We start from the raw sequence: 72089 nt of genomic DNA, 5'->3' as shown, positions 1-72089 counted from the left end.
GTGACTAAACAAGTTAAACTCTGTTCTTCAGAAACTGAGAGCATCATGCACGACTGTTTCTCACAGACAGACTGGGATGTGTTTAAAGCTGCAGCAAAACTCAAGGATTCTGCCATCAACATACAGGTATATGCTGAAAGTGTGACTGGGTACATTAGCACTTGTGTTGATAACATTGTGCCCACCTAACAAGTCAGGAAGTTTCCAAACCATAAACCCTGGATGAACAGTCAGATACGTCAGATGCTGCTTCCTCGGTTTCTTTCATTTCGATCAGGGAACGAGATGGAGTACAAAAAAGCAAAGTACAGACTGGGTTAGGGTTGTTTATTTCCTTGTGACATAAATCACATTCTTAATGATAATATATTACGTAATTTGCATGGCGCTTTGTGTTTTTTCACATGGTGCAGATTTGGCAGGAAATTTGCATGATAGCAACACAAACTACAATGGAGCAGGGCGAGTGTGACACAGAACATTGGAAGGTCTCTGACCTGCCGAGACAAAATGAGGAGTTCAAGAGGGGATACTTCTCTCCCATGGAAGTGATCTGGGTATTAAAAGTTTGGCATGGACCAGAAAACTCCTTTGCAAATAATGCGGCAGAACAGTCTCCGCACAACAATCTCAGACACCACAAACTTCTTTTGCCATCCATGTAAAACTCCTTTCAAATACAGATTCTATAGCTGTGAGACTATCAACAATCCCCATACATTGGGTAGGGTAACTAGCTAAATCACTAAAGTATTCTTAAAATAATTATTTAACATTAGTTAATGATAATTATTCATAATTATGAATACAACTTTTTATAACGGTGTAAGAGAGCTGCCACCTGTTTTTTTTTTTACCACTACAGCCCTGAATAGGTTATAAATTACAGCCCTTTACTGACATTTACCGACACCATGTTTAAAAAAAGCATTAAAAGCTTAGAGAACAAAAACTGCAGGAGCAAATATGCAGTTTCTTGTGAATGTAAAGTGAAATCACAATTGAAAAACTGTAACGCACATCACCATTTGTATATATCTAGAAAAATTGAAACTCAGATACTTATACAAAAAATGTGTATCGGATAGGGTGCTCATTTCAACAGCATCGACACCAACAGTGCATCTTCGCTTCCTCCGGGAGACAAAACTTCACAAGGCACCGCTGCAGACAGGCAGGCACACAGCACCTCCCCTCACTAGCAGCTGAACACATGAACGCTAGTTGACTTTCACAACACTGAGTTGCCTTGTATCCCTACCATAAAGCTAACTTAACATGGCCAGTGTTGCTGTTTTAGTGGAAAATTATAAAAGTAACTGTGGGGTTTGCAAGCACTTTTCATACGAGGCAAACAACCAGGGAAAGGTGAATGAGGTCATTAATGTAATCAAGCACGTTAATGTGGGAGCAGTTACAGTCCTGCCTGTATTTAACATTTATAGACAAATGTTATCGACTATCAAGTATTTTTTCTGGGTATCTCGGTATCGAGTTTGAAATTCTAGTATCGTGACAACCCTAATAGCCTGACAGTTATAACACAACAGTAAACTGCTAAATTAGATGTGGAGCTCTGACAATGAAATTAAATATAATATTATCATTATCCTTATTGTGTATATCTGTGAAAATTACCAGATGTAATTAGCAATGCCAATGTTGTGTATTCCTATTAATATAATTTGTCCACGCACACCAGCTGGAAATGTGTTGACAGGCCAGGCCTGTGAATAGCTGGTACTACAGACCGCGTATGTGGCCATACTGCTTCGTGAATGAGCACACCTGCACAGTTATAGCTGCTTTCAACCATTTTAGTCAATGGGTTCCTAAATAAATTTCGACTTATTTCTGACACACACGACTAGCTGCTAATTCCAGGATGATGTATAGTACACAAATGTTGACGCCACTCACTGACTATCTATTTTTGTGAGAGCACTACTGAAAGTTGACATTTTAGTAATAGAGGTACTGCTTGGAGGAGAATTGGATGTGTTTTTTGTTTTTTTAACTTACCGGCACAGACATTCTGCTGATGCCTTCACTGTCCCCGTATACTGGTATGAATGCGCACGGTGGTCTCCTTCAGAGATGCTTCGAGCTTATCTTATGGGCTCCAGTCACTCCTCCATCATCCACACTGTCTACGACATGCTGGGCTCTACAGGAAAGAAGACGTGCTCGGCGTTCCGTTCAGTTTGGAGTGTAAGCGTTTGAAAATGTATCTGCGGTAAAAGTGGTAGCGGCAGGAGCGTTGACGTCTGAATGTTCAGCAGGGCCGACTCTCTCTACCCCGCCCTCTCCTCTGTCACGGGTTAAATCTCTCTCTCTTTGGAAACGCTTCAATAAAAAGCTAGTCAACGAAGAAGCGGTTGTCCGAGAGGTCAACTCTCTTCAAATGTAATGTTGACAGGTTCATACCACGCACGGGATAATCGCTCCACCTGTGCCTCTGTCTGTTGACGCGAGAAACATCCCCCTGCAGAGCTGGAGAGCCCCCTCCCCCGTTTCAAACGTACGCGTGCCCGAGTCATAGAACCACCATCTCAGACCTTTTTATCCCAATTTCCTCCTAATTTTTTTTTTTTTTAATGCTTTATTGAAAAAACATGAATGTGTTAACGGGTGAAGACAAGGGCTCAAAACAAATGTGTGCAAACAATGACACATATGAGTACATAAATAAATAATATAATAAATAAGAGAAACAATTTAGAAAAACAGAAGACAGTAGATTCGATTCAGAGGACATTATGAAAATTAAATATATCTTTCATTCCTCTTTAAAGAGATCAGGTCACACGTTGACAGTTATATCACTTTTTTGTGTTTTTTATATTTATACATTTTTTGTAATTTTGACCTTATGACTTATTCAGATATCTGTTTTCCATGTTAGAACAACATATTATAACTTTCTGTAATCCTTAAGATGTTTTCAAACCAAACCAGAAGAAAGAATTGAGATATCACACTTAGTAATCTGAGACCCTTGTATTTAGTCAGGAAAAAAAAACATCACCATCTCCCCATGAATAGCACAGATATAATTCAATTGTATTTGAATGGTCCCAATTCATAATATACATTATCTCAAGGCACATTACATTGAGGGTCTAGACCTTACATTTTTTTATAGAGAACCCCAACTGTTCCCACAATGAGCAAGCACTTTCTTCCCTCAGCAAGTTTCTTCCCTCATTAACTGGAAGAAACTTATTCAGAACCAGACTCAATGTATGCGGCCATCTGCCTCAACCGGTTGGGGTGACAAATTATTGTATGCCCTGTTGCAGTTTTACTGTTTTTATAACTTACCAAGATTAAAATAAATTGTCTATTTTAAAACTAAGGAATGTGTGTCGTGCTGTGTACTTGAGGTTTTAATCAGTCACACCTGGCTGGCCATTTACGCCCTGTCGGTGACACTATACAGCCATGGCCAAAGGTTTTCGAGAATGACACAAGTATTGGTTTTCAGAAAGTGTGTTGCTTCAGTGTTTTTAGATCTTCTTATTAGATGTTACTATGGTATACTGAAGTAAAATTACAGGCATTTCATAAGTGTCAAAAGATTTTATTGACAATTACATTGAGTTCATGCAAAGAGTCAATATTTGCAGTGTCGACCCTTCTTTTTCAAGACCTCTGCAATTCGCCCTGGCATACTGTCAATTAACTTCTGGGCCACATCTTGACTGATGGCAGCACATTCTTGCATAATCAATGCTTGGAGTCAGAATTTGTGGGTTTTTGTTTGTCCACCCGCCTCTTGAGGATTGACCACACTTTCTCAATGGGATTAAGGTCTGGGCAGTTTTCTGGCCATGGACCCAAAATGTTGATGTTTTGTCCCCCTAGCCACTTAGTTATCACTTTTGCCTTATGGCAAGGTGCTCCATCATGCTGTAAAAGGCATTGTTTGTCACCCAACTGTTCTTGGATGGTTGGGAGAAGTTGCTCTCAGAGGATGTTTTGGCACCATTCTTTAATCATGGCGGTGTTCTTATGCAAAATTGTGAGTGAGCCCACTCCCTCGGCTGAGAAGCAACCCCACACATGATTGGTCTCAGGATGCTTTACTGTTGGCAAGACACAGGACTGATGGTAACGCTCACCTTTTCTTCTGCGGACAAGCTTTCTTCCAGATACCCAAAACAATCTGAAAGGGGATTCATCAGAGAAAATGACTTTACCCCAGTCCTCATCAGTCCAATCCCTGTACCTTTGGCAGAAGATCAGTCTGTCCCTGAAGTTTTTCCTGGAGAGAAGTGGCTTCTTTGCGGCCCTTCTTGACACCAGGCCATCCTCCAAAAGTCCTCGCCTCACTGTGCGTGCAGATGCACTCACACCTGCCTTCTGTCATTCCTGAGCAACCTCTGCACTGGTGGGGCCCCGATCCCGCAGCTGAATCAACTTTAGGAGACGGTCCTGGCACTTGCTGGACTTTCTTGGGCGCCCTGACGCCTTCTTCACAACAATTGAACCGCTCTCCGTGAAGTTCTTGATGATCCGATAAATGGTAGATTTAGGTGCAATCATAATAGCAGCAAGATCCTTGCCTGTGAAGCCCGTTTTGTGCAAAGCAATGATGACTGCACGTGTTTCCTTGCAGGTAACCATGGTTAACAGAGGAAGAACAATGATTTCAAGCACCACCCTCCGATTAAAGCTTGCAGTCTGCAATTCTGTCTCAATCAGGATGACAGAGTGATCTCCAGACTTGTCCCGGTCAACACTCTCCCCTGTGTTAACAAGAGAATCACTGACATGATGTCAACCGGTCCTTTTGTGGCAGGGCTGAAATGCAGTGGAAATGTGTTTTTGGAGATAAAGTTCATTCACAAAACTTTTGGCCACGGCTGTAAACCTGCCAGGAACAACAAATACCGTTTTTGGGGTGGCAGAGGAAGTAGAGGAAAACTGAGTACCGCAGTTTATTGAGAAACTCCCCAAAAGCGAGTTACCGCAAGATTTGGATGTGAAAATAGAACGGCACCATCGGTCACTGGCACAAAAACCTCCCCCCCAAAGTCCAGAGAAAACCAATTGCTATCAACTTTCAGAAGTTTCCTACCAAGGAGAGGGTACTGAGGGAAGCTTCGAAAAAGGGGATAATCAAACTGGGCAACAAAACAGTTTATGTCAAACACAACTATGCGTACGAGATAATCAAGAAGTAGAAGTAATGGGAAAGTAAAGAAAACCATCAAGAGAAAGCAAATTCACTTTCAAACACCATTCACAATTATATTCACTGGGAGCCAGGGACTAGAACATTCTCCAGTGCATAAGAGGCATGGCGGGAGATGAAGAAACAGGGATTCACAGTTGAACTACAAGCCAAGGAGGACAGCCCGGAGACATGGCTTTGTTAGCTACTACAAAGACAGCAGATACCGGGACACCAGGAGAATATCGTACGGTGTCGGAATTGAACATTTAACAGTACTTCCACGCAATCCAGTTCTATCAGACCATAATTTAATAACCATCGATTTTTCAATAACTGAATATATGCCACTAATAAAAAACTCATTTTCTAGATGGCTACCTGATGGTGCTGTAGCTAAATTTGAGGAAATAATTCCATTAACATTTAAACCCGTATTATCCGTAGATATAAACAACAAATTCTTTAAAAACCAGAGCTCAATTGAGATCGACCACCTCGTCGATAGCTCTGCAGACTTAACATTAGACTCATTAGCGCCTCTAAAAAAGAAAAATGTCAAACATAGTAAATTAGGTCCGTGGTATAATTCCCAGACAAATGAGTTAAAACAATTATCAAGAAAACTAGGAAGGAAGTGGCGCTCCAGCAACCATATTGAAAATCTCATAGACTGGAAGAATAGTGTTAAAGAATATAAAAAGGCTCTCCACAAAGCAAGAGCTGCCTACTATTCAAAACTAATAGAAGAAACCCAAAACAACCCCAGGTTTCTCTTCAGCACTGTAGCCAGGCATACAGAGTCACACCTCTACCGTACCAAGTATTCCTAGATCCCTAAATAGCAATATCTTTGACCTTTTTCAATGATAAAATTCTAACTATTAGAAATAAAATCAACCATCTCCTGCCTTCAATTGGTTGTGGTTAACACATTGGTTCTAAACCAACAACCTGTATCTTAGATACGATTCTGGCAAAATTACTTAAAGAAATTCTGCCCCTAATTGATAGTTTGTTACTTAATACAATCAATCTGTCATTATCATCAGGTTATGTACCACAGTCTTTTAAAATAGCTGTAATCAAACCCCTTCTCAAAAAACCCACCCTAGACCCAGAGGTTTTAGCCAATTACAGGCCAATATCTAATCTCCCCTTCATGTCTAAAATCTTAGAAAAAGTTGTAGACAATCAGCTGTGTGAGTTTCTCCAGGAAAATAATATATTTGAAGACTTTCAGTCTGGGTTCAGAGCAAATCACAGCACAGAGACAGCCTTCAGATCAGGGACTTGTATCTGTCCTCGTTCTGTTAGATCTCAGTGCAGCATTCGACACAATTGACCATCAAATTTTATAACAAAGACTTAAACAGTTAATTAACATTAATGGAACCGCCCTTGACTGGTTTAAATCTTATTTTTCTGATCGCTCCCAATTCGTGCAGATTAATGCTGAGTCATCTGTGCGCACCAAAAATAACCATGCTGTTCCACAGGGCTCTGTGCTCGGCCCAATTTTATTCTCATTATATATGCTTCCACTAGGAAACATAATCAGGACACACTCGGTAAATTTCCACTGCTATGCGGATGACACCCAGTCATGTCACAAGGACACAAAAACCTGGATGACCCGCAATTTTCTCTTATTAAACTCAGATAAAACATAAGTTATAATACTTGGCCCTAAACACCTTAGAGATACATTATCTCAAGATATAGCTGCGCTAGACGACATTGCCCTTGCTTCCAATGAAACAGTCAGGAACCTAAATCATGATCTTTGATCCTGATTTGTCCTTTAATTCACACCTAAAACAAATTTCTAGGACAGCCTTAATATCTCAAAAATTTGACATGTCCTTTCGCAGAAAGATGCAGATAAACTAGTCCACGCCTTTGTTACATCGAGACTGGACTACTGTAATTCATTACTCTCAGCACTAAGCGAAAAGCAGAATTAGTGTCATGGGAAATCTTATGGAAGTTACCTGATCCCCTGAAGTTATTGCCTATTTACAGCACGTCAGCACCGCGTTCTTCCGCGACATTAACTTAAGGGTAGCGGAGTAAACGCACCGCGGAGAGGGGGTCTGGAGAACAAAGGGGGGGGGGGGTTGCGGAGCGAAGGTGTTATCTAATTAGCATATGACTCAGGGCGAAGCCGCTGCTGAGCCTCTCTCGATTCCTCATTGGAGGAAACCAACCCGGAAAGTCACTCGTGATTGGCTGGTAGAAGTGTTGCGATTGGTCACCCTGGGTCATTGCAGCACACACGTGGGGTAAACCCCTCCCACACAATATTAATAATAAAATTAATATATAGTTGTTATTAGTAATATATATATATATAATAAATCATTATTTATTACTAAGCCTTTACCAAAAGCAATGCAGTTAATTAACATATTGTACAGGGAAGAAAAAACATGAACGAGGTATATGTTGAGCCAAAGGTTTATTTACATACAGCACAAATATTGTACAAACACAACTAGCCTAGCCAGTGAAAAGTTAATCAGGTGAAGCTTGAAATGTCTCTTTGCAGCCTCTGGGTCATATGTTCTTTGAGGGACTCTGTCAGGGACTCAGCCGAATCTGCCCCAGTGTGTAGACATCTGTGGTGTGTAGACGTCTGTGGTGTGTAGACGTCTGTGGTGTGTAGCTGTGAGATCCAGTGTATCTTCTAGTATTATTTGAAGTGTGGCACACAGGTCGGTGAGCTCCTGGCTGTGGAAGGATGGATCCATGTCATCTGTCCCGCTATAAATCAGCTGTAAACACAATCAGTACAATTAGCACATTTCAATGACAACATACACCTACACATGTATCTGAAAAATTATTTAATGAATCTAACCTTACCCTCTTTCTTCTCTGCCGACTCCTGAACTCCTCAATGCTGATGCAAGGTCCGTATGGATGAATTGGAAGCTCCTTCATACTGGCTCATAGTAAGTCATAGTACAGGCAGCTGGAAAACAACATGAGTAACATGAGTTTATTATTAATAAACGGAAATAGCCTCGCTGCATCACCGTTGGAGGATCCACCGCAAAATTCCTAAAAAAATCCTGAACAGACACTTACGTACAATGGCGTCGTTAGCGCGCACTGCAAATGTGGACTTTCAGCGAGTCTCGGCGTAATGTGCAGTGACTGCGTCATTGTGTGGGGAATCAGGCTGTGAAAACACAATGATGAAAAAGATCAGATAAAGTAAAGCTGGAGGATGTATTTTAAACAGCACAGCACATCTTTAGTCATACCCTCGCTCCGCCGGCCATCATCCTACATATCTTCCTGTATCTTCCTACAAAAATAAAAAAAACGAGAAAAGTTACGTCTATGAAAAAACTAACCAAAAACAAACTTTTCGATTTAATTAGTTCATACTTATTTAAACATGCACTAGCTCCGCTAAAGCACTCGATGCTTTATTCTACTTTTAGCAACTGTCGCTAATCCCACAGTGGTTCACATGTTTTTCAAATCTGAGAATTAGCTTAGCAGTTAGCAATAGCTTCGCCTCACCTTAATTCAGGGACTGTGCGCCTGTCTTCTCCGCCTTGACTCCTCCACACCGGGCCCGCGGCTTTGCTTTCCCACGCACTCATCTTCTCCTCCAGGGAAACAGTGTTGTGTCGACTTCAGCAAGTTATTTATCCCGAAAACAGAGTCTCTCGTACGGAACAAGCTTAACGCGATCCTCTCATGTCTGCGGCAGACAGACTGCATTCACGAGGCTGTGATTGGACAATCCCATCAGGTGAAGACGCAAACGACTGACGTCACTTCTTCAGAGTAAAGCTTCACAACTCTCCTTTTCATCTTAAAGCAGCGGTTAAAACAGCTTTTAAATTTAAATTTTACATGGGATGAGTATGTGACTGAGGACCCGTTTATTCTTTCTGGTTTTAAGCAGAGGTGTAAAAAGTACTGCAATATTGTACTCAAGTAAAAGTACCTTTACTTTGATGACAATTTACTTGTACCCATCTAAAAATCTACTCAAGTAAAAGTAAAAAGTAGTTCATTTAAAATGTACTTTAAGTAAAAGTTACTTAGTTACTTCCAACAACTTGATGGGGGCCGCTCCTATACAGTGCAAAAATAAATATTTTATACAAATATAAGTGCAATGACATTAAACATGTCAACACAACATTTAAGAAGTTTGGGGAGGACATGTCAAGACATGAACCACATGACAGCTAAAATAAAAAAGTTAAAATGCCGCTGTCCCACTGTATATTTAAACTTTTGGTTAAACTTTGGTCCACCTTTAGAGCACTAGTCTACAAACTCTTGTTGAGTTTGAGCAGCAGTGAACAGCATCCAGCACAGCTGAAGAGTCGCTCGCAGGTGGCCGAGGCAGGTAGGCCAGTAGGCTATTGAGTTTCAGGCAGTGTTGTGCATGAACGAACACGTTCATTTTTATGAGAACGTTGAACGCCAGGAGTGAAGCTTGTATAGAGCGCCCCAATGTGCTAGGGCCGGCCCTGTGAAGCGCAGTGATTCTCAAACTGTGTGGTGCATCTCACCGATGTGGCACGGAGGCATAAAAGGTGGGGCGCGCGACCGGGAGGGGAAAATGCGAGGCGGAACTAATATTATAGCCGAACTAATGTGTTGACGTCCGCATCTCTTTAACGGTCGGGCAGTTAACAAATCGCTCTTTCGCCGGAGCCAGGGGTCGGCAACCCGTGGCTGGCTCTTCAGCCGCGGGTAGTTCTTCAGCAGAGGTGTAAAGTAACGAATTACATTTACTCACGTTACTGTAATTGGGTAGTTTTTTGGTGTACTTTGTAATTGTTTGAGTAGTTCTTGAAATGGGTAATTTTACCTTTACTTAAGTAGATTTTGACAGAAGTATTGTACTTCGCTACATTGGAAATTACATCCGTTACTGAGTAAAAAAAAAAACATATTTCAAGGCGCAAGGCAATTCTCACTGCACTGGTAGATGCTGCATAGAGTGGATGACGTTCCCTCACGTGCACGTTCAACATATGAAAACTGATCGTAAAGCTCACTCTTCACGAAAAATATGCGCGACATGCACAACAATGCACAGGGAGCCATAACTCTGCAGATATCTTTATGGAAAGCCAGTCGAAGTTTGGAGCTTACAGGACACAGACACATCATATCCAACATAATTTGGATATGTTCTGATGTTCTTTTGAGCGGATTGCTGGTAGATGTGTGGTTAACACATCCACTGTGCATTTAACCAGCACAATTGAAAAAGTGATTGTAATCATGCCACTCTGTACAGTGGTTGAGATTTAGGATTGTGTTTTGGATAATAATAAAATGCTGAAATGTGCATTGTTTCAATTTTTTTTTCATAGCATTGATTTTGCTCGAGGTATACAATGTAATTAATTATAGCACACTTACTTACTTAAGATCAATTTACAATTTCAGGTTTTATATTTATTTTAAGCCTGGTGTACTTACTCCAGAGAGTTTAGAAAAAGGTGTTATATGCTCCCAGGGAAACTATCCTGATTTGCATTTGTAAAGCGCAGAGCATTGTCATTTGCATGTGAAAGCCTCCCCTAGGCTTAGGAGAAGGGGGGTCAGCTCCCAACATTCTCAGGCTTGTAAAACGGCAAGACACTGGTAACCGAAATTTCTCCAAGAATTTCCTATGACATTTACTGGCACAAATTCTTCTTTTCATGCATTGCAGGCTGCAGCAGTAAGTTTTTAAAGACTCTACAGCTTTTTCAAAATGCCGCAGCACGTGTCCTGACGAAAACTAAGAAAAGAGAGCACATTTATCCAGTATTAGCATCGCTTCACTGGCTTCCGGTTAAATCTAGAATCGAATTTAAAATTCTTCTCCTCACCTTCAAGGCCCTGAATAATATGGCGCCATTTTACCTTAAAGAGCTGTTAATACCCTATCAACCCACTAGAGCACAGAATTCAGGCTTACTTGTCGTCCCTAAAGTCTCTAAAAGTAGAGTAGGAGCCAGAGCTTTTAGCCATCAAGCCCCTCTCCTGTGGAATAATCTACCACTTTCAGTTCGGGAGGCAGACACAATCTGTTCGTTTAAGAGTAGGCTCAAAACCTTCCTTTTTGATAATGCTTTATAGTTAGAGCTGGTACAGGCTTGCCTTAGACCTGCTCTTTGTTATGCTGCTATAGGTCTAGAGGGTCGGGGGACACATGACACACAGAGCTTCTCTTTCCAGCTTTTCCTTCCTCTTCTCAATCGTTATCACATCAAAGTAATTCATATCTCATCCATACATGTTACTGACTTAACTTCTTCCCCGGAGACCCTTTGCCTTATCGTCCGCAGAGCCAGGGCTACAGCTGTGGCCACATCATGGGTTACGATTGTGGATCGCGCATCAGAGAACGTAACGGTGGATCCAGTATGGCGGAATCTATATCTTGCGGGCTGATCGTAGTGGTAATGGCGGATCCTGTGTCGCGTTAGCATCATATAATGGTGGTGGACCACGACCGAGGTCGCCGGCTGATGATGGATCCTAATAAGCGAAAGTGGACAATTATGTTTTCCTACACCTGACATCTATTGCACTTCTGTCCGTCCTGGGAGAGGGATCCCTCACATGTGGCTCTCTCTGAGGTTTCTACATATTTTTACCCTGTTAAAAGGGTTTTTAGTAGTTTTTCCTTACCCTTGCTGAGGGTTAAGGACAGAGGATGTCACACCCTGTTGAAGCCATATGAGACGAATTGTGATTTGTGAATATGGGCTATGCAAATAAAATGTTATTGATTGATTGATTGATTGATTGATTGATTGATTGATTGAGAGAGGGACAGCCATGGAACAGAGAGTGAAGGATAAACTTCAGGAGTTCCAGAGAGCTCACACAGAACAAGTATGAACACGGATTTAAACATATGGCTAACATAGTTTTGCATCTTGGCCTTGTACAGATCACTCCTGTGTTCGGGAGACGAGTTTCATTTTCTAGGTAGATTTCATTGGACTCATAGGATGGGAGAGTCACAGCTGTCTGACTTGCTCATTGGGCGGTCTCCATGTGAGAGGCTACACCCTCGACCCACTTACAGGGTCACAGGTAAGGAGGAGCAAGGGTCTTCTCCTCGTTTGGAAAGCTTTTCACTATTGTGTTTACATAGTTACTGTTCTTGTTAAGATTTTGTTTTCGGGGGATACTAGCTATGTAACATTTGGACTCTGTATGATAGGGTCAAATAACTCGAGAATTGCCTCATAAATGTGAATGACACGAGTAACCCAGTCAAGAGGAGTAACAAATCTCAAAAAGGATAAAAAACTAAGAAAGAAGAACACAATAAGCTGAAAAAGTCTGGGTAGTTGAAAAAAAATTTCAGTTCATATGGGTATCTGATTTCCATTTCTTTGAACTTATTAAAGAGTAGAGAGATAGAGAAGGTTGATATATAATTAATTGAAGGAAAAATAGATCATGTTTTGGTCACATTCAGCAATATATATAAATCCCTATTTGATACAATAACATGTGAATGAGAAGGAATTCTAATCTGTGCTGGAGATTGCCTCTGACTAAATGTTCCCCCTCTGGGAAATTCAAACTTCTTTATCAATATTGGTATAAGTCCCGTGGCAACATCACCACGTTTAGTCTGCATTATTTTCACATTTTGAGCCTCAAAGTTTGGCAAATTATCCGGATTAAATTAATTTCCTTTGTTTCCCATCTTATAGCAGTCTCTGATTGTGAATTCAGAACGTTAAAGCTACAATGCTGATAAAAGCAAACAGCGGTAAATATTTTTAAAGGAGATCCCGGATCTCTATTTTTTCCATATGTTCCAAACATATAATATCACTCTGCCCTGATATGATAATATCAGCAATCAGCAGATTCCTATCAGATAGGAATCAAAGGAACAATTTGTTTGAATAATTTGTTGACTAAATTGGGTTTATATGATTATTTTCAGAATCATTTCAGTCTCACCGTAAGGACAATGAAGGTCAGTTTGTGTCAGCCCTCTCTTCTCTGTTTTTCACTGAGGTAGAGGCTGAAGTACTTTTTCTCTCAGGCTGACCAGTTACCATCCGTGCATGGCTCCAGGTGGATCAAACAAGGGATCCTACTTCTGACACCAAGTTTGTGTTGAAAATTTGAACTGATAACGTTTCTGAAATAAAGATATGAGAATAACAGTCTTTTAAGTATACTTTATTCCTTGCAAGGAAGTTCAGACAATCAAACAGCAAGCGAAGAGCATTCTGCAGAGGGAATGAAAAAGAAGTCTTGTACCGTCTTTTGTTTTCACTAGTTAGCTGTTTAAGTCTTGCTCTGAGAAACTGTGTAGTCAGCCAATTTTGCAAAACAGCTACAATGGAGGAGTGTCCTTGTATTTTGTGCACTTCATCCAAATAAACACAATATATGCACGGAAGTTTTCTTTCTTTGCTGCAGAAATTTGTATAGATAATAACGTAGTAACCTTGTTACCTCTATAATTCCATGAACCGTGGGGCCGGATGGTGTATCGTATTTAAAGTAGTTAAGTTCCTCCTCATCATCCAGGTTGTACAAACAGTCAAGAATAGACTCTGCATGTTCACAGCAGTCATCTGTTGGTTTCTCTCTGGGAGTGAGGAATTTCGGATTTCTTTTCTCCAACTCTGCACCCAAGTCATCCACCCAGGACCTGACGTCTCTGTTATGAAGGCAATTTGTGAAGCATTCAGGTATGTTTATTTCTTGTGACACGTCACACATTAGTCGCACACCTGTACAAATATATGCTGCATATTTCAATGGGGGCAAAACTGTTGTATCAACACGGGTTTGGTTGAACCATGGCAGGTTTACTTTTATCATCCTAATCAAAAATCACTTTTGGAGGTTTTGGTGTTTGTAAATCTTGTGCTAGTTGAATTAAGCATCAATGCGTGAGAATACATCCAGTGTTCTCTTTCATTCACTCCACTTAACAAAATTTGTTATTGTTAACCATGTTTCCCATTCTGCGGATGTGAAAGGTTAGAGTTTGTCTTCATCAGGAACACCCTTTCAAGAGTTTTGAATGACAGTATTGTCCAGACACAGTCTAAAAAATCATAGACCTTCAGCATCATATACATCTAAGTCCATTTCTATACGATAGGTCCAGTGTTGTGCATGAACGAACGCAAAAGAACGCATTCATTGAACACGTTCACTTTTGTGAGAACGGTGAACTGAACGCAACTCAATGGCAAATAATGAATTTGAACGGTGAACACGTTCATATTTCAGCGTCCTCGCTTATAGACGACAGGAAACTTCGCTCTTTATGTGTAACTTTATTAAAGTCCAGCGAACACGACACACTTCTTGTTGTAACTCCGACACGCCTGTCATCCACTGTGTTCTTCACTCCCCTTCCTCATTCACCCTTGACATACAAACTCATCAGCCAATGAGAGCCTATCATGCCAGATAACTCTCCAGCCATTGGTCTAGAACTGTCACTTGCCCCACCCCGACTGGTTCACTGAACCTATGGAAATCCCAATACTTATTGACATGGTGTAGTTAGCTGAACATAAGTCATAACAAACATGTGCAGTCAAACAGAACATAAACCTAACTACCAGTCCGTTACAATATTATCTGAGGTCTAGCTAAAACGTTAATGTCTTCCTTCTCCTGAGGAGAGACGCTGTATAAATCGAATGCTTGCACCATGTCATTGCTCAGTGCCCGTGAAATGTCCGCGATGTAGCCTAACCTGAACCAAGTAACTCGACTTCGCACTACGTTACCCATGATTCATCGCACACACACATGCACACCAAACAAGCAACGTATTCCAAGTGTTTTCTTCTTTGGCCAGTGTCTCGGCTCCGAGCCGTAGTCTGGAGCTCGGCTCACGGGTTATCTTGGCTCGCTGTCTGGCCGCTCCGTGAAGAAGGAGGAGGAGATGTTTCTTTACTTGGAATGCGGACACTTTATTTCTCGGATATACAGCAGGAGCAACACTCGCATCACCTCTAGGTGCTCTGTCACTTCTCGTTATAAACACACTTTTAGGGTCTCTTCCCACAATACCCAGGTGCACTACGTCACACACTACAAACTTTCCTTAAAGGGGCAGGCCACACCTGCAACACAACAGCTCTGGTCTCTTACAAAAATTGCTCACTTTCCACCTTAAACTATGAAATGAACTGAACTATGAACTAATTCAGAATTTAAATGGTGAACTATGAACGTGAACTATTCATATTTACTTGTGTGAACTGAACTTTGAACTAGTTCATGAGAGGTGTGAACTTGCACAACACTGGATAGGTCTCTCTAGACACCAATCCATCCAATTGTGATGTATACTCACCATTTGAGTTTCTCAGCTCTTTACAGATAGTTTTTCTGAAATGAGCACAGTCTTTTGCAAAAAACAGATATGAGGTGTGACTCCGGGTACAAACATTTCATTAGCCAACATTGTGTCGAGGTAGCCAGAAATCCTGGAGTCTTTAATTGTATGCATTGTTTTGGAGTAAAAAAAGTTGGTCTCATCTCTCTCTCTCTCTCACACACACACACACACACACACACACACACACACACACACACACACACACACACACACACACACACACACACACACACACACACACACACACACACACACACACACACACACACACACACACACACACGTTTGTTCAGCTAATCAGATCGCGTTTCCGTCCTGCTGCTGCCTTCATACAGTGCCTTGCATAAGTATTCACCCCCTTTGGACTTTTCTACATTTTGTCATGGTATAACCACAGATTAAAATTTATTTCATCGTGAGTTTATGTAATGGACCAACACAAAATAGTGCATCATTTGGAAGTGGGGGGAAATATTACATGGATTTCACAATTATTTACAAATAAAAATCTGAAAAGTGTTGAGTGCATATGTATTCACCCCCTTTACTGTGAAACCCCTAACAAAGATCTGGTGCGACCAATTGCATTCACAAGTCACATTTGCAAGTCACATAATTAGTAAATAGGGTCCACCTGTCTGCAATTTAATCTCAGTATAAATACACCTGTTCTGTGACGGACTCAGAGTTTGTTGGAGATCATTACTGAACAAACAGCATCATGAAGACCAAGGAGCTCACCAAACAGGTCAGGGATAAAGTTGTGGAGAAATATGAAGCAGGGTTAGGTTTGTCGTGGCAATTTCTACAATCCCACCTTTAGCAAGGAGGAAACGAGACACAATTATCTTACAGTATTGTCACACATTTAATGCTCGAGCATGGTACATACAACAGAGTTGAGTTTGTCATATGCACACAGACAGATAACAGTGGTTGGTATTTATACATTTGGCTAACCCCACCCATTCAGGAGGGGGGGTGTTAAACAGTTGATGACACGGGAAAAGCAGCACTTCGAACATCTTCAAGCTCCTCCTAGAGAGGAACAAACTCATCGATCAGCCTCTTTGATATAAAGGAAGTAGGTGACCGATAACGTGTCCCCTGCTCTCAGACCCCTGGAGTGAATCCCCCGTGCTGTAAGGTCTTTGTTAGGTGAATCAGCATGGGTGAGAAAATCATTATAACATCAGTTGGTCGAGCAACATCCTGAATTCTCAAGGATACGTTTGCTCACAGTTGTAGACATCAAAGTACTTCCTCACATCAACCATTTGCCTGAATAGTAAATTACTCTCAAACTGTGTCCGGGCTAATTAGATTACTGTGTCTGGACTAATTAGATTACTGTGTCTGGAGTAATCAGGCCAACACTTATGCAGTACAACAGGAAACGGCAACATCAAAGATACATTTGTTAGAGATTTAATGATGATCAATCAAAGTATACATAAACATGATTATATTATGGTCACATGTTACATTTCCCTTACAGGTTATAAAAAAATATCCAGAGCTTTGAACATCTCTCTGAGCACCATAAAATCCATCATAAGAAAATGGAAAGAATATGGCACAACCGCAAACCTACCAAGAGGAGGCCATCCACCCAAACTGAAGAGTCGGACAAGGAGAAAATTAATCAGAGAAGCAACCAGGAGGCCCATGGTTACTCTGGAGGAGTTGCAGAGATCCACAGCTGAGGTGGGAGAATCTGTCCACAGGACAACTATTAGTCGTCTACTCCACAAATCTGGCCTTTATGGAAGAGTTGCAAGAAGAAAGCCATTGTTGAAAGGGATCCATAAAAAATCCCGTTTGGAGTTTGCCAGAAGCCATGTGGGAGACACAGCAAACATGTGGAAGAAGGTGCTCTGGTCAGATGAGACCAAAATTGAACTTTTTGGCCTCAATGCAAAACGCTATGTGTGGCGAAAACCCAACACTGCCCATCACCCTGAGCACACCATCCCAACAGTGGAACATGGTGGTGGTAGCATCATGCTGTGGGGATGCTTCTCTTCAGCAGGTACAGGGAAACTGGTCAGAATAGAGGGAAAGATGGATGGAGCCAAATACAGGGAAATCCTTGAAGAAAATCTGATGCAGTCTGCAAAAGACTTGAGACTGGGGCGGAGGTTCATCTTCCAGCAGGACAATGACCCTAAACATACAGCCAGAGCTACAAAGGAATGGTTTGGATTAAAGAATGTTAATGTCTTAAAATGGCCCAGTCAAAGCCCAGACCTCAATCCAATAGAGAATCTATGGCAAGACTTGAAGATTGCGGTTCACAGACGGTCTCCATCCAATCTGACTGAGCTTCATCTTTTTTGCCAAGAAGAATGGACAAACCTTTCCATCTCTAGATGTGCAAAGCTGGTAGAGACATACCCCAAAAGACTTGCAGCTGTAATTGCAGCGAAAGGGGGTTCTACCAAGTATTGACACAGGGGGGTGAATACTTATGCACCCAACAGATGTCAACTTTTTTGTTCTCATTATTGTTTGTGTCACAATAAAATGTATTTTGCACCTCCAAAGTACTATGCATGTTTTGTTGATCAAACGGGAAAAAGTTTATTTAAGTCTATTTGAATTCCAGTTAGTAACAGTACATAATGGGAAAAAGTCCAAGGGGGGTGAATACTTATGCAAGGCACTGTATATGCAGAAACTCAAGCGTGAGAGACCGGTGACTTGGACCATTCAGCGGTGGACCGATCAGTCAGACTCGGCTCTTCAGGACTGCTTCAGCACAACGGAGTGGTGCGTGTTCCAGGATTATGACATCAACACGTACACAGACGCGGTCATCTGCTACATCAGCAAATGCATCAATGACGTCGTACCCAGGATTACAGTAAAAACATTTCCAAACCAGAAGCCCTAGATAAATGGTGACGTCCATGCTAAACTCAAAGCACGGACTGCTGCCTTCATCGCGGGGGATCTGGATGAATACAAGAAATCCAGGTATGCGCTTGGGAGTGCTATTAGCAGTGCTAAGAGACTCTACAGGGACAAAGTGGAATCCCAATACTAGGAACATGTGGGCCGGACTGAGAACCATCACAGACTACAAAGCCAAGACCAGTAGTGCTGATGTAGTGTCTGCATCTCTCCTAGAGGATCTGAACACTTTTTATGCACGCTTTGAGAGTAACTCCCCGGCTGCGGAGATCGAAGAGGCCCAGGAGGACCACTGCCCCCCCCCCCCGTCATATCCAGGGCAGACGTGTGGAAATCTCTCAACCGGATCAACACACGCAAGGCACCTGGGCCTGATGGGATCCCCGGCCAAGCTCTCAAGGTGTGTGCAGATCAGCTGGCAGATGTGTTCACAGACATCTTCAACCTGTCACTGCTCCAGTCTGTAATCCCCGCATGTTTTAAGAAGACCATCATTGTCCCTGTTCCCAAAAAAACAAAAATCCTTTTTGCCTGAAGCCTGAACGACTACCGCCCAGTAGCACTCACTTCCATCATCATGAAGTGCTTTGAGCGGCTGGTCCAACCATTCATCACCTCCTCCCTCCCCGACTCTCTGGACCCTCTTCAGTTTGCCTACAGGTCAAATAGGTCGACTGCAGATGCCATCTCCCTCACCCTCCACACTGCCCTCTCCCACCTGGACCAGAGGGACACGTATGTGAGAATGCTGTTCATCGACTACAGTTCAGCATTCAACACCATCGTGCCCCTGAAGCTCGTCATCAAGCTCAGAGACCTTGGGCTCAACATCGTCCTCCGTGAGTGGATACTGAACTTCCTGACGGGCAGACCACAGGCGGTGCAGATCGGCAGCACCACATCCTCCACCCTCACTCTCAACACCGGTGCCCCCCAGGGCTGCATGCTCAGTCCTCTTATTTACTCCCAGTTCACGCATGACTGCGTGGCCACCCACAGCTCCAACACCATCGTTAAGTTTGCTGATGACACCACTGTCATAGGCCTGATCACCGGCGACGATGAGAAGGCCTACAGAGAGGAGGTCAGAGCCCTGACATCTTAGTGCCAGGACAACAACCTCCATCTCAACGTCAGCAAAACGAAAGAGCTGATCGTGCACCACCAGGCTCAGAGACAGTTTCATCCCCCAGGCCATAAGACTTTTAAACTCCTCTCCGCGACATATTTGCACTATTGTTGTTTTATTTTCTCCTCAGCTGTAAATCTTGAATCTTGAATATCGCGATGACGATTTGAATTGCGATAAATATACATAAACAGTACCTGGCTAAGGATATAGGGACCACGGTTAGCTCCACAGCCGGGAGAAGGCGCACAGCCCGGGCACAGCGCCACCAAGTCCGGGGCAGACACCAGGGAGCAATGCACAGCTCCACTGAGTCCACCTATAGTGTTAATATAGAGTCTTTTCAAACATGTGTGAACTGTGAAAAGTTATTTATTTACAGTTTTAGGGCTCTGATTGGACAAATATATTTACATGCAGAGCATCATACATATGTACATCTTCTGTAGCTTCCAAAGGTTCATTGGTAATGTTGGTGAATAGCGCAGGACTTATGGTGACACCCAGTTTCTTTCTGGTATATGAGGGCCCACACAAACACATCCACTCGAGATTTGGCCTTTGCATTTACAGCTTTATTAGGGCCCGAGCACCGAAATCGGTGAGAGGACCTATTGAAATTGAAATGATTCTTATTAGGGCCCGAGCACCGAAATCGGTGAGAGGACCTATTGAAATTGAAATGATTATTATTATTCCTATTATTATTATTTTGCTGTGTCGTTAATGAATTGGCTTTTTGAGGGTTTTACCATGCTCAAAAAGTTGTAAAAGTTTGCAGTAAGTTAGAAAGTCGTGAAAATTTACGTATTCTGGGGTATTTGGAAATGGGCGTGGCAAAATGGCTCAACAGCGCCACCAACGGAGAGCCCCTCATTTACGGAGATGCACCTCATTTAGCATTCACTGATCCTCACGAAATTGAAGACAGTTGTGTATCATCACCAGATGTACAAAAAAGCCTCTTGGAGCATTATGAAAAACGCAACAGGAAGCCCGCCATTTTTGATTTAGTGACTATTTTGGTCATATTCCATAATTTTTTACTTTAATGCACTTCTCGTAGAGCTTTCATCAGATCAACTTAAAATTTAGACGACTGTCATCACAACAAAATGAAGATCTAAAGTTATCAAAGAAAAAACTTTTCGCCACACCGTCTGACTGTGGCGGGGCGTCAAAGTGTGACGAAACGCCATCAAAACACGAGCTTCTATATCTCAGACATATTTGGTCCCATGGACTCCAAACTACACATGTAAGACAAGAGTCGCGACCTGAAGACAAAAACATAAAAATCTTGACTTAAAATGACAGCGCCCCCTGGTGGCAGCAGGAAATGTCTTGTTTTTGGTACATGTTCTATTTTTATGTACTTCTCGGAGACCTTTCATCAGATCAACAAAAAATTTAGATGAGTGTCATCACAACAATATGGAGATAAAAAGTTATCAAAGAAACAACTTTCTGACACACCATCTGACCGTGGCGTGGCGGCAAAGTGTGATGAACGCCATGAAAACACAAGCTTCTATATCTTAGACATATTTGGTCCCATTTGGTCCAATCGACTCCAAACTACACATATAAGACAAGAGTCGCGAACGGAAGACATCTACCTAGAAATCATGACTTAAAAGGACAGCGCCCCCTGGGGGCAGCAGGAAATGTGTTGTTTTTGTTAGTATTACAATTTGACTCACTTCTCGTAGGGCCTTCATCAAATCAACGTAAAAATTTGATGCATGTGTACAAAACAAGATGAAGATCTAAAGTTATCAAAATTTAAACTTTTCATCAATCTGTGTGACCGTGGTGAGGCTTATAAATTTGATAAACAAAATGAAAACACCATGTCTGTAGTTCATGGTCCTACACTGCTCTCTAGTGACTTAATATTGAATTTCACCTGCAGCGCCAATATTAAGGCACCAGAGGGCATCCTAAGACCATAGTTTGATCAAGGCTCAAATTGTGACTCCTGACAGACCCATTTTGTCCCCTCTTCCCCCAATTTAAATCTGTCTGGAGCCGCACAACATATTTGATAACACAGGTTATAAAGTTATATATATACATATATATATATATATAGATATACAATATATATAAAAACTATAGTTTGTTGCATTTATTAAATAATAGAACGACAATATAAAAAACTGTTGACATTTAACTGCTATTTTTACCTGTTACAAAATAGGAAAACACCAAACTCTCATGAATTGGAGAACAAAATACATGTGTGGGCCTAGTTTGGATTAAACTAAACACAGAACTCAGCTTTTTTTCCTCATCTCCAGCTTGGTACTTTTCAGCAGATGCTGTGAGCTTGCTCTGGAAATATCTTTCAACGTTACATTTCTTATTGTTTGCTAATTCCTCGCCACATATCATACATGTAAGACAGCATCGGTGGCAGTGAAAGCAAATGAATCTGTCCACGCAGAATTAAACTCTATTTTCCTCCAACACTTTTCTTTTCTGGGATTTATCCATGATTAGTTTACCGAGGCCGGGGGTCGGAACTATAGATTAGCGACCTGCAGGGAAGAGCGCTGGGACGTAATAGGATGTGACGCATATTTTAGTTGCTGAAATATTAAAACAAAGCGTGAGAGCAGGTCAGACTGGAGGCCGACACAGAAACTGCAGATCGGTACAAACCACCTGCAGCTTCTGCTCTGATCAAGAAGCTTAGGCGATGATCTCTGATCAGCTGAGACCAGAGAAACTCGTTGTTTTCACTGTTTCCACTGTTGAGAAGCAGCCGGTCAGTCACTGAGAGGCTGCTCCACGTGAACGAGCTCCGATCTCACTGTGTCTCTCTGAGCGAGTGAGCTCAGGGCGGGGGGCGGAGCCCCGGATCTGTGTGTGTGTCCACTATCTGGGAGCGCGCACCCACACACACACATTCACCCGCTCCTGGTATTTCATGATGGCCTGATACGATGATTATTTAAAAAATGAACGTGAATGCTACATTCACTCACGTTCATCATGTGAAAGAACTGATTCGTTAAGTTCACCATTCGAGAACAATATGCGCAACATGCACTGTACAGGGAGCCACTGCAGAGGGGCTGAAGAGCTGCATGCGGCTCCGTAGCCTATGTTACATCTATTGACAACATTAGGACTCACCATCACGAACGATGCCATATGATGAATATGAGCGCAACAACACTGCTGTAATACATCACTGCTTAAAACACTGCATTTATTGAACGATTGAAAAAAATCACATGATACATCTTGTCACACAAATTCAGCTTTAAAAGTTACTGTCATTTGTCTATTGCAGACGAAAATTAGCTGCCTGCAAATGAAACTGATTGCCCCCAACCACTTGGAACAAGGAACAGATGCCAACAAGAGCATGATTTAGTAGAAGTCATCAAGTTATCAAAAAAAAAATCAACATTTTGTCACACCGTCTGACGATGGCGTGGAGTCAAAGTCTGATCACACGCCATCAAAACACGAGCCTCTGTATCTTGGACATATTTGGTCCCATCGACTCCAAACTAGACATGTAAGACAAGGGTCGCGACCTGATGACATCTACAAAGACACCAAGACTTAAAATCATAGCGCCACCTGCTGGCTACAGGAAGTGAAGCGTTTATTCTTGCTGCAGAGCTTAAAATGCACGCAAGGCAGAGACGTGCGCTTGGTCATCGATCGCTCTCTCTCTTCCCCGACCGCAACAGACTTGAAATTGCCTGTGCTCGGGCCCGTTAGTGCTACAACGTAGCCCTAGTTATTATTATTTCGCGGAGCGCAATGAATTGGCTTTTTGAGGCCTTTAACATGCTCAAAAAGTTGTAAAAGTTTGCAGTTGGTTAGAAAGTCGTGAAAATTTACGTATTCTGGGGTATTTGGAAATGGGCGTGGCAAAATGGCTCAACAGCGCCACCAATGGAGCTTCCCCTCATTTACGGAGAAGCACCTCATTTAGCATTCACTGATCCTCACGATTTTGAAGACAGTTGTGTATCATGACCAGACGCACAAAAAAGCCACTCGGAGCATTATGAAAAACGCAACAGGAAGCCAGCAATTTAGGATTTAGTGGCCATTTTGGGAATATTCCATGTTTTTTTCTATGATACACTTGTAGCAGAGCTTTCATCAGATCAACTTACAATTTAGACGAGTGTCCTCACAACAAAATGGAGATCTAAAGTTATCAAAGAAACAACTTTTTGACAGACCGTCTGACTGTGGCGTGGCATCAAAGTGTGACAAAACGCCATCAAAACACGAGCTTCTATATCTCAGACATATTTGGTAAAATGGACTCCAAACTACACATGTAAGACAAGAGTCGCGACCTGAAGACAACAACACAAACATCTTGACTTAAAATGACAGCGCCCCCTGGTGGCAGCAGGAAATGTCTTGTTTTTGGCACATGTACTATTTTTATGTACTTCTCGGAGAGCTTTCATCAGATCAACAAAAAATGTAGATGAGTGTCATCACAACAATATGGAGATAAAAAGTTATCAAAGAAACCACTTTCTGAAACACCGTCTGACCGTGGCGTGGCGGCAAAGTGTGATGAACGCCATGAAAACACAAGCTTCTATATCTTAGACATATTTGGTCCCATCGACTCCAAACTAGACATGTAAGACAAGAGTTGCGACCTGATGACATCTACAAAGACACCATGACTTAAAATCATAGCGCCACCTGCTGGCTACAGGAAGTGAAGCGTTTATTCTTGCTGCAGAGCTTAAAACGCACGCAAGGCAGAGACGTGCGCTTGGTCATCGATCGCTCTCTCTTTCTGACCGCAACAGACTTGAAATTGCCTGTGCTCGGGCCCGTTAGTGCTACAACGTAGCCCTACTTTAGATTATGTTAGTAACATTTAACTCTTTAAGAAAACTACAGATGGAAAACAAATATTTCCAGAGCCAGTTGCTCTAACTTTTACACGATTCAAATTTAAGTCTAACTCCTTTTTATTTCTATTTTGATATTTTTTGTTGTAATCTGTAAATTGAGTCTGTCTTTACCATTGTCTGAATGCTTGTGTTTCTTGGCCTGACTTTCAGAGTTATTTAGATACAAAAATTTAAGTGGTGAGTACATGTTACAATAACAAATAAAATTAATGTACAAAATAAAAAACAAAAGTTGTAATAACAGAAAATTATTACAACTTTGTCATCAGCTCCATGAACAGACAAGAATGACCTCACAATTCAAAAATGTTCTTAGATTAGATTTATTAATCTATTAGATTTGAATTATTAAACAATTAGATTTGAAAATCTAATTGGTTCTCACAATGATGGAAGGACAGAACACTCAACCCGACCATTACACAAACTACACCTATTAATATCCATGTTCTGAAATAGACCCAAGCTACAGTACCAGTCTGGGGCAGCTTTACTGAGGAAACGGCAACTCTATCATTGTTTCATGTTGCTCAGTCGTACTGCTTTTTCTAACTCAAACTGGCGATGGTCGACCCGCTCCAAGAAGTTCTTCCGCTCCACAAACCTAAAACACACAGATAAAAAGTAGAACATTAGATTGACTTTAATCATTTCAACTACAGACACACACACTGAAAAGAAATATCAGCTGGAAGGAACTCTGGGGAATGGAAGCAAGCAGGATTAGTTTCCTGCTTTCAGCAACCTATGACTTCTTTCCCTCACTCAAAAACCTACAGGAGTGGCTGAACGAAGATCTATCCTGCACACCATGCTCAACTCCACCTACCCCAGGGTACATCCTCACTGGTTGTAAAATAAGTCTCTCACAAGGTAGATATACATGGAGACAAATGCCTTGCAACAACAATAGAAATAAAGATAACTTTACCAATGCCTTGCCGTTCAAAACTTCAACTTCGGCCGCCTCCATACTGTATATATGTATATATTGTGAAGACTGCTCCTCCTTCCTGTCAGTTTGTCATGTGGGGGTCGTGGTGGGAGGCACTGGAGCAACTGTGGGCACCTGGGCCCGCTGTCCACAGTCTATAAAGTGGGGCCTTGTCTGCCACAACCGGTTGTTTATTATGCTGCCTTAATTGTCTTCAGTTGCATTATTACCTTTTGGTTTACATGCAGAACTCACAAATCATGTTCACACACACGCACGCACGCACGCACATGCACACACACAACCACTGATTCTACAGACGGCTCACACTCCACTTGTTTTTTACGTTTTGTAATGTTATCCAAAGTTGGCTTGATGAATATATAGTTAACATTTAACAGCTGTGTCTACCGTTTTGTCATGGCATTAAGAGCCAGATTGTGATGGGGGCTCATTCTTACAACGTTTTGTTTTGCCGTTAAATATTTGTCGGTATTAGTTTGTCTTGATTGACAACCATCTCCTGCCCTCAATTGGCACTAATACCCTCCCAACAACAGAGATCTCAGAAACGGCTGAGAATCCTGCCCATTACTTAGACAGTTTCTCTCTGATCACCCGTGATCAGTTTACCAAAAATAATCTCAGGTTCTAAACCAACAACCTGTATCTTAGATCCCATTCCTACAAAATTACTTAAAGAAATTCTGCCCCTAATTGATAGTTCGTTACTTAACATTATCAATCTGTCATTATCGTCAGGTTATGTACCACAGTCTTTTAAAATAGCTGTCATCAAACCCCTACTCAAAAAACCCACTCTAGACCCAGAGGTTTTAGCCAATTACAGGCCAATATCTAATCTCCCCTTCATGTCTAAAATCTTAGAAAAAGTTGTAGCCATCAGCTGTGTGAGTTTCTCCAGGAAAATAATATATATGAAGACTTTCAGTCGGGTTTAGAGCCAATCATAGTACAGAGACAGCCTTGGCAAAAGTCACTAATGACCTTTTAATAGCCTCAGATCAGGGACTTGTGTCTGTCCTCGTTCTGTTAGATCTCAGTGCAGCATTCGACACAATTGACCATCACATTTTATTACAAAGACTCAAACAGTTAATTAACATTAATGGAACCGCCCTTAACTGGTTTAAATCATATTTTTCAGATCGCTCCCAATTCGTGCAAATTAATGATTCATCTGTGCGCACCAAAGTTAACCATGGTGTTCCACAGGGCTCTGTGCTCGGCCCAATTTTATTCTCATTATATATGCTTCCACTAGGAAACATTATCAGGACACACTCTGTAAATTTCCACTGCTATGCGGATGACACCCAGTTATATTTGTCAATAAAACCTGAACAAAGTAATCAATTAACTAAACTTCGAACATGTCTCAAGGACATAAAAACCTGGATGACCCGCAATTTTCTCTTATTAAACTCAGACAAAACAGAGGTTATAATACTTGGCCCCAAACACCTTAGAGATACATTATCTAATGATATACAGTGCCTTGCATAAGTATTCACCCCCTTTGGACTTTTCTACATTTTGTCATGGTATAACCACAGATTAAAATTTATTTCATCGTGAGTTTATGTAATGGACCAACACAAAATAGTGCATCATTTGGAAGTGGGGGGAAATATTACATGGATTTCACAATTATTTACAAATAAAAATCTGAAAAGTGTTGAGTGCATATGTATTCACCCCCTTTACTGTGAAACCCCTAACAAAGATCTGGTGCGACCAATTGCATTCACAAGTCACATTTGCAAGTCACATAATTAGTAAATAGGGTCCACCTGTCTGCAATTTAATCTCAGTATAAATACACCTGTTCTGTGACGGACTCAGAGTTTGTTGGAGATCATAACTGAACAAACAGCATCATGAAGACCAAGGAGCTCGCCAAACAGGTCAGGGATAAAGTTGTGGAGAAATATGAAGCAGGGTTAGGTTATAAAAAAATATCCAGAGCTTTGAACATCTCTCTGAGCACCATAAAATCCATCATAAGAAAATGGAAAGAATATGGCACAACCGCAAACCTACCAAGAGGAGGCCATCCACCCAAACTGAAGAGTCGGACAAGGAGAAAATTAATCAGAGAAGCAACCAGGAGGCCCATGGTTACTCTGGAGGAGTTGCAGAGATCCACAGCTGAGGTGGGAGAATCTGTCCACAGGACAACTATTAGTCGTCTACTCCACAAATCTGGCCTTTATGGAAGAGTTGCAAGAAGAAAGCCATTGTTGAAAGGGATCCATAAAAAATCCCGTTTGGAGTTTGCCAGAAGCCATGTGGGAGACACAGCAAACATGTGGAAGAAGGTGCTCTGGTCAGATGAGACCAAAATTTAACTTTTTGGCCTCAATGCAAAACGCTATGTGTGGCGAAAACCCAACACTGCCCATCACCCTGAGCACACCATCCCAACAGTGAAACATGGTGGTGGTAGCATCATGCTGTGGGGATGCTTCTCTTCAGCAGGTACAGGGAAACTGGTCAGAATAGAGGGAAAGATGGATGGAGCCAAATACAGGGAAATCCTTGAAGAAAATCTGATGCAGTCTGCAAAAGACTTGAGACTGGGGCGGAGGTTCATCTTCCAGCAGGACAATGACCCTAAACATACAGCCAGAGCTACAAAGGAATGGTTTGGATTAAAGAATGTTAATGTCTTAAAATGGCCCAGTCAAAGCCCAGACCTCAATCCAATAGAGAATCTATGGCAAGACTTGAAGATTGCGGTTCACAGACGGTCTCCATCCAATCTGACTGAGCTTCATCTTTTTTGCCAAGAAGAATGGACAAACCTTTCCATCTCTAGATGTGCAAAGCTGGTAGAGACATACCCCAAAAGACTTGCAGCTGTAATTGCAGCGAAAGGGGGTTCTACCAAGTATTGACACAGGGGGGTGAATACTTATGCACCCAACAGATGTCAACTTTTTTGTTCTCATTATTGTTTGTGTCACAATAAAATTTATTTTGCACCTCCAAAGTACTATGCATGTTTTGTTGATCAAACGGGAAAAAGTTTATTTAAGTCTATTTGAATTCCAGTTAGTAACAGTACATAATGGGAAAAAGTCCAAGGGGGGTGAATACTTATGCAAGGCACTGTATATCGTGTATCCCTAAATTGACCCCCTGAAGGTTATAATTTTGTTAAGAAGCTCATGAAATCATCACTTCTCAGAGTTAGAGGAATAAATGGATCAGTAGAGCTATGACAGTGCTGAAGAGGAACCTGGGGTTGTTCTTATAATTTTCTATTAATAATGATTAGGAGGTTATGACATTTCTTTGTACAGTGCTTTGATGTAATTTATCAGGCTTTCTTTCCAGGTTAGGTGAAAATCATCTTGGCTACTGTAATAGAAAATTCTACTGTTCCTGTAATGCTTGTAAACACTTATGCAAGGCACTGTAGCTGTGCTAGACGACATTGCCCTTGCTTCCAATGAAACAGTCAGGAACTTGGGAGTGATCTTCGATCCTGATTTATCCTTTAATAGACACTTAAAACAAATTTCTAGAACCGCTTTTTTCCACTTGCGTAATATTTCAAAAATTAGACATGTCCTTTCATAAAAAGATGCAGAAAAACTAGTCCACGCCCTTGTTACATCGAGACTGGACTATTGTAATTCATTATTATCAGGATCCAGCAGTAAGTCATAAAAGACTCGACAGCTTGTCCAAAATGCCGCAGCACGTGGCCTGACGAGAACAAAGAGAAGAGAGCACATTTCTCCAGTATTAGCATCGCTACATTGGCTTCCAGTTAAATCTAGAATAGAATTAAAAATTCTTCTCCTCACCTTCAAGGCCCTTAATAATATAGCGCCTTTTTACCTTAAAGAGCTGTTAGTACCTTATAAACCCACTAGAGCACTCCGCTCCCAGAATTCAAGCCTACTTGTCGTCGGGCTATACAAATAAAATTTGATTGATTGATTGATTGGTTGGTCTATTGGCTGCGCACACCAATCAAGGGTGTCGATTTGGTCCTGGTGCGAAGTTAACAGCTTGTTTATGATCAGTCCTTTGGAGACGAACCAGTGGGTGCGGGGCTGATTTGGAGACATTTGCTCACTCATTAGAGTGTTTTGTGATCCGACTACAAGATAAGTGTTCCCAAATAAGGGCGCAGTGTGATGGAGTTTTCCATTGTAGGTAAAGTGGCGTTTTCCCATTGGGTCACGTCAGTTTTTTCCCCCTTTTTGTAGATCTGGAATGATTAGTGTCCGTGGGATTTGTGGGCTTGCCTGATCACAGGTCACCCTCCAACCCCACTGGTTTATGGTGCGTAACAACCTGCTGCAAGCTGCATGAAGACTACGGTCGAGTTGGCTCCTGGAACACGTTCCGGTGCTATTTTCTAACAAAGCTCCACAAACAGCTGTTTTAAGTTATACTTGCTGTTTCAACCGGGGCGACACACACAGAGGCAACGACTCGGGTTAGCCTCCGAGAGCATTGTTCCTCCCCTCCGGACCCGAAATGGGATCTCTCCCCCCACCTCCCAGTCTGATGCTTCCCGGCCGGGGTTCCACATGCAGTACTGCTGTAAATACGTTCACAAGCAGCCATTCCTGAAAGTGCTGCAACTTTAAACACAAACTAACAGCAAGCTAGTGTTAGCTCGCTGCTGCTAACCGTAGCGGGACACACACAGGTGACACACAGGCTGGAGATTTGTCACAGATCGATAATGATCAAGGATGAAAATGAGACATACCCTGCAGACGTGGGGAACCCTGAGCCGGTGAGACGTGTCCGGCTATCAGGTGTGTGAAGTCAGCGGGAGCACCGCCAGCCTCGCAGTGAGCCGCCCGGGTACAGCCGGGGTCCAACCCGCCACCGTGCATCCGTCTGCCCGCTGCCGCCGGCCGGCAAGCCGAGCACTGATTGCTATGAGGCTAACGCCACCTAGCTTACATTTCACCGTCAATTACCGAAACAAAACAACAGCTTTTCTAGTTGAAGACACTCACTGCGACATGAGACACGTACTGTCAACGCTCCTCTGTCCGTGGGGAGATCAGTCAGGCGGCTGCTGCTAACCGTAAACAAACAGCGATGGGTCCACCAGAAGCCAGCCTCTGACATGGAGCCAGCAGCCCGACGACATCACCTAGCGAGCCCGAGCTGAGGAGGGGGCTTTGGCTTGTGATTTACCCCGACCACAGGCTCTGCTTCCTCCGCCTCTCACCCGCTCCCCGGCTGGTTAGCGTCCCCCTCGGCTAGCTCCCCAGCTAACACCCGCCGCCTCTAGTTGAGGATGGTGCTGTCGCTCGTAATTTACCCTGGTCTCCTCCTCCGCCAGATCTCCGCCTCCGGGGGGGGGGGGGGGGGCTATGCCATCTAGACCGACTGTGACGTCAATTCTGATCTTAACATGTAGAAGCACTACAAAAGTGGAATTTTCATAATATGTCCCCTTTAAGAGTTCTATTCCAGAATGTATATAGTTACATATTTAAACAAGCTTAAAGTTGTTGTTGTTCTGTTGTTGAGGTTATGTTTTGACGCATAAGGGTGATTTTGGTGATGCGCGCTCCCAGGATGACACTGGGCCAATGTAGTTGTCAGGGTTGGATAGAGGCTCAAGTGTTACATCTGACTCTGAGTGGACTTGGCCGGGGCCATTGGATGGATGAAACATTTGCATTTTGATAAATCAGGCTCTGAGGGCAAATTTCCTCCTGCTTCTGTGTTGTTCTGCTCCATGGTCTCATGCTGCGAGGGGCCTAATAGTGATGATGTAAAAACTGACAATGATGATATTAAACCTTTCATCTCTGATGGGCTTTAGTCACAGTGCAGCAGCAAGGAGAAGGTGTCTGTAGCTCCCGCTACACCGCCTCTCTCCATGGAGGATGAGAGCGCAGTTAAGCATCCAGGTGTGTTTCCAGCGTGTGCTAGCGCAGCCATGCTGAGGTTGAGTCACCTCCAGTTGTGCAGCAGACCAGTCAGATGGATGTAGTTTTGCTCTCTGACCCCAAGAAAGCTCCCTGCGTAGGCAGTGGTTGCCCTGTAGTGAGAATTCCATCAGATGGTTTTGATGTTGTCTCATGATTAAGTGGGTTGCAGAACACATTTGCCTTTTGCTGTATTTCCAGCTGAAGCATGATGTGGCTTATATTAGAACGTGCCACACCTGTTAGCTCACAGGGAAGCCAAACCACAGTGTCAAACCTTGTGCCAATTCCCGCCACTGGCAAGCCTTTTGTTCACTTGATTGTAGACTGTGTAGGACCTCTCAAATCATGTGTTTCTGTGTATAAGACAAAGTCTAGAGAGCATAATATCTGAGAACAGAACTTGTCAGTGCAAATGATGGAGATTTATGTGGGAACTATCAATGATGGAATCCATTTCACTAGGTTTCCAGAATCAAACCATCAACAGCTCCAAAACAGTCTCTTACCCTTCTCTGCCTCTGTTGTGAATAGCCAGCTCCTCCGTGATGCCCTCCTCTGATTTGAATGCGTCCCAGTCCATCTTTGATTTTTCAAGTGTGCTCATCTTTTGTTTCTTTCCCCCCATACGACTCAAAAGGCTTGACATGCCTGCTGGTCGCTTAGCACTGCAAGCACAAGAGAGGGAATCAAAGAAGGTTTTCCACTAAATATACATACACTACACATTGAACTCTATAATGAAGAATATTCTTTATAATATTTTTTTCTAATCAATAATAGTCTTACAATCAGAAGCATTTACATATCACATTAAGACAGTACAGTACCAACAAGTACAAATGTTCATCACAGAAAAAAGGTATAAAACATATAGAATTAAGCTGGGCGACTTCCGGTGATGGCGGCGAGGCGGGCAGCAGAGTAGTTTGTGAGCTCCCAGACTGGTCCACGAATTTCCCCATTTTTAGAGAATTATTCCGGCTTATTTTATTACAAATTGAATGGGGAAATATAAACTAAGGAAGGCTAAGAACGTCACTATTCAAAACAGATCGGAACACGAGGAAATGGCGAGTGGAGAAGCTGATGTAGATGTCGACACGGTCGAAGCTAACGAGCGCGTGGACATGAACACTCTGCAAGCTAGCATCAAGGCAATCCACGCTGACATAAAGGCCGGACATGCCGACTTGAAGAGGGAACTGAATGGTTTCTGCGAGACAATTACGCGAGACATGAAGGAAGAGCTGGGGAACTTTAAAGAAGAAGTGAACCAGAAGCTGAGTGAGATCGGTGTGGAGCTGAATAATACACAGGTCAGACTGGACGAAGTAGAGACACGAGTGGCCGAGGTGGAAGAATGGGACGCTAACGCAAAGAGCGTGCTGCTTGAAACTTTGCAGCAACAAGAGCACATTCTATCCAAATTAGTGGACCTAGAAGCACGCTCCCGCAGAAATAATCTCCGCATTTTTGGAATCCCCGAGGGAGAGGAGCACGACAATCCCTGTCTGTCTTAGAGGAGTTTATCAAATCAGAGTTATCGCTCCCCGACGTTGACCTTAAAATACAACGCTGCCACCGATCTCTCGGCCCGAAGCCACCTCCCCACGCCGCCCCGAGATCCATGATCGCCTATTTTCTCGCCTACAGCACCAAAGAACTGGTGCTGAGCACTGCTTGGAGAAAGAAGGAGGTTCATCTTAATGGAAAGAGAGTTTTTTTCGACCACGATTACCCGGTGGAAACCATGAAGAAAAGAAAGGAATATGCCCCGCTGAGGAAAGTATTAAAGGCAAAAGGGCTGAGGTTCCAGACACCCGCACCTGCAAGGCTCCGAGTCTTTTATGAGGAGGGACCGACGACGTGCACTGGTGCAGGAGAGGCAGCGGAGGACATGCTGAAGAGGGGGATTCTGTCGCCTGGTGAGGAGACCGCTGCACCTGTGGCTGTCGGCAACCAACGGAGCGGCGCAGAAACGGCGCCCCGGAGGAGACTGACAGACGCGGGCTGGGAGCTCCGCGAGCCCACCAAACGCCGAAACCACACCGCAGGCATCGATCGAGCCCGAGAGAATCTACGGAGATTTCAACACTCTCAAAGGCTTTAGGAGAACTGTAACTGAGATGCACTCGTGAGTAACTAGAGATAATAGCCTACGTCAGAGTTTACGCACACAGATATATATATATGTAGCCTATAAGATGTTTTAACAGTGTTCGTGGCTGATTAAAGTTTGAATATCAGTCCTGTTACTTTAACTGTTTATATAAATTGCTATGGTATTGAGTATACTTAGCCAAAACATTAGTCACTCTCTGGACCAGTAATCTGGGGGGGATTTATCTGCACTCAAGCCGCTGGATGTGTGCTCTGATGACACTGATGACATCAATGCGCACCTGGAGGGGCCCTCCTCCTGGAGGCCTCCCCTCCCTGTTCAGAAGTTACATTTGTACTTCACTTTTGGAGGTCACTACTTTTATGTTTTACTGTGTAGCACATACTTTTTTTGTTTACATGTTCAGGTCATTGGAGGAGCATTATGTGTTTATTGGTCTAATGGGATAGGATGATAAACCAGGAGTACAAAGTTATCACTTTGAATGTTAATGGTTTGCTTAACCCCATCAAAAGGAACAAGCTACTAACTAAAATGAAGAGAGAGAAACAGCAAATGGTTTTCTGGCAAGAGACTCACCTCTGTGATGAGGAACACGAAAAATTAAAATGCTTTGGCTTTAAAAATACTTATTACTCATCTTTTGGACGTAAGCAAACAAGAGGGGTAGCAATACTGATTTCAAATAAGGTAACATTCCAATTTTCAAAGCAATTAACGGATACAGAGGGGCGTTACATCTTAGTAAAGGGACATATAGACCAGAAACCTGTGACACTGCTAAACGTTTATAGACCCCCAGGCAACGATAAGATATTTATTAAAAAAACATTTGATTTGATTGCTGAGGAGACCTCAGGTGTGCTCATTTGTGGTGGGGACTGGAATGTACAGCTACAACCCTCCCTTGACTCCTCTAACTTAACGAAAAGAACGAACCCTGAGACAGTTACAGTCAAAAAACTTCTTCATGAAGCAGGTTTGATGGATATCTGGAGGCAAACTCACCCGACAGAAAGACAATTTACTTTTTTTTCCCACCCTCACAGCGTACATTCACGAATTGACTATTTTTTCATGTTCAACTTTGACAGGCATAGAATCACACAATGTGATATAGGTGTTAAAGACGTATCGGACCACGCAGGGGTATATCTATCTCTACATCTGGATACCGAAATTAAAAACACAACTTGGAGGCTTAACACTAGCCTATAAGCCTATTAAATGACCCATCGTGCAAAAAATATTGAAAAAGAATTTAAAGAGTATTTAGAACACAATGACAATGATGAAGTATCTCCAAGTAACATATGGGATGCTTCCAAAGCTGTAATCAGGGGGAAACTCATAATGTTGTCTTCTACTAAAAAAAAAAGAAAGGCAGAAACAACTGAATGACTTACTTATACAACTAAAACACTTAGAAATCAAACATATGGAACTTAATGACCCCCAAGTATTAGATCAGATAAAAGTGACTAAACAAAATTTAAATAGGATATATGACAGTCAAGAAGAGATGAAACTTAAATTCACTAAACAAAGATACCATGACAATGGGCCAAGAGCCAAAAGATTATTAGCCTGGAGGATAAAAAAACAACAGGATGAAAGGTCCATCCATAAAATTAAAGATACACAATCTGGCAAAGTGTGTCATAAGTTGAAAGAAATACAACAATGCTTTGAAAATTACTATAAGGGTCTGTACACACAACCGGATAGTGCAGAATCCCCAAGCATTGTTCATTTTTTGAACTCATTGGACCTGCCGTCCATTGGCACGGAACAGAATAGTATAATGACATGTGAGATAACAAAACAAGAACTAGACAGTGCCATTTCGAGACTTAAAACAAATAAAATGTCTGGTGCGGACGGATATCCAGCGGAATGGTACAAAACATTTAGAGAGATTTTAGCACCGGTACTATTGAAATGCTTTAATTTTACGCTGAAGGGGGGAGAAATACCAATATCATGGAGACAGGCAATTATTTCTGTCATCCCAAAGACGGGTAAGGACAAGTCTGAATGTAGCTCGTATAGACCCATCTCAATTCTAAACATAGACTACAAACTATATGCATCAATAATTGCAAAAAGATTAGAAAATATAATTCCAGATATAATAGATGACGATCAAACAGGTTTCTTAAAAAACAGACAGACACAAGACAACATAAGAAGGGCCTTACACCTAATGGAACATATGAGTAAAAATGAAGATAAATTCATTGTTCTCAGCCTAGATGCAGAAAAGGCGTTTGACTCGGTCAGCTGGGAATACTTATACTTAACCCTGCAAAGATTTGGTTTTAATAGCTCAGTTATTCTATCTTTAAAAAACCTATACCACTCCCCTACAGCCAGAATAAAAATAAATGGTAGTCTATCAAACCCCGTTCAGCTTGAAAGAGGATGTAGACAAGGATGCCCCTTAAGCCCGGCCTTGTTTGCTTTATTCATAGAGCCACTAGCGCAAGCAATCAGAGAAGATCATGAAATAAGAGGAATTTGGATTAAAGGGACTGAATATAAGACCTGCCTTTACGCGGATGATGTTGGATTGGTTACTCTTTCCCAGCCCGAATTGAGCTTGCCTAAATTATTTTCCTGTTTGAAAACGTTTGGTCACTACTCAGGTTACAAATTGAACATAAACAAAACACAAATATTGTCATACAATTATACACCCGCAGCACAACTACTTAATCCGTCCATCTTTAATTTGGACAATGATGTTGTAAAATATCTCGGGATCAGCATCCCAAAAGATTTATCCAATATATACGCTATAAACTACTTAGCACTTAACAAAGAAATAAAGGCAGATTTGAATAGGTGGACCTTATTACCTCTGGACTTGCATAATCGAATAGACATAATCAAAATGAACATCTTACCACGATTACTTTTTTTCTTTCAATCAATACCTGTAGAAGTACCTTCAAAACAATTTATCGAGTGGAGAAGAATGTTTTCTGTGTTTATTTGGAAAGGCTTAAAACCTAGAGTTAGATATATTACATTGCAATTACCCAAAGATAAGGGGGGACTATCTCTACCGAACATGGAGCACTATTACAAGTCAGCCCAACTGAGATATTTAATTTATTGGTGCAACCCATGTTACAGTGCTAAGTGGAAAAATTTAGATCTGAGTCAATTGGATATTCCCCTCAAAACATTACTTGGGGACAGAAGTTTATACTCATCTGTTAAGGAAAAATTAAATTGCTGGACAAAAACTCCCCTAAACATCTGGTTTGGTGAGTGTCTTAAATTAAAATTGGAAAATCATATCAAAATTCTAAGATGGGTTGCAAACGATAAAGATTTTAGGCCTTCCCACATGGATGGCAGATATAAAAACTGGTCCTTTAAAGGCATTACCACTTACTGTCTTATTTTGGATGGTGGTTTGCTGGTTGACTTTCAAAAACTTAGTGATAGGTACCACCTAGAAAAGCAAGACTTCTTCAGATATCTTCAAGTTAGATCTCACTTTAATAGCAATATAAAAACAACAGAAAATTGCAACACGGACCTAATAACTATCATGATTGATGCATATAAATCTAAACTCAACAGAAAACTTATCGCTAGAATTTATTCGTGTTTACAGTCACATAAAGGAACTTCCACACTTTATATTAAATCAAAATGGGAAAAAGAATCTAAAATAATTATTTCTGAAGAGGATTGGCTGAACATTTGCGAAACCCATCGGAGCACTTCAAGTTCAGGCCAGTGGAGGGAATTTGTGTGGAAAAATATGATTAGATTTTTTATCACTCCGAGAATAAAGCAACTTCAGAGGGGTTTGCCAGAGTATGGGCATTGCTGGAGGGAGTGTGGAGACACCCAGGCGAACCATTTCCACATATTCTGGGAGTGCCCAACTATCCGACCCTACTGGTTGGAAATAGTAGGAAAAATTAACGTTATAATGGGTTTCGAGACCAAACATGACTTTTGCACAATATATCTTGGGAATATCCCGTCCACAGTTAACTCCAGCGACAAGTATTTGCTTAAAATAATGTTGGCAGCTAGTAAAAAATGCATTACAAGAAGGTGGCTTAACAAAGAACCCCCGACAAAAGGGGAATGGATTGGAACTGTAAAAGAAATGTATCATATGGAAAGGCTGACTTTCTCCTTAAACCTATGCATGGACAAATTCACAAATAAATGGAGAAAATGGTCAACTCATTTTGAATCCGTTTAGATAATATACAGCTACGGTATTGATAAAGGTATAAATGTATAAAAATGTGTGTGAATTCTTGAAGATGTATATGTATGCATGTAAGTATATCCATCTGTAATGCAGATAAAAACAAAGGTCTGCTGCCCTTTTGTATGCTTGTGGAATATAGCGCCCCCTTTCGGCGGGCGTCGGGAATTCCGGTGGACAATGGACTTTCACTTCAGACTTTTTCCTTGAAATGCCCCTGTGATACTCATTGTTGGGTCAAACAAGAGGACCTACCTCTTATCCTGGACACATGTTCACATACTCTGGTTGGCTCCCTCCCCCAAGCTACTTATATAATAACAAAGTGACTCTATGACCTTTTTTCTACCCATTTTATGTATGTGCTTTTTTTTTTTTTTTTTGTGTTTGTTTTTCTGTTACATGTCTGTTTAAATAACTATGCAAAACAAAAATAAAAACAAAGTTTAAAAAAAAAAAAGAATTATGCTGGGCAAAACTTTGTGTGATTTTGTAATAGCCCCAGAGCGGTCATGCTTGAGTCAAGAACATGTAAATGGTAAACGGTTTGCATTTATTTAGAGCTTTTCTAGTCTAATCAGCCACTCAAAGCAATATAAGGTCTTTAAAGATGAACGCTTCTCCACCTCCTGCCACAGTACAAAAATTAAGCCTGGTCAGGAAGTACTGATCGTGGAGTGGAGCAGTGGTTCCATGGATATATGCGCTGTATCAGGAGGTAGAGAAGGTCATATATTAACCACAGGGTCGGTCTGCATTGTGAAATGCCAATCGGGCAAGACACACCGAAAACCCAAATTTCCCTGACTGTACCTGCCATGTGTAGAGGCTATGTGATCGAAAAAGCTAAGTTTATAGAGGCATTGTGTTAATGTGTGAGTGAATGGTTGAATGGTTAATTATCTGTATTTATATAGCGCTTTTCTAGTCTTAATGACCACTCAAAGCACTTACTGTAGAGTTTTTGCCATTCACACACTCATTCATACAGTGCATTTATGGCAGCACTTTTTTTCTATGAGAATAGCAAAGCCCTCATGGGCAATTAGGGGTTCAGTATCTTGCCCAAGGACACTTTGGCATGCAGAAGGAAGACTGGGATTGATTGTGGTGATAATGTCTGGTGTGGTGCCCAAAGACCTGCTGAGAAGTTTGTGTCTCTTTCCTACTCCCTGCGAGGAAGAGCAGCACTTGATGACCTCACCATTCAATGTGGCATCAATGACATCGGGGAGATGAATTGCTTCAGGCTAGTTAATATCCAATTGTTAAAAACAGGTCAACTGGGCTTGATTTAGTTTCTTGAAGTCGTTTCACCTCTGATCCAAGAGGCTTCACATCAACTCTAACTGACATCCAAAGAAACCAGCCTGGGTCCAGCCTCTCAGGTAACCTCGTCGACTCCTACAAGGTTAATACCCGGGTCTCCTCTCAGTTAGAACTGAAGAACTCTCTTGGCTGAGCGGTGAAACATCTGTCTGCCTCTCTCTGGAGCTGCAGACAGAACAGGCTGATTTCACCTGCCATTTGAGCCCCCCCGCAAATTCACTCTGGCTGTAAACACAGATGTAAGACACGGCATATACACTCCTGATCAAAATCTTAAGACCAGTTAAAAAATTGCATGAATTTGCATTTTGCACTGTTGAATCTTAGGAAGGTTCTAAGTAGAGTTTCAAAATGCAAAAAGAAGAAATGGGAACATGAGCCCAAAAGTTGTGAGCAGGCAATTTATTGAAAACAACAATTTAACTGAAGTAGGCTGTTCATCAGCTGATCAAAAGTTTAAGACCACAGCTAAAAAAACTAAAAAAAACCTCCTAAAACAGAAATTAAAGTGTCAAAAACTGTTGATCACTTCAAAAATTCGTTTTGGCTTGCTTGATGTAAGTGATTCCAAAAGGCTAGTGCGAATGTTGCGCCAAGTGGTGAAGATGGCTTCACGAAGGGCATCCACTGTCTGGAACTGAAGTCCATTTTTGTAAACTTCCCTTGCCATCCATCCCCAAATGTTCTCAATTGGATTAAGATCAGGGGAACACGCAGGATGGTCCAAAAGAGTGATGTTATTCTCCTGGAAAAAAGTCTTGGTCAGACGGGCATTGTGAATTGGAGCGTTGTCCTGCTGAAAAACCCAGTCGTTACCACACAGACGAGGGCCCTCAGTCATGAGGGATGCCCGCTGCAACATCTCCACATAGCCAGCTGCTGTTTGATGCCCCTGCACAACCTGGAGCACCATTGTTCCATTGAAGGAAAAAGCACCCCAGATCATGATGGCGCCCCCTCCACTGTGCCGCGTAGAAAACATCTCAGGTGGCATCTCCTTGTCATGCCAGTAACGTTGGAAGCCATCAGGACCATCAAGGTTAAATTTTTTCTCGTCAGTGTGATTACTTGACAGGAAATGACATGGAATCCACATTTTTGCACAGATTTTGGCTTTTAAAGGCTGTGGTCTTAAACTTTTGATCAGCTGATGAACAGCCTATTTGAGTTAAATTGTTGTTTTCAATAAATTGCCTGCTCACAACTTTTGGTCTCTTGTTCCCATTTCTTCTTTTTGCATTTTGAAGCTCTACTTAGAACCTTCCTAAGATCCAACAGTGCAAAATGCAAATTCATGCAATTTTTTAACTGGTCTTAAGATTTTGATCAGGAGTGTATTTGCGGCTATAGAAGACCGGCAACATATTTACAATCGGTTACAACAGGAGGTTTCTGAACGGTAAGTTACATCGTCCTCACGTTTTTTCAAGTTTTAGCAGGACAGTTGGCCAATGTTGGCCAACTCTATAATGTAACTTCCCGAGTTACATTACAGAGTTTCACAATGGAGTTTCAAGTAACGTAGACTTTAGTCCATAGTGAGGACACCGCGCACGTGAGAAGAAATAAAGCATAACTGCCACTTTCTAACAGTAACGTTCTTAGGATGAATGTGCATGGACACATTCTCTTCCTTGCATCCTTCCACGCTGCAGTGTTTCTTCAGTGTTGTTTGTTGTGGTTAGCCAGTGGTAGCTAACAAGCTGCTAGCTCAGCAACAAGTCTGCTTGGTGTTGCATTTGGTGTGCAGGGTTGGTGGTGGGGAGCGGGGGTGGTGTATGAAACGAGACACACGCAAGCACACAAGCACACACAGGACTGACATAAACTGGGAATGGTTCTTTGGCAGTTCCTGTTTCCTTACTTAGGTTTTGAAGGGAAGATGCAAACATCCCCAATGATTTATTTAGGGCGATATAACGAATACATTCACTGTATCGCGGCTTGTACCATGTGCAATGTATAAAATTACTATATAGCGACCATTGAGTTAAATTTCCATGTGAATGACTTAAGCCGTCGACATGAAATTCTATCTGCCCATCCACTGATTTTTTTTATTTTTTATTACTTACTTATTCCACACAGTGGTCGGTTGTGTCTAAACATACACACACACACACAGACAGACAGACAGAGAGAGAGAGGGGGTGGGGCTGGGGCTAACCCTAACCCTACATTGACAGGAGCATTCAACAACCAGCGGAGAAAGCAGAATCGCGGGCCGACCAGCGTGGAGAAATGCGCTTCTAGTGTGTACAGCCAGGCAGCTGCTTGCAAGAGAATTGACGCTTTGCGCGCTTCCGGTGTCCCTGCCGTGAGTTCCGCTTCTCTCTTCTCATGCCCTCTGACAGCAGACAGCTCGCTTTCCAGCCCATCCAGAAAACTCCCCTGCGTGCACGTGTATTTTTTTTATCAGGAGAGGAGGGAAGAGACTCAGACAGCAAGGAGAGAGAAAAATAAGTAAAGAGTCCCAGCGAGTTTTCAGAGACAGCTATTGACAGTTTGTTTATATTCTTTGTGAACGCAGAACTGAACGAATGTTTACAAATGATCACACACACACACACACACACACACACACACACACACACACACACACACACACACACACACACACACACACACACACACACACACACACACACACACACACACACACACACACACACACACACACAGAAGACCATTTTGAGCATAGACAGACGGAGTGAGGACATTATGATCGATAAGGTTACTCATTATGCCAATGAGATAAATATGTATGTTTGTGTATCTGTGTGTATACCTGGTGCCAGGAAGAGGTTGTTGACCGGGTGATGAGTTTATGTCTTTTTCTCCATTCTCCTCCGGTTCAGCATTTTGGCTCTTCAGATAACTCTGACCTTCTCTGGAGTTTGCTGACACCACTTTATTAACTCTGACAAAGGGAAACAAATAACAAATTGCTAAACTTAAGATGGATTATCATACACTACAGTATGTATATGGAGTTTCAAACAACTACTATATGGTGGTGATACAGGCATTCAGCAGAAAGCAATGACTCCCAGTATGTGGAATTGTGTTTAAAATGGTTACATTGATTAGAAACTCTTAATCTTCTTGTGTAGTCACTGTTGGTGACTTACGGACTAATAAAAGATTTGACATAACAAGGATATTTTTCCTTTGTGATTGTGAACCATTATTCTGTACATATATAAATACATTTATAAATCTATAAATAAATAAAAGTCACAAAGAGTAATGAGAGAAGCTACACAACTCGCTGTATGTTTTAAATCAGAATACATTTTCCAAATGAAGCCCTTTCTGGGACGCCTGCATCAACACCCTGACAGAAACCTGGCTCAACGAAACCTACCCAGACTAAGACAATGAAAGAGGCGGTAGGGTCTGCATCTCCTTCAACAGCAGGTGGAGAAATAAAATCAAGATCCGCTGCTTAGTCTGCATACCTGATGTGGAGATGACGAGACTGTCATTACCCCTCTTCTACCTACTTTTGTCAGGAGCTGTGTTTACATCCCACCAGACGCTAACACCAAGTTAGCCCCGGTTTAACAGGCCAAATTAACCCCCACCCAAATTAAACCCGGGTATACTTTGGCCCGGGCTAGAGTATACCCCGGGGGATAAACTGTTCTAGGCCAAACTATACCCCGGGGTGTAAAACAGCCTAGTCCATACTAAACCCCTCCAGGCCAGAGTACACCCCAGGGGATAAACTGTCCAAGGCAAAACTATACATGGTGGATATGTGGTTGATTTAGCTCTAAGGTCAGGTAGGCATAGTAGTTGTATTGTGCTATCAAAGCATTTGAATCTTCAAAATCTAGGCTTGATATTCTCTTATATTTTAATGATAATTTACACTGCATTAATTGGAATTCAGCTGTAGACATATACTAGGAGATCTGTATATATCTCAGAGACAATTTAAGTACTGCAAGCTAGACTATTATGCAGTTGTAGACACAACACAGGGGGTCCCTGGGCCTGAGAAGGGAAGGAAAGGGGACATATTATGCCCATTTCACCACAGTTGATATGGTTCCTTGGGGTCTTAATGAAATGTCTGTAAAAAATGTTGGTCAAAATACCACAAGGATCATTTAAAACAGCATCCGTTTTACCCTGTCTAAAACAGCCTTCCTCAGATTGACCTGTTTTGAGTGGCCATCAAAGAGCATGACAACTCTTTCATACATGCAAAGCAGCTCACAGAAATATATCCCAACTTGTGTATTGCTCTGCGGATCAGTGCAACGCTACCAGTAACAGTAGCTCCAGACAAGGAGTTTTTCTAAATTAAAACTGTTGAAAACGATTTTTTGATTGATGATTCCTCTATCGGTCCCCTTCAGGTAACATCAAACGGCAATAAATATATAGTTGCTGCCACTGATCATTTCTCCAAGTGGACTGAAGCAATAGCTGTTCCAGATAAGAGTGCCAAGTCAGTAGCAAATTTTTTGTACTCTGTTATTTGCCGCCTTGGCTGTATGGACACTCTGATTAGTGACCAGGGACGAGAGTTTGTGAACTCGATCATCGACAACCTGATGGAGCACTTTCAAACAGACCACCGCATTTCATCTGCCTACCACCCACAAACAAATGGCCAACGGGAACGTGATAATCGAACACTCAAAGAATCTCTTAGTAAGCTTGTCAATGACCAAAGAAACAACTGGGACCAGTTCATCCCTGGTGTTCTGTTGGCCTATCCCACATCTGTGCATGCCTCAACCAAGTGCACTCCATTTGAGGTCATGTATGGACGGAAGGCCAAGCTTCCTATGGACTTCAAACCCCCAGAAGATGACACTGTGGACCCCATGCTCCTTTCAGATGATGCCAATCCTGATGTGCTGGATACACTGATAACCATTCATAAAAAGCTCCACTCAACCGTCAGTACCAACATCCACTCTGCCCAGGAACACCAGAAGCGTGCCTTTGATCGCCGACACAACAGCAAAAAAGACATCACTGCTGGTTCCATTGTTTATATCAAGAATCAGCGCCGTATTAATCGCATGGGTTCAAAGATGGAACCACGTTGGATTGGACCCTACTTAGTTGTGGAATCCTTGACCAAGGGACGAGTAAAACTTAAGAACAATAAAACTGACAAGATACAGAGTAACACGTACCACGCCAGCAACCTTAAGATTTACCAGGATGAAGAGGCTTCTCCACCACCCCAGTCCCCTGATGATTCTCCCAGTAACTCTGCCGATGACAGCCCAAAGCAAAAGACACTGAAAAGATCACGTGAAGAGCCAGACAATGATATGATTTACATCTCACAGAAACACAAGCAGACCAAGACTTTCAACCCACTTCCAAGTTCAGGAAGGAAGTATCTTAGTACCACCCTTGGCCTTACGTTTGGTAAGGTTGTGTACTGTGGACGCTCAAAGGACCTTGAACAACCACGGCGTACATATACAGTGGATATAAAAAGTCTACACACCCCTGTTAAAATGCAAGGTTCTTGTGATGTAAACAAATGAGACAAATATAAATCCTGTCTGAACTTTTTCCACCTTTAATGTGACCTTTAACATGAACAATTCAATTGAAAAAAACAAACCGAAATCTTTTAGAGGGAAAAATAAAAATAAAAAACGAAAATAATGTGGTTGCATAAGTGTGCACACCCTCTTATAAAAGTCAAAGTTAACCAATCACATTCAAACTCATGTTAAATAGTAGTCAGTACACAACTGCCACAATTTACAGTGACTCTGATTAATCCTAAATAAAGTTCAGCTGTTCTAGTAGGATTTTCCTGACACTCTCTTAGTTGCATCTTACAGCAAGAGCTCTGGTCCGCAGAGAGCTTCCAAAGCATCAGAGGGATCTCACTGTTGAAAGGTATTGGTCAGGAGAAGGGTACAAAATAATTTCCAAGGCATTAGATATACCATAGAACACAGTGAAGACAGCCATCATCAAGTGGAGAAAATATGGCACAACAGTGACATGACCAAGAACTGGACGTCCCTCCAAAATTGATGAAAAGACGAGAAGAAAACTGGTCAGGGAGGCTTCCTAGAGGCCGACAGCAACATTAAAGGAGCTGCAGGAATTTTTGGCAAGGACTGGCTGTGTACTACATGTGACAACAATCTTCCGTATTTTCGTATGTTTGGGCTATGGGGTAGGGTGGCAAAACAGAAGCCTTTCCTTACCAAGAAAAACATCCAAGCCCGGCTAAATATTGCAAAAACATACATGAAGTCTCCAAAAAGCATGTTGGGAAATGTGTTATGGTCTGATGAAACCAAGGTTGACTTTTTGGTGATAATTCCAAAAGGTATGTTTGGCGCAAAAACAACACTGCACATCACCCAAAGAACACCATACCCACAGTGAAGCATGGGGGTGGCAGCATCATGCTTTGGGGCTGATTTACTTCAGCTGGAACAGGGGCCTTAGTCAAGGTGGAGGGAATTATGAACAGTTCCAAATACCAGTAAGTTTTGGCACAAAACCTTCAGGCTTCTGTTAGAAAGCTGAAGATGAAGAGGAATTTCACCTATCAGCATGACAAAGACCCAAAGTATACATCCAAATCAACAAAAGCATGGCTTCATCAGAAGAAGATTCATGTTTTGGAATGGCCCAGCGAGAGCCCAGATTCCAATTGAACATCTGTGGGGTGATCTGAAGAGGGCTGTGCACAAGAGATGCCCTCGCAAGCACTTTTGCAAATAAGAGTGGGCAAATATTGGCAAGTCAAAATGTGCCATTCTGATAGACTCCTACCCCAAAAGACTGAGTGCTGTAATAAAATCAAAAGGTGCTTCAACAAAGTATTAGGTTAAGGGTGTGCACACTTATGCAACCAGGCTATTGTATGTTTTTTTTTTTTCCTCCTAAAAGATTTCAATTTGTTTTTAAACCGAATTGTTCATGTGATAAGTCACATTAAAGGTGGAAAAAGTTTGGACAGGATTTATCTTTGTCTCATGTGTTTACATCACAAAAACCTTGAAATTTAACAGGGGTGTGTAGACTTTTGATATCCACTGTAAAGCCAAAGGTGATGGGAACTGCTACTTCCGGGCCATCAGCTACATCCTGACAGGATCAGAGGACAACCACTCCCTTCTCAGAGATAAAGTCGTCCACCACATGAACACTGACTTGGCAAAAAATCTACAGGACTACTTGAACAAAAATGTGAATGAATATGTGAACACCTCTGGCATCTCTCGTGATGGAGTCTGGGCAACTGATGCAGAGATCATGGCCACAGCGAATCTGTTGAGTTGCGACATCGTCATCCACACAAAAGTCGGTGACTCCATGGATTAATTGACCTATCCCGCAAGCTTCAATCTGCAGTCATCAACAGAACATGCACTTTATCTTGAAAACAAGTATGATCATTTTGATGTTGTTATCAGTGTTTAACTCTGAACATTTATATTGTAGCGAGGACTTGCTAATCTTAGAAGTTGAAGTTTAAGGTTTTATTATATTATATTACAATTGCATTATGTTTTGGGAATGTGCTTTTATTTTAATGTGTAACACTATTGAGAAGTGTTTTGATCTTTGTGGATGTTTTGATGTTGTTATCAGTTTTTCTGGTTGAAGTAATAAAAGTCTACGTTTAGAGTTTTAAGATTTAAGTTAGTTAGCTTTCTCCCTTAATTTACCTGACAAAGCTGAACCCCCCAATAAAATGTAAAAAAATTCAGTAATTCTTGTGTATGTCATTCAACACTACTGATATCATGGGGGTATAATCTGGCCTGGAGTCCAGGTGCTGGAGGATGAAGTGAAGGGTGTGGAGAATTTAAAATCTTAGCTTCTCTGGGGGTCTGTGAGTGAAGAGTATGGAAACAGAACTCTGAACAAGTGAAAGGAGGGTGGGGGCAGGAGCCGATTGGGCCGGATTTAAAGCCTTTATACAAATCATTAATAATAACCTTTTCTCTTAGTGTTCAATATTTGGAATTAGCTAGAAATGTTTGTGGGTCAAAAACACTGGTTAGTCTCACACCTGTCTTGATAAAAGGTCTGCTAAGAGCTGCGGCCTGTTGTGAAGACTGTGAATTTGTGACATTCAATGTACTGTACTTTAAACCTGATCTCATTTCTAACTTTTACATATTAAGGCGTAATTCCCTCGGAATCATTCGACATCACGTAGAGTTTCGAGCAGATGTCCCAGGTTCAGATTGACTTTGTTATGGGACAGTCAGTGCAGCCGAGGGAGCAGAAAACATAACATTCTCTACTCAAGGCTAGTTTATGAAACAACATCGAACTGTCAGGAGAGGGAGAGTTGTCTAGCAACCGGCAGCGTAGAGTAGGAGCGTGACGGAGTACAGCTTCTTGTCACTTCCTGGATTCCGTGACAAGAGGTGTGGGACTACAGCTGTGGACCAATAAGGGAGGACCAAATTAATTTGCGGTGACTCTCCTCCAATATTTTAAACCAATCACATTAAACCTACTGTTATAATTATATCAAACGCCTTCTGTTCGGGGCCATTATTGACTACCTATTGCTAACTGATTTAGCCTAGGCCTAGACTTTTCATTGTTTCTCAATAAATACTTTAATTAGACCAGACTCTTCTCATCTTTGGGATAAATGAACACGCCGACAAGGGCCATGTTTACTGCATCGTCTACAGAGCTTTATCGTTTCTTAGCGCAGCGGTTGCCCGGTCTTGTTTCCAAACTGCGTTGCTAATTCAAAAGCTTGAAGCTACACGGAGGCAGCTAGCTTCCCCCCAGCTTCCATTAAGTTATACTATACTAAACTATAGTTTGTTGCATTTACGTAATTATAGAATGACAAACTCTTGACATTTTTTGCTATTTGTACCTGTTACATCAAAGGAAAACACAAACGCTTATGAAGAGAAGAAAACACACAGGCAAGTGTCGGCCTACTTTGAAATAAATTAAACACAGAACTTTGTAGGGCTATCTGAATAAGAAGTACCCTATTTTGAAATAAATAAACACATATAGCTGCAGCCTAATAGCTTAAAAATATATATTTAGTTTTAAATGTGAAAACAAAAAGCGAGAGCAGGTCAGACTGGAGGCGAACACAGATACTGAAGCTCGGTACAAACCACCTGCAGCTTCTGCTCTGATCAAGAAGCTGAGGCGCTGATCTCTGAGCAGCTGAGACCAGAGAAACTCTGTGTTTTCACTGTTAAGAAGCAGTCAGTCACTGAGCGGCTGCTTCACGTTAACGAGCTCTGATCTCATTGTGTCTCTGAGCGAGTGAGCGGGGCGGGGGGCGGAGCTTCGGGACCGGTGCGCTATCTGGCGCACAGACACACACCCAGACACACACACACTCACTCGCCCGCTCCTGATATTTCATGACGGCCTGATTAAAAAAATGACTGAGACTTAGTCAACCACCAACATTTTCGTCTCAGCTCGTCAACGAAAGTTAAAATAGATTTAGTCATAGTTTTTATTTTCAAAGATCCGTTTTCGTGATGTCTTCGTCTCGTCTTAGTCATGGTAAAAAGATAGTTAACGAATATTTTTCGTCATCGTTTTCGTCAACAAAATTAACACTGATTCAGAGGCATACCTAACTTCTTCTCCAGCAAAGTCAAACACTTTAGTGACGGTGACGTTGGCAGGTTCTGATGCTGTTGTTTCTTTAGTCAAAAGAGCAGTCTTCATTGCTGGAGAGTCTGCCTGAGGATAAAAACAAAACAATAATCCAATTGAAAAAAAGAGACACTGAGAATATTCATAGCATTTATTATATAGCACATTTTAAACAACTTGGTTGAGTGATTTATAGAAGTAACAAGGTACACAAGAAAACAGCAACACGCAATACATCAAAATACCAATGACAAAAAATTAAAAATAATAAAACCTGCGGAGATAAAACATTCTCAACTAAAATTGAAGGCCAAATAGAGGAGATGTGTTTTAACAATGATTCGAAGTGTGCAAAAGAGGGGGCAGATCTAACATGGAGTGGTAAGCTGTTCCACAAGTTTGGGGCGACTACTGCAAAGGCTTGATCGTCTCTTGTTATGAGCCTCATTTTAAGCAAAGCCATGAGCGGCTGACCTCAGTTCAGCTAGGTAAGGTGGTAATAGTCCATTAAGAGATTTCAAAGTTAAACAAAAAAATCGATCCTATGACTAACAGGAAGCCAGTGGAGGGAGCACAACACAGGTGTTATATGGTTCCTCATTGTTTTTTTCCTGTCGGGAGGCGAGCAGCAACATTTTAGATTGCAGGCATTGAAAAGTTGACTGGTCTAAGCCCACATACAAGGAATTACAGTAATCAAGTCGCAAAGTTATGAAGTCATGGATCACCCTCTCTAGCTATTTAGGTGGAATATAGGCCTTTACCTTAGCTATAAGTCTCAACTGAAAGATACTAGACCTAACAACGGAGGAAATCTGCATGTCAAGTTTAAAAACACTGGCAAAATAAACACCAAGACACTTAACAGAGGAGTGAATATAAGGGGTTAGAGCAGTTCAGCGTGTCTGAACACAACCTCAGTTTTGATAAAATTTAGTTGGAAGAATTAAAGTTCAATGATTTAACGCAATTTTGGCAGTCAAAAAGAGGCTGCAGTGAACTCCTAGTTTTAAATTTTAATGGCAAGTATATTTGTGCATCATCCGGAAAGCAGTCGGAACCTAACAATTACTCGAACGTGAAAACAGAATTGAGTGATCAGACTGAAATGACATGCCGTCGTATAAATAAGATAAATAACATAAGGCCATTTAGTTTGTTTAATAAAAGAGCAAAGCTATAGACCTGTTTTATAGGAAAGGTAACATTAAATGACTTGTGTTGAGATCTGGCGCTATATATATATATATATATATATATATATATAAAAATAAAAAAAAGGGCGCCTCCCCTAATATAATGGTAGGGGAAACACTGACTTATTAGCAATTGTTAATAGCAGGTGTACTTAAGGTTGCAATGTGTAGAATTTAGTGACATAAAGTAGTGAAGTGTCATGTTGCAGCAGAATACCCCTCACCTCATCCGCCCCTTCCAAACATTAAGGTAACCTTCAGTTTTCATAAAAACTCAAAGGGTGATTACTTTGTCCAGTCTGGGCTACTACAAGAATCATGATAGCCTTCAGAGAGAGCCCCCTCTCTTTGAAGCTTTTGGACATGGGACAGGTGCAGGACCTTTATACACTGCTTTATAATTAATTAATTAATTAATATCTTTTCTTAATTTTGTCTAATGGAACATTTCAGCTATGACATTACTCTGTTATAATAAATCTCCATATTTACTATTTCTATTCTATTTTTGTGTTTTGACTTTGTATGGGCTAAGCCTACATCCGAACCGTAGTACTGCAAAAAACGTATTAATACAGCCGTAAATGGACAGATGAAAAAAAGGGACCCAGGAACACCCTTCTTTTGGACCATTTTCTGAGTAAAACTTGGATTAGTTATGTATGCCACTCCAATTTCTCCCCAAAAAACAGGACACAGGGGGTTGCGATATTAATCAGCAAAAAAACACAATTTGTTGCAACAAATGTTATATGATGGTGACGGTCTCTCTATTCCACATACTGGTTTTATATGTGAATGTGTACGCTCTGAACTGGGATGACGTTGACTTTGCCAACAGACTATTAGCCTCCCTTCCAAACTTAAATACACATCAATCGATCTTGGGAGGGGATTTTAATAGTGTTATGGATCGTAGCCTGGACAACTCAAGCCCTAAAATTATTCCTCACTCAAAAACGTCTCAGAGCTTTTCGATGTTTATGAAAAATATAGATATATAGACCCCTAAAGGTGTTCCAACTCAAATATGAAAGTGTTTCAATTTGATTACTTCTTCGTTGACATATTTAGCCATTGTAATTTCCACCATGCCCCCTTGAAACTAGACAATTTCTTTACCTTAATTCATAAGAACCAACCACCATGGAGGCTGAACCCCGAGTTACTCTCTGATAAAGACTTCTGTAACAAAAATGTCACAATCCATAGATACTTTTATTGGGACTAATGCATCTAATTCAGTCTCCTATTCCCTTCTGTGGGATACTCTAAAAACAGTTTAGCGAGGGGAAATTATTTAATTTATATCTTAATCAAACAAAATGGAGAAGAGACAACATTTTACTGATTCAATTTACAACTTCGATAAGCAATGTGTTTCCAATCCCTAACCAGAACTCCTTAAAAAAGGGGAGAACCTGCAATTAGAGATTCATTTATCTACAAAGAAAACGAACAGTTACTGTTATTTTCCCATGGTTTGATATACAGGTATGTGGACAAAAACAGTTTGCTGTTAGCACATCAGTTAAAGAGACATGCAGCCTCAAGATTGATCCAAGAAAATAAAGATAATCAAGGCAACCTGGTAACAAATCCACAGGAAATTAATAGTCATTGAGTCCTATTACATTAAACTATACAGTTCTGAATTTAAATTGAATAAAGGGCCAATGACAACATTCTAAGATGGTCTAAATTTCCCTAGTCAAAAAAATTGCTGAGCTAAACCAGACTATAGAATTAGAGGAGATCCAGGTGAAAATTGCATTAGGATTAGGGTTAGTTACCTTGGAGTGCCAGCCAAATCTACCCAATATGGGACCAAAGCAAGAAACATTCTTGCCTTCACCACTCTTTGGGCACACCATAGAATTCTGCTTGCGTGGAAATCTCTTTCACCATCTCAGTCTGGCTGGCTAAAGGAAATAATGTTTTCCTTGAGTCTTGAAAAAATTTAATATGCACTCAAGGATCATTTTATTAAGAAATGGAAACCTTTCATTTTTCATTTTAACAATCTGTCTACGTTGCCTCCTTAGTGAGACTGACTTGTCTGCTATGTATATTAATTTAGCTGGTCCTCTGTCTGTCTAACTGATATCAACCTGTAGCCTCACAGCACAACTACTGTATACACATTTGTCTTTTTTTTTTTTACTGTTTTGGTTGTTTTCTTTTTTTATTATATGTATGTTTTTCATTTTCATTGGTATTTACAAAAAACTGGGATAAAATATTGAAGTACTGGATCTTTAAATTCTGTATGTTATATTATACACTTCCTTGGTATGAGGGGAGGAAAAAAAGACAGCTGGGCACATAGGAGGGATAGGAGGGTTATGGTCATTGGTCGTAGTTAGAGAAGATCTAAGAACAGACATTTTTCAACAAAGGATTTAAGAAAATAATAACACAAGACAGATGTAGGAAGATTAAGAGAATTTCGGGTGTTTTTAAGAGTTTTAAAATATTATAAATAACCTGAGGTCAGTGACAGTTATTGGAGACCAAGTTAGAAATAAACTCAGTTTACAGCTCTCTGAAAATCAGATGGACGGTTCTGCAAGATTTCATATATAGATCACAGTCTATAAAACTAGCAGAGAACTGGGACAGAATTGGTTGTTTCTTTAAATCCACCTTTAGAACAGGATTCTCTGTCAAAGCTTACTTTTAACTTAATCGGTCTACTCCCTGAAAGCACCATAACATTTCCAATTGTTTTAAAACATGTACCATTTTAAGCCATTTTCAATGTCTATATATGTCTTGCAGAGGATCTGGTCAGAATTGGGTCGAGACTTTCTCCACCGTTTGCCTTTCACTGCTCAGACGTGTTCACAATAGCAACGTATCCTCTGCAGTATTCAAATGAGGGGCAGGTGTACCATAGAGAGGCAGGATGTAATGTATTAATTCCTCTACAGAGATAATGTCACTTTGTTAAAGCACATCGCCACAGACACCTGCTCTTATAACCGATAACTTTTTTGAAATCTTCGTCAGTGTCATCTACGCTTTTTCAACTGAGGATATCTATTAGCTTGAATGAGCTGCACCCACAAAACTTTGAACAATGACTGTAATTGATGTGTATCAACTTTCCCTGAAACGTGAACTCAATCTGCTACATGGTGGCGCTGTAATTAGGCCTCAAATATATACATTTTGAAGCACCACGCCTCTCACACCCTAATTCTGATTGACTTAATAGACCACCATGATAAATTTGTTGCTCTTTTGCCCCAATTGAAAATCGGTAATGGGATCAGTAATCTACGTTTTGTTTTTTTTAATCTATCAACACCAAATTTGGCCACTATTAACTAAAAACTCTTGCCAAATGCAGGGCTTATTGGGGAATTGGCCATAACTCAAATTGTCATTTAACTTAGTAGATATGTACGTAGTAGGGATGCACGATATGGATTTTTTCTCGAGTCTAGAGTTCACTCTGTCTAAAAGTAGCTTTAGTTATACATTTGGGTTTAGAATATACACCAGGTATCTTTACCTTCTGTGTGGTACTTGACTGTGCATTATCTGTGGATTGTTTAGGTCTGGATCCAACATCAGACAGGAATCTCACCCAGAGGTCATCAGATTTTTTCTTCGATTTCTCTTCATCAACATCTCCTTCCCCTCTGGATTTGACCATCTCTTCCTGTGCTGGATGGGACTCTTGTGCTTCACCTCCATCCCCTCCTTCCATCTCGAATTTTAGTACTCCTTTCTTCCTCTTTCTGTGAATTGTATATTTCAAGGACATCAGTGAATGCAAGTCTTTTTGATTAGTAGCACCTACTTTTAATAAGAAAAGCCGAAGATGTATCTTACTTTACTCTAATCAATTATTAACATATTGATACTATATATAATTTTATACAATAATACTGTCTTTTGCACACTGTCTACATATTCTTACACTCATAGTATATTATGTTATCTATTGTATCGTCAAATACTTATATTTATACCCGTACTATATATCATATATTATATCATACTCTTTGTATATTCTTTGTATATATAAGTCTATATACACATATTTATACATGTGTACATGTTATTATTATTATTATTATATTTACTATTATTATTATATATACTGTTGCGGCCATTATTACTATATACTGCTATTATATTGGTATAATTACTATCATATATAAATATATATTATGTTATATTATATACTATATATACTGTACTATTTTTTATATACTGTCTAACAATAACATTACCATCATATCATCAGTACTATTACCATCATCTGCTATTGATTATTAATTATTTATCTTGTGTTTCTGTTTTTTATTCTTTCTACCTCAATATTTTTTATTTTATTCTATTGTATTGTATTTTATTGTATTCAAATGTACCGGCTGCTATGACGACTTAATTTCCCTTCGGGGATGAATAAAGTAATCTATCTATCTATCTATCTATCTATCTATCAATCAATCAATCAATCAATCATTCACCTCATGCTGATGGCCTTCTTCTTCCTTTTTGTTTTGCTGACATCATCAGGATGTGGTACAACATCATCTTCGTACAGAGGGTCTTCCTTTAAACACTGGTTAATGTCATCCTCGCTTAAATTATCATCTAAGGAGAAAGAAGAATGAGAAGAAGAAGTTAGAGAAATTGAAGATCAAATTAAGAAGAAGAAATATTTATTTTGTGCGTCTAATACAGTGAAGGAAATAGGTATTTGATTCCTTGCCGCTTTTGTAAATTTTCCCACTGACAAAGAAATGAATATTCTATAATCAAATAAAATCCAGAAAATCACAACATTTAAAAGTTATAAATTGATTTGCATTTGATTCAGGGAAATAAGTAGGGATGCACCGATATGGAAATTCTTGGCCGATACCGATATTTAAAATAACAATCTGGCCGATAGCCGATACCGATATTTGTTTATTTTCTTTTTGTTGTTATTCATTCACCCTTTTGTGCCAGAAAAATAATTAAATAATTATTTAAAAAGCACTATTTAAAAAATGTTCAGCCCTTCATCACTCTTATCTTTTAATGACACAAATTGAATCAGATTTATGAAACAATCTTTGATTTAACTAAACTTTATTTAACAGAGACATATAATGACCATTTTTCCGCAAGTTGAAATGGTTCCTTGGGATCTTAATGAAATGACTAACATATTTTGGTCAAAATACCACAAGGATTATGTAAAACAGCACCTTTTTACCCTGTCTAAAACAGCCCTGTTAAAGTATCATTATAGAGAACGCTCTTCTCATTCTTTTACGGTAGCAGTATTGCCCGTTTATTAGAGGTGTTACGGCTTCTGTGTGTATGACGTATGTTGTCAGTTCCCTTGTTACCTGTGCATGAGACGGATGAATAGAGCAGGTGCACATGAGAATAAAGTACTTAAACAGACGCTACGCTCATACTTTTTACGCCAAGTTACACTGCGTGAGTCAAGATAACTTAACAAGCCCTCCTCAGTTTTACCTGTTTTTAGTGTCGGGCATAAATCACATCGCGTCAACACCCACCGTGGCCCTTCGCGATGCTTGTTTTAATTAAATAGTCGGATTCCCCTGGTCCGCACCAGTTCTCAGTCAGCTGCTAGGCGCCACCCGGAGGGTTCCCCCAGCGGTCGCCGTAGCTGAGGTGATCCGCGAGAAGGGCCCGACACGCGTCCAGAGTCGCCGCCGCCGACCGCCGTACCCGGTCCCCTCCAACGGCCCGCCTTCCGCGCCGGCGATGGACACCGCCCCGCGGTCCAAGAGAAAGAAAGCCCCCCACCAGCGACGCCGTTAGGCGCCACCGGATTAGGACCTCCCGGTGCCGCACACTGAGCCTCTGGCCGCGGAGAGGAGGGCGACGGAGCGACTGCTCCCTCAGCTGCGGCACGTGCCCAGCGGTTTTACAACAAATATGAACATCGGCCAATGATATCGGTGAAAGTCAAGTTTATTACCGATAAGCCTATATCAGTAAACGAGGCGAATATCGGCCGCTACCGATGTTCGGCCGATAAATCGGTGCATCCCTAGAAATAAGTATTTGATCCCCTACCAAACAGCATGAATTCTGGCTCCCACCGGTCAGATTAGTCCTCTCACTTTAAGAAAGTACTCCGAATCTCAGCTCGTTGTCTGTATAAAAGACACCTGTCCACAGAATCAATTAATCAGATTCCAACCTCTCCACCATGGGCAAGACCAAAGAGCTGTCTAAGGACTTCAGGGACAAGATTTTAGACCTGCACAAGGCTGGAATGGGCTACAAGACCATCGGCAAGCAGCTTTGTGAGAAGTAGACAACTGTTGGTGTGATTTTTCAGGAAATGGAAGAAACAAAAAATTAGCATCAATCGCCCTTGGTCTGGGGCTCCACGCAAGATCTCGTCTCGTGGGGTATTGATGATCATGAGAAAGGTGAGGGATCCGAACTACACGGGAGGAACTTGTTAATGACCTCAAGACAGCTTGGACCACAGTCACCAAGAAAACCATTGGTAACACACTATGCCATTGTGGATTAAAATCCTGTAGCGACTGCAAGGTCCCCCTGCTCAAGAAGACACACGTACAGGCCCGTCTGAAGCTTGCAAATGAACACCTGAATGATTCAGCGAAGGCTGGGGAGAAGGTGATGTGGTCAGATGAGACTAAAATCAAGCTCTTTGACTTGCCGTGTTTGGAGAAAGATAAATTATGACTAGAACACCATCCCCACCGTCAAGCATGGAGGTGGAAACATTTTGCCTTGGGTTTGTTTATCTGCTATGGGGACAGGATGACGTATCTGCATCGAGAGGATGATCGATGGGGCCATGAACCGTAAAATCTTGGGCAACAACCTTCTTCCCTCAGCACAACAAAGGGTTGTGGACTAAAATCCCTCCTGAGATGTGTGCAAACCCGGTGACCAACTACAAGAAATGTCTGAACTCTGTGCTTGCCAACAACAGTTTCTCCAACAAATATTAGTCATGTTTTGTAAGGGGTTCAAATGTTTTTTTCCACAAAATTAAATGCAAATCAATTTATAACTTTTATACATAGTGATTTTCTAGATTTTTTAGTCTTTTTGATAAAGCTTATAGTTAGGGATCACATACTTTTTTCCTTCACTGTGTACATATATATATACAGTGGAGGAAATAATTATTTGATCCCTCGCTGATTTTGTAAGTTTGCCCATTCACAAAGACACAAACAATCTATAATTTTAATGGTAGGTTTATTACAATAGTGAGAGATGGAATATCAAAAGGAAAATCCAGGAAATCACTTTAAATAAAATATATAAACAGACTTGCATTTTATCGAGTGAAATAAGTATTTGATCCCCTGCCAACCATCAACAATTCTGGCTCCCACAGACTGGTTAAATACTCCTACTCCTTAGATACACTGAAAAAAACATGTTACCTGCAGCAAAGACACCTGTGTGTCAATCAGTCACCAATCACCTGTATAAAAGACACCTGTACATGCATTCATCAGTCAGACTCCAAACTCTCCACCATGGGCAAGACCAAAGAGTTGTCTAAGGACATCAGGGACAAGATTGTAGACCTGCACAAGGCTGGATTGGGCTACAAGACCATAGGCAAGAAGCTGGGTGAGAAGGAGACACCTGTTGGTGCGATCGTTCGAAAATGGAAGACGCACAAAACAACCATCAATCGTCCTCGTTCTGGGGCTCCTTGCAAAATCTCACCTCGTGGGGTATCACTGATGATGAGGAAGGTGAGAAATGATCCAAGAACTACACGCGAGGAGCTTGCTAATGATCTCAAGGCAGCTGGGACCACAGTCAACAAGAAAACCATTGGGAACACACTACGCCGCAATGGATTAAGATCCTGCAGTGCCCGCAAGGTCCCCCTGCTCAAGCATGTACAGGCCCGTCTGAAGTTCGTCAATGATCACCTGAATGATTCAGAGAAGTCTTGGGAGCAGGTGCTGTGGTCAGATGAAACCAAAATTGAGCTCTTTGGCATCAACTCGACTCGCCGTGTTTGGAGGAGGAAAAATACTGACTATGACCCCAAGAACACCATCCCCACCGTCAAGTAGGGAGGTGGAAGCATTATGCTTTGGGGGTGTTTCTCTGCTAAGGGGACAGGACGACTTCACCGCATTGATGGAAAGATGGACGGGGCCATGTACCGTAAAATCCTGAGTGACAACCTTCTTCCCTCCGCCAGAGCACTGAAAATGGGTCCTGGATGGGTCTTCCAGCAGGACAATGACCCAAAACATACGGCCAAGGCAACAAAGGAGTGGCTCAAAAGGAAACACATTAAGGTCATGGAGTGGCCAAGTCAGTCTCCGGACCTTAATCCTATCGAAAATCTGTGGAGGGAGCTGAAGCTTCGAGTTGCGAAGCGACAGCCTCGAAACCTTAAGGATTTGGAGATGATTTGCAAAGAGGAGTGGACCAAGATTCCTCTTGATACGTGCACAAACCTGGTAATTAACTACAAGAAACGTCTGACCTCTGTGCTTGCCAACAAGGGTTTTGCCACCAAGTACTAAGCCATTTATTGGCAGGGGATCAAATACTTATTTCACTCGATAAAATGCAAGTCTGTTTATATATTTTATTTAAAGTGATTTCTTGGATTTTCCTTTTGATATTCCATCTCTCACTATGTAATAAACCTACCATTAAAATTATAGACTGTTTGTGTCTTTGTGAATGGGCAAACTTACAAAATCAGCGAGGGATCAAATAATTATTTCCTCCACTGTATATATATATTAGCGTTTGACAGCCCTAATATATATATATTAGGGCTGTCAAACGCTTACAATTTTTAATCAGATTAATCACAGGGTAACTGTGATTAAACACGATTCATCACAATTTCTATAAGCTCGAAAAATCCCCATTTTATATACATATATTGTTGTGGGAACGTAAGGATAAATGACAGAAGGCGGATATATACATTTAACTTTTTTTTTAGGGATGGCAAGTCCAAATGATGGTAAGTAAGATAAAAAAAAGTAATAATAAAAAAAAAAAACATACCACACCATAATTAAATGTGTCTTTGCCCTGACCTAGGGATGGTGGAAAAAAAGCGATTCAGTTACGAATCGTGATTCGTGTATGACGATTTTTAAATTGCCAAGCTGCCTCCAAAATCGAGGCAGATTTATTGGTTTTATACGGGGGGGATATGTGGGGGGAGGACTAACCTCACACGGCGAAAGCGTGAGAGTTGGCAGCTCTGCGTTAATCTTGCGAGGAAAAAATTGACGGCGTTAAAATGGGTTTGCGTAAATGCCGTTAATAACGCGTTTAACTGACAGCACTGATATAAATGTATCCATATTTTCTTACTATGTTTTGCAATTTTACCCTCAGGTGTGCATTAACTAAAGGCTATGAATTTATTTTTAAGAAACTTGAAATTATTATCGGTATCACCCATGTGAAGCATGTAATTATCAGTTATCGTATCGCCCAGAAAAAAACGTATCGTGTAACCGTAATATATATACACCCACGCACACACATGTAGGTAGTCTTCTTGACATTGAGATTTTGGAGTCTTTTAGATTTTCAAGATAGACCTGGCAAAAAATTGCTTCAACAACAAATACAACAGAAAAACACAGCTGTCAAACACAACACAGGTACAAACTTCATCTCCTCATTCAGAAGTTCAACAACCTGAGAATAATACAGTCAGCTGTGAGATATGGTGTCTGCGCCAGACTTTGTGGCGCTGTGACCAGGCTGTGCACCTTCTCCCGGCTGTGGAGCTGTCTGTGGTCTTTGTGTATATAGCCAGGGACTGTTTCTTTATTATGGCAAGTTATATTGTCACCGTGATATTAAACAACATTATTGATATCGCTTGTTTTCCTAATATCGCACAACCCTAATCCCTACTAACAATTATAGTAACGCCCTATAATTAAGTTAGTAGAATTCAGATCAGGTATTAAATTGAAAACATTCCGAAAAAAGTCAGGGTCATCAATATCAGGACCATCAGGCCGAATTATAGTCGGGTTGCATGCACGCACGCATGCACGCAAGACACGCAACACGCCCCTTTCGTGCCCTCTGCGGGCTTGCGTGCGTCCGCCAATTTTTGTAACTACACGACAAAGCGACGCGAGCCTCACGAAGCCCGCAAGGCTGTTACTACATCCCGTCCTGAGTCTAGTTTCCGAATTCATGCCCCACAATACGCAGAAATAACAGAAGATTTAGAAGAACGAATATGGACCAAATAGAAGAGCACTTGGCAGAAGAGATCCGAAAGTAGGACCACTTGTATAACCCGTCACTGACTGGCCGATTTGTCCGCCAGAAATAGGCTATGAGGAGCCGGAGTGGCGATCTAAATAAACAGTCAACGAAGAAGAAGACATCTCTTCTTTGTGCGTTTTGTCTTCGACAAACAACGTTACTCTGCCTAGTGTTCTGGCGGTGAATTGCGTTGCAACACGCGCAGCATGTTAGAGAAGTATAAACCAAAACGAGTCCGTCGATGCAGCTGCGTGGCCTTCCGCGGTTGCAGTCGCAGGACTATAATTCGGCCTTGAGCGAGCAACAGAGGCAACTCCGAGCTGCTTGGTTCAGCTGCTAACATCCCCGCTGTGCTGCGTTCATGGCAACTCGGATATTCCGAACTCCTGCCACATAGCGAACATGCAATAGTTTTCATCGATGAAAAAATTGTCATCAACGAAATTCTTAATGATCAATTAGGAATTAGGAATTAGGCCCATCCCTAAAAAGGAATGACATGAAAATATGAATATAACAAATTTCCATGACTTTTCCAGGCCTGGAAAAACACATTTTTTAATTCCATGACTTTTCCAGGTTTTCCATGACCGTACGAACCCTGCAGTATACAGAGATTTCAGGTGTGAGACCACCTTCCCCCTCTTAATTTGACCTCAATACCTTTTACATTCCAAGTAACAAATGTTATTGTCCCTGTATCAGAAGTAGGAGTATTTCTAAGCCTCCCAGATATAACACAAACAGTAGGCTGATCACATTTAAATAATATTTGAAACATTCCCCAGTCTGGCATATATAACATACCCCAGTCCCACCCTAACCGACCTTTAAGCCAAACAGGTTAGCCGTGCCCCCATCTCGGGGGAAACAACAAGCAGCAATGTGGATTTACCACAACTTCACCCAGGTTCAAAACCATTGTGGTAACCAACAGTTCCCTCAATTGGCCCAAATACCCTACCAACAACAGAAATCTCTGAAACGGCTGAGAATCCTACCCATTATTTAGACAGTTTCTCTCTGATCACCCGTGATCAGTTTACCAAAATAATCTCAGGTTCTAAACCAACAACCTGTATCTTAGATCAGATTTCGACAAAGTTACTTAAAAAAATTCTGCCCCTAATTGATAGTTCGTTACTTAATACAATCAATCTGTCATTATCATCAGGTTATGTACCAGTCTTTTAGAATAGCTGTAATCAAACCCCTTCTCAAAAAAAAAAAATCACCCTAGACCCAGAGGTTTTAGCCAATTACAGACCAATATCTAATCTCCCCTTCATGTCTAAAATCTTTACAAAAGTTGAAGTCAATCAGCTGTGTGAGTTTCTCAAGGAAAATAATATATATGAAGACTTTCAGTCTTGGTTCAGAGCCAATCACAGCAGAGAGACAGCCTTAGCAAAAGTCACTAATGACCTTCTAATAGCTTCAGATCAGGGACTTGTGTCTGTCCTCGTTCTGTTAGATCTCAGTGCAGCATTCGACACAATTGACAATCAAATTTTATTACAAAGACTAAAACAAGTAATCAATTAACTAAACTTCGCGCATGTCTCAAGGACATAAAAACCTGGATGACCCGCAATTTTCTCTTACTAAACTCAGATAAAACAGAGGTTCTAATACTTGGCCCTAAACACCTTTGAGATACATTATCTCAAGATATAGCTGCGCTAGACGACATTGCCCTTGCTTCCAATGAAACAGTCAGGAACTTGGGAGTGATCTTTGATCCTGGTTTGTTCTTTAATTCACAGCTAAACAAATTTCTAGGACCGCCTTTTTCCACTTGCGCAATATCTCAAAAATTAGACATGTCCTTTCGCAAAAAGATGCAGAAAAACTAGTCCACGCCTTTGTTACATCGAGACTGGACTATTGTAATTCATTACTATCAGGCTCCAGCAGTAAGTCGTTAAAGACTCTACAGCTTGTCCAAAATGCCGCAGCACGTGTCCTGACTAGAACAAAGAAAAGAGAGCACATTTCTCCAGTATTAGCATCGCTACACTGGCTTCCGGTTAAATCTAGAATGGAATTTAAAATTCTCCTCCTCACTTTCAAGGCCCTGAATAATATGGCGCCATTTTACCTTAAAGAGCTGTTAGTTACCTATCAACCCACTAGAGCACTCCACTCCCAGAATTCAGGCTTACTTGTCGTCCCTAAAGTCTCTAAAAGTATAGTAGGATCCAGAGCTTTTAGCCATCAAGCCCCTCTAGGCTCAAAACCTTCCTTTTTGATAAAGCTTATAGTTAGAGCTAGTTAGTGCGGCAGAATGTTACTTTTTCTATGTTCTAAAATAGGAAGCGTTTAGTTTAGAAGGCATAGAGGTATTGATGGCTGATCTACTGAGTGAGCCACGTGGTTTTCATCGTACTACCATACAAACCAGTAGCCAGTCAGATTTACCTTGAGCCTCAGTGTACCCCCAAATTCGGCCTGTATCATTGTATCATTGATTACAAGGCAAAAAACCCTGATGACGCTAAGACGCAAAGGGAATTTATGACACACAGAGCTTCTCTTTCCAGCTTCTCCTTCCTCTTCTCCATCCCTATCATATCGAAGTAAGTCATATCTCATCAGTACATGTTATTGATTTGACCCCTTCCCCTCGGGGAAGGGGTCTTCCTGGTGTATAGTTTTCTTGGAATGATGGCGTTTCTACAATGTTTATGACATTAAAAATAAAACATATATAATGTAATATAACACTAAATTATGTTTATGTTAATCTCCTCTCCTTCTGTGATCGCCACAATCTTCAGATTCAATTGTGTTGAGCGGCTCTCCATGACATTCACCTTACAGCGAAGAACGCAGTTTGTAGCCTGAAGCTCTTGGAAGTAGGGATGGGCATAATTAATAGACGATCGATTATTGATCATTAAGAATCGCGTCTTCGACATTATTTTTTCATCGCCGAAAAAACTGGATTTCGTTATGTGGCAGGAGGTCAGAATATCCGAGTTTCCTTGAACGTAGCACAGTGAGGATGTTAGCAGCTGCAGGTAGCAGCCCGGAACTACGTCCGCTGCTCGGCTTCATGTTTCCGCACACGGACCCTCAGTCAACAGGGTAGGGTACCCGGACAGACCCGGGTCTGGGTGAGGGGTTCCGGGAGTGAGGACGTGACAACAACCAGACTGAGAGGTCGAGAACCGTCAAATCCAGCTAGCTCTCAGCGGCTAGCTGCTGCTCTCATCGGGGCTTAAGAGTACAGCAGCGCATATTTTCAAGTGTCACCATTAGGGATGGGCATTCAATTAAATTGTCTTAATCGATCCTCGGGAGAATTATGATCGATTTTCGATTAATCATTAATATTTTTATATTAAAATTCCCTACATGCACATCTGCGAGACGGAGTTGTTCAGCATGGGGGTGTTCCTGCTGAGACCCGGCGCCTCCATACCGCTGCATGACCATCCGGACATGAACGGGAATCTACGGAGCTGCCCTTCCATCGCATCCAGCTGCCCCGACGCATCCGCGGACACAGAGCTTAAACTGCTGCTGCTTCACTGACCAACGCCGCATTCCTACACTTATAAAATGCAATTCAATGTGGAAGTAATCCAAGTATTCAGAAAAAGTTAGTCAGATTTGTTAATGTAACGGAATACGTTACAGATTACATTTTTGGGCATGTAGGGGAGAGCGGGGTAACGTGAGACACCCCCTGTATCTAGGCAAAGGAACACATTTGTGCTCAGGTGACCATTATGTTTTCAAGCCCTTCCCATTCCCCCCTTGCCATGAAGGAGAAGTTGGTGCTGGTGCTGTGGAAAGCATGTTTTTTCACAAAAATGTGTTTTTAGCATGTAAAAGTAAATTTCCATGCTTTGAACTTAATCAACTGTTGTGTCAAAACAAATTGAATCAGGTAGAAAAACTTATATCATACATGTTGGTGAACTTCCAACATATAAAACCATGTGATTGATGCTAGCTGAAGATTAGCCTGAATTGCTAAGAGATGGGTTTTTTTCTAAAACGTTGGCTGAGGGTAAATTGGGACAAATGCTGTTAGGGAAAGTGAGACACTGTCTCACTTTACCCCACCATGAAGCACAAGTTAAGTTTAGTCTTAAACATAATTTAGTGTTATATTACATTATATATGTTTTATTTTTAATGTCATAAACATTGTAGAAACGCCATCATTCCAAGAAAACTATACACCAGGAAGACAACCTTGGGCCAAACACCCCTTGCAGAGATGGAGTGCAGCCGCTGAGTTCATGCAAGGTAAGAAGTCCTTAAGAAAAGCTGGAAGGGATAGAAATATCGACAAGACAACCCTCAAAAGATTTATAAAGAAAAAAGAGAAAGGGAAAGTAAAATCAGTATCCTGGGGTGCAGTAGCTGAGGTAAAGAGAATATTCACAGATGAGATGGAGGAGGAGCTAGCCAAACACTTGAAACAACTAGCTGACCAGTTCCATGGCCTTGCTCCAGTTAAGTGCCGTGAACTGGCATTTGAATAAGCAGAGAAAAACAATATCCCGGTCCCTGCCAATCTGACAGAGAAACAATGTGCAGGTAAGCTAGGGTTTGCAAGAGATCACATGAATCATAATAATCATAGATGTGCTTAATTGACCAATCCGCATGATTCTGTTACTAGTCCGATAGTAGTTTTGGAATGTGTGGTTATCAATCTAGCTGTCAGGATTGAACTATTACAACATGTGTTGTTATGGTAGTTTTAAAGTGGAAAAAGTAAGTGGATCACTTTACCCCATAGCCAGGGTAAAGTGAGACACAAGACCACTTCATTTTTGAGTGAACTATCCCTTTAATGGTACTTTATCACTAGCGTTGGTTAAAAATAAAAAAAACCTTCCAGAAGGGATGCAGCTCCAACCAAGATAGAGAGAACCTCTTTGACACAGGACTAGCTGTCCAATGCATCCAAGTTTGTGGGCATCTTATTCTTATTCAACGCGTAACAATTAGCAACAATATGCACTCGCCTTTTCCAGAAAGAATATATAGTTTCCTCTCTGCACTTTACATTTACACTACTGTTATACCATCTTTGGGAAAAACAGAAGAACCTGCAATTTCCTCTGAATTATTATCATTAAATCGAGGCGACACAACAGAATCCAAGTCAAAACTGTATTATGTGTGAGAACATATTCATCTGCAAGTTTCACAGCGCCAGACGATTTGTCAGCTCTTTGCAAGTTAAGGTAAGTAGCAACTGTAGTGGAAAAAATACTAAAAACTAATTGTGGTTGAAATCTATTTATAGTTGAAAAGTAAGTATTTGCAGACCTGTCTAAAGACTTTTATGACCTGAACTGTTTGTGACCTGAAACCTATATAACACGTCTAAATACTGTTATGGCCTGAAAGCTTTATATCACTTATTTACTCTCAAAATAAATTAATTTATGTCTGCTCTATCTCCAAGGAAACATATGTAAATCAGATTTCTGTGTTTTGATTCCTCTCTCAAACTGTGTCCAGAACCAGTCTGAACTGGCTCAGAGAGACAGCCTTGGTTCTCCTATATAAGATCCTTGTACATGACTTGCATCTTCACTCTGAGATTCCTGTGATTCTATGTTGATCATTTCTGCAAAAAGCCCCTATTAAAATACTCAGACAAATTTGGTGTTCTCTTGTATTTTCAGATTTCCATCACACAACTCACTCACACAGACAGTTCTGAAACACTTCTATCAGTATATCAGTCTTCAACATAGACTGATTTAAGGATATTTTATGTTACTCGGTTTCCTCTAGAACTGTGTGTGTGTGTGTGTGTGTGTGTGTGTGTGTGTGTGTGTGTGTGTCCACTCGTTTCTGTCGCTCTTGACATACAAACAGACAATTACACTTATTTAGTTATTCATCAACTGTGTCAGACTATGACTCCGAATTCCTCAGCAGAGTTTGAAAGGTGCTTTGTATTGTTATAGCCACAAACATGTGGCTTGCAATTGTCCACATTGTGCCACCTGAAGCTTTTTCACTTTTGCATTACTAAAACTGAACAAGTGCTTTGTGTAAAGTTTAGAGAACAGTAGGTCATAGGTAGTTATATTAGCATCATCACATAAATCGTTCCTAATGAATCGCTCCATATATTGTACTTTGTTCGTTACATCTAAGATAACAACCCTCGAAATGAGTGACTATGAAATCCAATATACAAAAACGATTTCAGAACATATTCCAAAAGTACGAGCAAAGGACGACCATTATGATAAAGGGGTACTTCTCCCGTTCGCTCCTTATGTGCCTGCCTGGGATGATCTCAGGTCATGATCCATCAGCACAACGACCGTCAGTAGAATCCTCGGGTGATTTTCCCGTAGCAACTAACCAGTGTTTTGTAAAGCGCCAGTTCTCACCTGATGGGACGTAGTCTGCGTCCTCATTGGACGAATATCCGTCAGAGTCGTAGTCACAATAGTTCATTATTGTGCATTAAAAGCCCCTGACTGATACGCAGTAAATGAAACCGACCGAAATCGAACAAATTCTTCTTCTTCTTCGTCTTCTTCTTCTTCTTCTTCTTCTTCGTCGTCTTCTTCTTCTGATGTTGAATGGCGGGTGGCAAACAACTTATCGGCGGATTGCCGCCACCTTCTGGAAAGGAGTGTGAGTCAGAATTTGAAACTAATGTGTTTTTCAGAAATCTGAATATAATATAGTCCCTCAGTAGTATTTTTCTTTGACTTAATGTTAAACTGTTTCTTTGGAGCGAGTTTTTGAGTGTCTATCTCTGTCGATGATATTGTGGACAGACTACTACTAAAATATATGCTCACTGTTTACTACTCATTACAATTGTCACATCTGCCGTTGTCATGCCTGTTCATGGTCTGCAGGGTGCTGTTTAAATCTGTATGACCAAACATCATTCTTGATACTATCACCTCTTCCTTTTTATCTCTGTCCCATTCTTCCTGCCATCTCTTTTTCAGTCCTGATTAGAATAAACTTTTGATCTCAGCCTTGCTATAATTTTCTGCCACATCCAGGAGTGTAGCACAATATTCTGGGCCCTATACACAAGCAGAATCTGTGGGCACCCTTCATCTCACGATTCATGATGTCCGTCATAGATATTTGAAAAGAAATTTCTAAAAATAACAAGATTAGATGTACAAATTAATCTGTAGAATTGTTGGGGTAGTCACTAATGAAAAATACATACCAAATTTTGTATGAGTAAATATGAAATCTCACCAATTTCAATTCTCATGTCTCAGACTTTTGCCTGCTGTTACTTTACTATCGTTAAATGAGGTTTGTTTCAAGTATTGTGCTAAAAAGAACATTATTTAACATTTATTCAGGTATTCAATAAAGTTTAAAGCAAACTTTAAAAATACCATCATAGTTTTCAAACACATACATTGAGAAAATGTTTACTGCTGTGCAAAATAAAAGACAACACTTGACTTCACTAGACTCTTTAATTTGCAGAAACTTAAACACCATGTTTAATTTACAGCTTTCATCCCATCAACCTAAAGTATTAATTTGTGAATGAATGTAATCTCTCATCTCCAGTGTTTCTTATGACTGAATCCATTCATTTGTTTTTTAAATATTCTTATTGTGAAATATTTGCAAGAGTGGAAAATGCATGGCTTCATACGGTATAGGACAGTTTAGTACTGGTTTTTACTTGAAAGTGTATGACTACTTTTTTACAAGGAAATACAGTGAATACATCAGAAACCTCAGAAAGGCTGTAGTTGTATTAAAAGTGAATGTAAAAAACGTCAGGTTAAGGGCAATAGGCTCTCTCTCTCTCTCTTGCTCACCCTATCTCTCTCTATCTCTCTGTCTCTCTCTTGCTCACCCTATCTCTCTCGCTCTCTCTTGCTCAAACTGTCTCTCTCTCTTGCTCGCTCTGTTTCTATCTCACACACATATTTATGTCCATCTTCAAGATAAACCCTCTGTATAAATCGGTTTAAACTCAGCTGTAGCTCCGCGGTGGATCATCACCCAGTGTGAAGGCAAGTAAGCTATTTTATTTAGTTGCCTTATTGTGAAAGGTTGGTCTGTGAATTTGTGTTTTCCTGTAATCATAAGACTCGATGTGGCAAAATAGACGGACATGTCCCGGTTCCAGCCCTCATTCTTATTTTACTCTGAGCTCTCAGTAACAGCAAATTAAACCCATGGTGAAAACATAAGACAACTGAGAATCTGCGACACACAGACCGAGATTTCATAAACAACTTCTCCAGAAGTCACTCACTCACTTTGATCATGTTCATAGGCAAAGACTAAACCATTTGTTTGTAGGGGATAGAGAGGTAATCTCAGGAAGCCTATTTGGATACAAATTTCATTCAATCAATCGATTTATTCAGCCAGCTTCAGCCATTTTTATTAAGCAAATAGAAATTAAATTAATCATATTAATTATAACAATTTAATAAAAAAAAGAAATATTCAGGATTTTTAAGGGCATCCCTCCCCTTTGGGGTCCTGAGAAGTCAGGTCTACTTTTCCCCCCACTACAACGCACATGGCCAAACCTACAGTTCTTTTCAACCTCCTTTTGCGTTTTTATCAGCCAGTTCGTTTCCTTCCACCCCAATCCAGTTTAACACTATATTTATAACTGTTCCCCTGTATACACTGCCAGGTTTTAACTAACCCTTTTATTTTTTTAATTGTCCATCCCTGGAATGATGAATGCTATTCCAAACACTAGAGTCCTGTATTTTGATGCATAAGTATGTATTTTGGCGTATTCTGGATACATTACTTCTAAATAACCACCTACTCTGTTTTGGTGTATTCCTTTATCTTTATTTGTTTAAATCAACTTCTACTTCTTTCAAAGTCCAAGGTGGGATTGTAGAGAGTGGCACAGTGGGATATTTCTTGTCTGCTATTCCTATGTCCTTCACCCTCTTCTCAATTGGCCTGTATGAGTATTCTTATGTCGCCTCAAGTATGCCCAGCATGTTAATGTAGGGGAGAGCGGGGTAATGTGAAAATATGATTATTTTAAAAAAAGTGGTCTTGTGTCTCACTTTACCCCAACTTTTTCTACTTTAGAACTACCATAACAACACATGTTGTAATAGTTCAAATCCTGACAGCTAGATTGACAACCACACATTCCAAAACTAATATTAGCCTAGTAACAGAATCTTGGGGATTGGTAAATTAAGCACATTTATGATTATTATGATTCATGTGATATCTTGCACATCCTAGCTTACCTGCACATTGTTTCTCTGTCCATTTGGCAGGGACAGGGATATTGTTTTTCTCTGCTTATTCAAATGCCAGTTCACGTCACTTAACTGGAGCAAGGCCATGGAACTGGTCAGCTAGTTGTTTCAAGTGTTTGGCAAACTCCTCCTCCATCTCATCTGTGAATATTCTCTTTGCCTCAGCTAGTGCACCCCAGGCTACTGATTTTACTTACCCTTTCTCTTTTTTCTTAATGAATATTTTGAGGGTTGTCTTGTCAATATTTCTATCCCTTCCAGCTTTTCTTAAGGACTTCTTTCCTTGCATGACCTCAGCGGCTGCACTCTCCATCTCTGCGAGGGGTGTTTGGCCCCAGGTTGTCTTCCTGGTGTAGTTTCTTGGCATGATGGCTCTTCTACAATGTTTATGACATTAAAAATAAAACATATGTAATGTTATATTACATTAAAATATGTTTAAGACTAAACTTAACTTGTGCTTCATGTCTCACTTTAAACCACAGCATTTGTCTCACTTTACCCCACAGCCACCATTTATAAAAAACAACATCTCTTACCAATTCAGGCTAATCTTCAACTAGCATCATCACATGGTTTTATATGTTGGAAGTTCTTCAACATGTATGATATAAGTTTTTCTACCTGAATAAATTTGTTTTGAAACAACAGTTGATTAAGTTCAAAGCAAGAAAATTTACTTTTACATGCAAAAAACTAATTTTTGTGAAAAAACTTACTTACCACAGCACCAGCACCAACTTCTCCTTCATGGCAAGGGGGGAATGGGAGGGGCTTGAAAACATAATGGTCACATGACCACAAATGTGTTTCGTTGCCTAGATACAGGGGGTGTCTCACATTACCCGATGTCTCACATTACCCCGCTCTCCCCTACATTGTGATCTTCTCATTTCAACGTGTACAGGGGTGCATGTGGCTGAGGGGTAAAGTGGTCGTCTTCCAAACAGAAGGATGGGGGCTCGAATCTCAGCCCATGACTAATAGCCCCTCATAGATGTAGCTAGTGCACTAATTGAAGTTGTCTTCGGATAAAAGCATCAGCTAAATGTAATGCAATTTACTTCATTTGTTCCTGGAGATGTTTTCTTGGCTTTCTACAGCACCTTATTTAGTTCTGACATTGTGAATATCATTTTTCTTCCCGTTTTCTCATTATTACTTAAATTGTCAGAGGGACAGGAAAGGAATAAACTGGTTAGGAGACCCACCTCGGTCTTGGACTGACATTTGGATCCCACTGAGGAGGTGGGTGAGAGGAGGATGCTAGCAAAGTAGAATTCAATCATGGACAACACCTCTCATCCCCTACATGACACCTTAGCAGCTCTTTCAGCAGCACACTGCTCCACCCACGGTGCAAGAAGGAACACTTCTTCAGGTCCTTCATTCCCACTGCTGTTAGACTGTACAACACCATCCAGAATGCTAGGATTTCTCCATTTGAGTTATCCTGAATTGTTTGCAATTTAAGCACCTTATATCTCTGCGTTCTTGCGTTGAACCAGCAGACTGTCATTTCTTAACAATTTTCAATATCCCCCAAAGCTTTCTTCAAACCATTTGTGAACGCAATCAGACTCACATATGAGATATCATGTCCTGCTTTAAATCTGAGCATGATCTTGAATTCTTCAAACGTTAACTTTTTACCTTTCCCCCCTCATCCTTTCCTATCATTCGCAATCCTCGACCATTGCAAATCCATGTCAATATACTCATCCTCAGTACACAAACCACTACTACACATCATTGTCATTGTCACAATCAAGATTATGCCCTTCTTCTTCTTCTTCTTCTTCTTCTTCTTCTTCTTCTTCTTCTGTGGTGGAAGTTTAGTGAGGAAGAGTGAAGGTTAAGGGAAGTGTTTCATAATTTTTTCTGTATTTCTTACTGGTTGTATATTGTATGATCATTGTGTGTAGTAATTAAGGTTGCCAAATTCCGGGAATATTCAAAGTTGCAAAACTTTCCATGGGAATAAACAGGAATTAACGGGAATAACTGGAAATGTTGTGGGTAATTTATACTTACTGTATTTACCTTGTCATATAAAGACATAAATAAAAACATTTTGTTTTGTCATAAGCTGATTTGAGCCCTGAGGAAACTTTGGGCACTTGACTATATGCTTCTCCATCTTGTGTCATTCTTAACATAGGTCTTTGCAAATGTACACAGCCTTTCCTTCAACATTGACATTGAAATGTCTCCTGTCAGGCAGGAGACATTTCAATGTCTCCTGCCTAACAGTTAGGTTACCAATAAAAGGTAAGCCTACTACTTCTTTGCTTTCAGCCAGCTACTCAAACAGACAAGCAACAAAATAACAATCAAACAAAATACATAGGCAAGTGTCGGCCTGCTTTGAAATAAATTAAACACTCTTTGAGTCTTCCCCATATTTGTGGAAAATGTATGAAATAAGAAGTACCCTATTTTGAAATAAATAAAAACATATAGCTGCAGAGTGAACGAGCTCTGATCTCACTGTGTCTCTCTGAGCGAGTGAGCGGGGGCGGAGCTCCCGGACCGGTGCGCTATCTGGGACCACACACACACACACACACACAGACTCGCCCACTCCTGGTACTTCATGACGGCCTGATACGATGATGATTTAAAAATGATTGACATGATGATGATTGATATAAA

The 72089-nt window shown here is 41.1% G+C and overlaps 1 protein-coding gene and 1 long non-coding RNA gene across 4 annotated transcripts; both read right to left on the bottom strand.

Annotated features, from left to right (window-relative positions):
- Window positions 1–7591: 7591 nt before the first annotated feature.
- On the bottom strand, window positions 7592–9897 carry LOC128445016 (uncharacterized). 2 transcript variants are annotated; one of them, XR_008339232.1, is made up of 4 exons: window positions 8452–9897; window positions 8273–8366; window positions 8048–8156; window positions 7592–7956 (listed from the first exon to the last, which is right to left on the bottom strand). It is a non-coding gene; the product is annotated as an uncharacterized LOC128445016 (long non-coding RNA). The 2 variants fall into 2 exon arrangements; XR_008339231.1 differs by having other exon boundaries at window positions 8273–9897.
- Window positions 9898–24837: 14940 nt separating this feature from the next.
- cfdp1 (craniofacial development protein 1) lies at window positions 24838–66766 on the bottom strand. Of its 2 annotated transcripts, none has more exons than XM_053427758.1 (7): window positions 66576–66766; window positions 54408–54534; window positions 53441–53669; window positions 48702–48811; window positions 41895–42026; window positions 31916–32074; window positions 24838–25134 (listed from the first exon to the last, which is right to left on the bottom strand). In XM_053427758.1, the coding sequence occupies exons 1-7, from the start codon at window positions 66640–66642 to the stop codon at window positions 25044–25046; spliced, it is 915 nt and encodes a 304-aa protein (XP_053283733.1). In that variant the 5' UTR covers window positions 66643–66766; the 3' UTR covers window positions 24838–25043. The 2 variants fall into 2 exon arrangements, with proteins under 2 accessions (XP_053283733.1, XP_053283734.1); XM_053427759.1 differs by having other exon boundaries at window positions 53516–53669.
- Between the last annotated feature and the right edge of the window lie 5323 nt (window positions 66767–72089).

This window comes from Pleuronectes platessa, chromosome 7 (assembly GCF_947347685.1).
Source record: "Pleuronectes platessa chromosome 7, fPlePla1.1, whole genome shotgun sequence".
NCBI lineage: Eukaryota > Metazoa > Chordata > Actinopteri > Pleuronectiformes > Pleuronectidae > Pleuronectes > Pleuronectes platessa.
This window is presented reverse-complemented; position numbering and strand designations above follow the sequence as displayed.

Excerpts from the sequence above, each read along its gene's own strand:
- cfdp1 (XM_053427758.1), bottom strand. The coding sequence starts at position 66,642 with ATGAACTATTGTGACTACGACTCTGACGGATATTCGTCCAATGAGGAC. Across the intron at positions 42,027-48,701 it reads TTTGCTGGAGAAGAAGTTAG|AGTTAATAAAGTGGTGTCAG; the intron begins GTATGCCTCTGA and ends TCCCTTTGTCAG. Across the intron at positions 25,135-31,915 it reads CACAACAGAGGCAGAGAAGG|GTTTGTGGAGCGGAAGAACT; the intron begins GTAAGAGACTGT and ends TGTGTGTTTTAG.